Source organism: Miscanthus floridulus, chromosome 7 (genome assembly GCF_019320115.1).
Source record: "Miscanthus floridulus cultivar M001 chromosome 7, ASM1932011v1, whole genome shotgun sequence".
Lineage (NCBI taxonomy): Eukaryota > Viridiplantae > Streptophyta > Magnoliopsida > Poales > Poaceae > Miscanthus > Miscanthus floridulus.
This window is the reverse complement of record NC_089586.1, coordinates 91537551-91604680: the sequence shown is the minus strand read 5'-3', so window position 1 is coordinate 91604680 and position 67130 is coordinate 91537551. Positions and strand designations below refer to the sequence as shown.

General features: G+C 46.0%; 4 protein-coding genes and 1 pseudogene across 7 annotated transcripts; 2 read left to right on the top strand and 3 right to left on the bottom strand.

The window, feature by feature from the left end:
* The first annotated feature begins 7027 nt into the window (after nt 1-7027).
* Nucleotides 7028-16118, top strand: LOC136467300 (polyribonucleotide nucleotidyltransferase 2, mitochondrial-like). The gene is made up of 16 exons (XM_066465946.1): nt 7028-7435; nt 8053-8208; nt 8292-8462; nt 8732-8857; nt 8928-9089; nt 9210-9329; nt 9650-9787; nt 11297-11459; nt 11817-11942; nt 12424-12554; nt 12668-12887; nt 12966-13037; nt 13834-13913; nt 14079-14222; nt 14571-15245; nt 15628-16118. The coding sequence occupies exons 1-15, from the start codon at nt 7079-7081 to the stop codon at nt 15186-15188; spliced, it is 2784 nt and encodes a 927-aa protein (XP_066322043.1). The 5' UTR covers nt 7028-7078; the 3' UTR covers nt 15189-15245; nt 15628-16118.
* A 3688-nt stretch (nt 16119-19806) lies between these two features.
* LOC136467299 (serine/threonine protein phosphatase 2A 55 kDa regulatory subunit B beta isoform-like) lies at nt 19807-23144 on the top strand. The gene is made up of 14 exons (XM_066465945.1): nt 19807-20146; nt 20246-20361; nt 20460-20555; nt 20685-20804; nt 20886-21047; nt 21191-21282; nt 21380-21498; nt 21634-21757; nt 21853-21979; nt 22036-22104; nt 22263-22354; nt 22449-22526; nt 22760-22830; nt 22920-23144. Exons 1-14 carry the CDS (start codon nt 19942-19944, stop codon nt 23057-23059), a joined length of 1611 nt encoding a protein of 536 aa, XP_066322042.1. The 5' UTR covers nt 19807-19941; the 3' UTR covers nt 23060-23144.
* Nucleotides 23145-26948: 3804 nt separating this feature from the next.
* On the bottom strand, nt 26949-29408 carry LOC136463806 (RAN GTPase-activating protein 2-like). Its single transcript, XM_066462794.1, has 2 exons — nt 29211-29408; nt 26949-28894 (listed from the first exon to the last, which is right to left on the bottom strand). Exon 2 carries the CDS (start codon nt 28864-28866, stop codon nt 27214-27216), a length of 1653 nt encoding a protein of 550 aa, XP_066318891.1. The 5' UTR covers nt 28867-28894; nt 29211-29408; the 3' UTR covers nt 26949-27213.
* A 3333-nt stretch (nt 29409-32741) lies between these two features.
* Nucleotides 32742-45752, bottom strand: LOC136463804 (ATP-dependent DNA helicase MER3 homolog). 4 transcript variants are annotated; one of them, XM_066462790.1, is made up of 31 exons: nt 45441-45752; nt 45060-45205; nt 44614-44797; nt 44355-44516; nt 44024-44261; nt 43885-43921; nt 43757-43803; nt 43230-43267; nt 43039-43060; nt 42728-42940; nt 42410-42566; nt 42285-42336; nt 40391-40462; nt 40234-40283; nt 39988-40105; nt 39823-39886; nt 39669-39752; nt 38875-39000; nt 38600-38796; nt 38335-38523; nt 38000-38248; nt 37876-37925; nt 37756-37773; nt 37569-37651; nt 37020-37302; nt 36611-36654; nt 34692-36489; nt 34572-34601; nt 34455-34488; nt 34296-34351; nt 32742-32844 (listed from the first exon to the last, which is right to left on the bottom strand). In XM_066462790.1, the coding sequence occupies exons 2-27, from the start codon at nt 45137-45139 to the stop codon at nt 35459-35461; spliced, it is 3888 nt and encodes a 1295-aa protein (XP_066318887.1). In that variant the 5' UTR covers nt 45140-45205; nt 45441-45752; the 3' UTR covers nt 32742-32844; nt 34296-34351; nt 34455-34488; nt 34572-34601; nt 34692-35458. The 4 variants fall into 4 exon arrangements, with proteins under 4 accessions (XP_066318887.1, XP_066318886.1, XP_066318889.1 ...); XM_066462789.1 differs by lacking the exon at nt 32742-32844 and having other exon boundaries at nt 34127-34351; XM_066462792.1 differs by lacking the exon at nt 32742-32844 and having other exon boundaries at nt 34127-34351; nt 34692-36480.
* A 192-nt stretch (nt 45753-45944) lies between these two features.
* On the bottom strand, nt 45945-48622 carry LOC136465848 (GDSL esterase/lipase LTL1-like; annotated as a pseudogene).
* Between the last annotated feature and the right edge of the window lie 18508 nt (nt 48623-67130).

Genomic DNA, 67130 nt, shown 5'->3' with positions numbered 1-67130 from the left:
CCAAAAGAAGGTGTCGCAGCACCCTGGCAGATTTTGGATGCTGACTTGTTTCGACGATTCCTATTGATTCTGAAGAGATTTTGACGTGAAAGCACTTAGATTGGCTTCCTTATCAAATTATCTTTCCATCCATATATGGATCATCGAAAACGGAGTTCGGATGCGTCCTGGGTGACCAGTTTAAGGCAGACTGATCCTAGATTCTGAGGTAGACTCGAACTTGAGTTGTTTTGGGCCTCCACCTCGAGGACTCGAACCGAATTAGCCTCGGGCCTCCTTCTTGACTTGGACACCCTTGGTGGCCTCCTTCCCCTCTATCCCATGCGCCAAACATGGTCATATGCATGGGTGTCATGTCCTCATCACTATAGGACTATGCTCGGAGTTAGTGTACATGCAAAAAATTGATTAAGCCTACCTAAGTCAGCAGAGTGCCATCTATCCTGGATACATAACCATAGTAATATGGCTACTTATATAGCTTCGCATAAAAACATCCTATTCTTTGAAAAGAATTTGTTGTCAAATTTTATTTTAGAAAAGGTTTTCGAAGCCTTATTTCCTCATTTATGCTCTGATACCACCTGTGGTAGAACCGCCTACTCTAATGCCTCCTAGGAGTGCTTGTCTTCTATTAGACACTAAGCACTCAAGAAAGAACACCAAATTACACAGTTCTGTCGAGCATACCCCAAGGGAGAACTCGAAAATCCATATTTTTCCATCAGGATCACAAATGAGAGAATAAAGCTTACATCATTATTAACTCATTTCTTACATCACTTTACATGCAACATTAGAGTATAATATTTATTATTTATAATAGCGGAACATGAACATGTTATCAGAGGTATGAATAATTTAATTTAACAGTGGAATATAAACTTGTGAATAGAGTTACAGCAGAATTAAACATCTATTTATGACATGATGAAGTATTGATATATATAAACTATGACAACAGATTATAAAACTTTCATTTATAAAAATATTTCGTAAGAGTTATAAATAAAGACTATGATCGTAGCGTAAAGGAATCCTCTCTAAGCCCACTAGAAGAGATCCACACATAATGGTCAGCTCTAGCATCCACCTGTCACCTGTAATAGGGAGAAATAAAACCCTAAGTACTTAATTGTACTCAGCAAGACTTACCAGACAGGAGAAAAGAAAAGACTCCAAGGATATGCAAGGCTATCTGGCTTGTGGGTTTATTGCATCTACAGGAAGCATTACTAAGCGTGCATCCTTATATTCGATTTTATTAGCAGTCATCATTAGTTCATTAACTAACCATTCTATGTAAGCACCAGTGCTACTTTCAAGCAAGTGGTAAGCAATCAGAATTATTTTACCATCTTTATCTTCTAGTTTTTACTATGGTGCTAGAGTGTAGACAAGTCGTACCGGATTGCCCGACGATTCACAAATCAATGTGCCCAGCTAGGCACCTCAAAAACACACGCCCCGCTTGTACCCAAAGCATAAGTAGGACCAACCCACTGCCCTCCTATCACGAGGTCTAGGTGCCCATCCAAACTGGGACTCGAAGCCCCCGTCTCTAAGTCCCGGACTCAGTGCGGTGCAAGGACCTCCACCCAAAAACCACCTTGACAGTCGGTCTAGAAAGAGCCGGAACCTATGACAAGAGAGTAACAAGTCTTCCCTACGCCCATACCCAAGTATATGCTCGGGATAATAAGTCTGTGACCTGTCTAGAACCTAATGCAACGGTCGGTCCTTAACCGACACAAACAGGAAAAATAGTGAAATAGTGTAGCCAAGCTATATCCCATTGGCTGCAGGACACAACCTCTTACACCCACCAATTCCCAAACCATATCCCTGCCCGGTCACCATTTTTCTTTTCCATCATTTATATTTTTCAAGTAATAATAATACAGTAATATATTTTCTATCTCTCACGAGTGATAGGCAATCACTCGACTTCTACCGGAGTCCTATAGCATAGCAATCTACATGATGCTATTATATTAGTAAGACTCATAGGATAAAGATTTATATATGCAAGTGGGTTTTATTCAACTCCTTAAAACTTAATGCACAAATATAATTTAAAGTGTAGAAAAGTAGGAGTTATGCACCGAGGCTTGCCTGGGTAAGATATAACCAAAAGTTAGCATTCCATCTTTGTGTCCTGATCCCTGGCACCATCTTTTCAGCTACTCTAGTTGATACCATCGATCCACCGTCGTTCCTATTATGATATGCAATGCGATGTAGAGATGATGCAACAGTTAATTAACCTGGCACAACAACTCTTAGAATAGAGTACATGCTATGAACTAACAAGATAGCTCTAATGACTAACGTACTAATCTTCGTATCAACATCATCGAGAAAGGTGTTATTTCCTAATAAGTGCTTTAGTTATACAAACCTAAGTTGTTTCGTTATTCCGATCTATCGAGTTAATCTTTATTCGACATAGGGCATCATTACCTGTCTAGCAAACTAATTATTCTGGAGCTAATATTAGTAATTTGCTGTAAATTTTTTAGAGTCAACACTATCACCGATTTATCACGTAAATTCATACAAGTTCACATTTTTAACAATACTAAGCATTTTTAAATAATTAGAGCAACCCTAAAAACAGCACCAACTAGATGAACCAATTACGCTAATAGATAGATCATGATTTTAGGAACTCAACGAAATTTGTTCCATAATTTTTGGACTCCTAAATGATTTTATATTTAAATAACAAAATTAGTTTAGAATTTATATTAGGAAATCTTTCCTAATTCCTTGAAAAAAGAAAAGAACACTGCGGCCCAAATGGCCCACGGCGAGCGTGGCTCCAGCGCGGCCCACGACCGATGAGTCGGCTTGGCCCGTAGGCGCACAGCGCGCGGCCAGAGGCCTAGGCGTGGCGACCACAGGCCAGCCCAGCGCGCGGGTGCGAGTGGCCCAGCAAGCCGGTCCACGCGCGGCCTACCCAAACCGGCCTGGCGGTTATGCAAAACGTCCCTACGCTTCTATCTATTTAGTATTCTACTATTCACATGAGTCATAGTTTTTACACCTAACCCCCAAAAAACTTCTAATTACACGTTCTCACCTTCTCCTTCCTACGGTGAAGTAGAGGACGGTGGCTCTGATCGACCAAATCCCAGCCATCCTACGCACCCACCGGTGGTGGGGAGATGACGTGGGGCAGCGATGGTCTTGGACATGCACGGGTGTGGCTAAAGCTCTCCCCACCATGGCCCGCAAAGACGCGGCCGCGCGTAGCGGCAGGTGCGACGACCGGTAGCTTGCGGTGATGGTGCTGCGGGGCGCGGTGGCTGGCGAGGCTGGGCTCCCAGGCATCGAGCGGATAAGGCGCACCTCAGCTAGACACTACTCATGCCGGGGGCAGGGCGCAGCGGCCTAGCCACGTGCGAGCAGCACAGCAAAGGCCCAAGTAGGGGCCGTGGCATTTTCCGGTGACGTGATGGCGAGGCTACGGCGTCCATGGCATCCGTAACGCGAAGGCAAGGCGACAGCTGCACAATAGCCGGAGCTCACGTGACAGCAGGGCAGTGAGGCGGTGCGGAGCTCGACACGGTTCGGGGCGGTGGCGCGGCCACGACGGGGACGCGGCGTGGGGCAGCGTGGGGGCTCGGGTGCGCTTGCGCGTGTGGAGGCCGGCGATGGGAGTGACTGCAGGTGCTTGCAGGAAGAGCAGCGCCGTGGAGCAGTAGGTCCAATGCGGGTCTGAGAGCGCACGTGCGGTGCCGGGCGATGGCGGTGCAGTCAGGGTGGGTGCTCGCGTGAAGCAGCATGCGATGGGAGCGGTTCGTGGAGCGAAGAAGGCGCTTGAGAGGGAGGGAAAGCAAGGAGTGACTCGGCAATCTTCCTATAGGGCATTCCCAAGCATGACCGTGAGAAAGCAAGCGCACATGGCCTACTGTGCTCATCCAGTACAGCAGCAGTACCCAGTAGAGAAGAGACACATAGAGGCAAGCAAGCAGAGAAAAAGAAAGAGCAAACAGCGACTCGACAACGCGGCGCGACGCAAATAAATTAGATGACTGACTCCGAGCGGGTGAAACGCACCATGTTGTCTAGCAAACAGGACAGCAGTGAGGTGTCCTATCACCCCAGAAGCCGGAACCGATGGCCACTACGCTACGACTACGAAGCAGCATGGATGTACGATGGGGTAGATAGATTTAAGAGGCGAGGAATGCGCCACGATCACCAACGGCGACGTCCCAGTGGTGGCAAGACCTTGCGCGCAGCCCACGTCCCGATGCGGCTAATCAAAATGAGATTAGGTCGCGGTAGCGGTAGCGGAACAGCCCATCGAGAAGCGGCGTCGGCAGCGCGGCCGGGAGGCGAGACTGGCAACGAGGTCAGCGCGCAGCAAGGCAGCAACGAGGCTAGGCGTGCACACATGCGTCTATTAGTGTGTTGTGTACGTACATGTGTTTTACCAAAATATATAAATAATTATGTAATTACAAATATGTCATTATTTCTTTATCACTAACATCCATACACACATGCATATATTTATTGTATGTTTAAACGTATACTTATCTATAGAGATACACTCGAGAAGAAATAAGTTTGTACACTACTTTAATTAATATAGCAACATGCTTACCAAAACTAAATACATGAGTGTATGTATGCCTATATATATCTCTATCGGTTTATTAATTTAGACAATTAGCAACGTCTAGGCATAAGAAAAATTTCAACAAAGCTCGAATTTAAATTTGATTCAAAAGCTATATATATATTGTTCTATTTAATGATGTATTTTATTTCATTCTATTTTTTAGTTCTCTGCTACTCTAATCTTGCTCTACTTTATTACTAACAAGTTAATAATTATAGGTTTAGTGCTAAGGGGCTCATGTAACACTGGAGGTGTTACACATATCCCCTCTTCCGTGCAATTACTTACCTCTCGTTCAAGTCATCTAAGAACTTAGCTTGATCATCATAAGATTCCCACTTGCATTTTCTAGCGCTCTGTTCAAACGAAAAATTAGATCACAAGTCTTTACAGAAGAATAAGATACGATTTCATGTTTTGCACAACAATAACCAATCTCATCATAGTCAACCATATGGCCGTACTAATGGTCGATTTCAAGCTCTGAAGGGACTAGACCGTAGTTGGCTTTAACACCACATTTGCACGTCATAGGAGGTGCTTTGATGATTATCCTTTCTTTTTTCTTTTTCATTGCTTTTGGCGGCTCCGACCAATGATTCTTAGGACCATAGAACCACTCCTTGAAATGACACTTCGCAAATCCATATGTCTAAAAGAGGAGACATTAGTACATGCACACATAGAGCTAATAATTTAAACAAATACACTTTTCACTTACTTCGTGTTTGTTGGGACACATAAACTCCAACATATTCTCAGGGTTTATCATAGCTCAATCTTTGCCATCGCATAGAGAAAGCTTCTCAAGTCGTCTAACTACGGCTAAGTGCTTCTCCCTAGCTGTCATTGGCGGGGGTTAGGGGGAGGTGGAACCCACCACTCGAAGTGCTCACGTGGGTGTCCCCCTCTCCACCAATAGTCGAAAAGAAGGTACCTTGAATTAAACTTGTCTGGACCATCGATCTATTGAAAGAAAAAACACGTCAGCCCTACACAACAAGATTCCAAGAAAATATTAGTAACCTACTAACACAAATGAAGAAAAAAGGTACGAAAATATTACTTACATTAAAACGACTGTATGTGTAGAAGCAACGCGCCGCTGTGTCCGGATGTCTCGATTGAAACACGTCGGCCAAGAAACTATAGTCACAGTTAGGGACAGAAAGGTCAGGAAGGATGGGGGCATTTTTGCTACACACGTCGGGATATAATTCTCTAGGACGACCCTGTTTTCACCATAACTGCTTCTGATACATGTCTTGTATCTAACAAAACGGTTGTAATTGAACACCAATAAAAGGATGCTGATTATATTAAACAAAAATAAATACTAAAGCAAACTAAAGATGAACCATTTACATTACAACTAACCCTAATGCAATCAATAAAAAACTAACCCTAATCCACCAATGAACAACTCACTCAGTAAAGGAAACAAAGTTAGTATACCACAATAAACATACATTTGAGGCCTAGAATCAATTAAGGTCTTGTTTAGTTTCTCCCCCTAAAGTTTACTTCCTATCCCATCGAATGTTTGGAAATATGCATGGAGTATTAAATATAAACTAAAAATTAACTAATTATACAATTTGCGACTAATTTGCGAGACGAATCTTTTAAGCCTAATTAGTCTATGATTTGATAATGTGGTGCTACAGTAACACACGTGCTAATGATGGATTAATTAGGCTTAATAAATTCGTCTTGCGGATTACTGACGGATTCTGTAATTTGTTTTTTATTAGTATGTAAACACCCCATACGACACCCTCATGTGACACCCGATGTGACAGCCTAAAACTTTACACTTTGGATTTAAACAAGGCCTAAGACATAGTTGCCTCAAATGACATCATCCAACCAATCAAAACCTACTATCCAAAACAAAAACAACAAATGCAACCGGATAAAATGAAAGAGGTCAAGAAGGACCACCTTGGGGAAGCATCCAAAACCTTGTTTTGGCCTCCCTATACCTGCATTTAGGGTTTAGGGTTCGTGGGAATAGAGGGACACAAAAGAATGCACCAAGGAAAGGAGAGAATGGAGGATGAAGGAAGAAAGGGGCCGCGACGCGGCCTTCTGTGCCCAGACTTCGGCGTTGAATCGTGCCGCGCCGAGGTATGTGGTTCGGCGTTAACTAAGCCCACGCCGAGCTCTGTGGGCCCTAGTGCCACGATAAATACTACGACCGGAGTCGACGCTGATGTGGCGGTACCTCGGCGTCAACTGACACTGCGCCGAGCCACAGACCACGGCGTTGTGTAGTGTTTAGTCTATTTCCAGAAAATATTTCACCAGGGGGTTATATAAAAAAATGTAAAAAAAAAGACCAAAATACAAAAATTTCACATGCCAAACCAAACCAAACCATTTCTTTCCCTTAAACCCTAGCCAAAACCCCTCCTGCTTCCCCGCTCGCCGCCCGCCACCATGTCGATGGCGGTGGCCTCCTCCCTCCGCTCCCTGGCGCGCCGCCGACCCCGCCTACGCTTGCCCGCTACGCCGCTCGTCGTCCCCGGCGGCCGGGCGGCATTACTCTCCGGCGCGGCCGAGGAGGCGGCGCCGCTGGAAGCGGCGGCGGCGGCGGCGCCTGCCCCGGGTCGGAAGGTGCTGGAGAGCTTCCGGGAGGAGTTCGAGATCGGGGGGCGCTCCATCGCCTTCGAGACGGGAAAGATGGCGCGCTTCGCCAACGGCTCCGTGGTGATCTCCATGGAAGACACCCACGTCCTCTCAACCGTCGCCGCCGCCAAGTCCTCTGAGCCCGTTCGGGACTTCCTCCCACTAACTGTACGGATAACCTCCTGTATTTTTTCTTTTAATGTGATCGTTATGTGAGTTTGTGGAGAGCGTTGAGTTCTACAAGGAATGCCCAATTCATGTACCGCAACTTATGAATCTTGCAATTTGATATGGTTCTATACTGCCGTAATTTACCCCCATTCCATGCTCACATTTTAGCTTTCGAGGTTTTATATTGAATTTGGTTCACATTTCACAAGCCTGTTTTATATTGCAGATTAATAACTGTTCTTAACTGTGCAAATAGGGGCCCAACTGGCTTTTTTTTTTAATATTAATGAAACTAAAAACTGATGCTAGTTGTCAGTTCGATGCATATTGAGTTTGAAATGATTGCAAAACTGCAAAAGCCCCATCTGGTTATGTGGTCAACTAGCTGTGTCGTGTATGGTGTGTTATTTATTATGATTCTAAATTATAAAAATACTGAATGTTAGGATGTCATTGTCCAAAAAAGAAAATGATCTTTTGTGTTACATTCAAAATGGAAAATTGAAGTTTTATTTGTCCTTGCATTTTTAATTGAACATTCGTTCTGTATCTTGTGAGTACTATTTTCGTGTTTCTTTGCCTCAGCAAAGTTTTTTGTTTCTGGGTGGCTGTAGGTTGACTATCAAGAGAAACAATATGCTCAAGGTGTTATCCCCACAACATATATGCGCAGGGAAGGTGCTCCTAAGGAAAGAGAACTCCTGTGTGGGCGTATAATTGATCGACCAATAAGACCATTGTTTCCTCCTGGCTTTTACCATGAAGTTCAGGTATTCTTCTCATGATGCGTCAAATTCTCAAAGTTGGCTAAACCATCAGAACTCATAGCTAACATTATATCCTGCTTTTTTAGATCATGGTAAATGTTCTTTCATCAGATGGAAAGCAAGATCCAGATGTAATGGCTGCAAATGCCTCTTCAGCTGCACTAATGCTATCTGATATTCCTTGGAATGGGCCGATTGGAGTAATACGCGTAGGGAGAATTAATGGGACTTTCGTCTTAAATCCTACAGTGGATGAGGTAAATTGGATCGGTTTACTGACATAGGAATCATTGTGTTCTACCCTGAGTTGTGCATGTATTGTTTCCATGATATTGTACATTTATACTGCTTGTGGACTTGATATTTCTCACCATTTCATAGCATATCTGAACGTCTCAATTATTTTTGACCATGTATACTCTACACTACTAGAAATTTGTCTGGTTGACTCATATTTTGTGTATGTTGTACGGTGAAATTTGTCTGGTTGACTCATATTTTGTGTATGTTGTACGGTGCTTTGCAGCTAGGTTTGAGTGATCTCAATCTTGTTTATGCATGTTCACGGGATAAAACTTTAATGATAGATGTACAAGCTCGTGAAATAGCTGAGAGGGATCTTCAGGCAGGAATGAAGCTTGCACACTCTGAGGTATTTTCTTTTGTCTTCTGCTTCTTGATATATTGGATGCGTATTCTCATGTGTTCGTTATTATGCTCAGGCAATTAAATGTATCGACCCTCAAATAAGGTTGGCTAAGCGAACTGGCAAAGAGAAGAAAGAATACAAGATATCACTGATTTCAGATACATCCTATGAGAAAATTAGAACATTCTCAGAAGCACCCATTGAGGAAGTCTTCACTGATTCATCATATGGCAAGGTCAAGAGAAGCCAAAATATTCAGTGTTGATCATTTCTTTACACACACATTTGTTTTAGGGCCACCAGCAAATGCCTTGAAGTCTTCAGGGCGTGAACTTATTGGATGTTTTCATTTCAGTTTGAACGGGGGGAAGCTTTAGAAAAGATCACACAATCTGTGAAGGCAAAGCTTGAGGAAGAAAATGATGAGGACAGCTTGAAGTTTCTTCATAAGGCAGTTGACACAGTGAGAAAACAGGTAGCCCACATTAATTTCTTCGGCCAAATTTGGCAAGGAAAACAAATAGCTTTGAGCATAAAATAAATGCATGGATATAATGTTAGTCTAAATTATTCCGCCATGATTTCTGAAGATACTGCTATCCATTAGTTATGGGAATTTCTGAATATCTGTGCAATTTGTTTATGGTTCTTAATAGACTGAGATCTGCATCTCCCAACTATACTTGACACAATGACACCACTTGATGCCACTTCATTCATTGGCTCATTGCTATAATCTTATTAAATCACCTGTGCTACTGTGTCTTGACACTGGCTTGGTGTCCGATTGTGCAGGTTATACGTAAAAGAATAATTGAAGAGGGACTTAGAGTAGATGGTAGACAACTTGATGAAGTGAGACCATTGTATTGTGAATCCAACACATATCCAGTATTACATGGGTCTGCCCTGTTTTCTCGTGGAGACACGCAGGTGCGCTCTATCGCTTGCTCTCTCTCTACAGTGCACAGTACGAAATGCTACAAGTATACAACCACACATTCACATAGTATTATTTGTCTGAATTTGGATGGACTTAACGAAATGTTGACTTGGAGAAGGCTTATGACAAGATACCAAGAAATGTTATGTGGTGGTCTTTGGACAAACATAAAGTCCCATCAAAGTATGTGACCCTCATCAAGGACATGTACAACAATGTTGTGACTAGTGTTCGAATAAACGATGGTAACACATATTACTTCCCGATTAAAATTGGACTTCATCAAGGGTCAGCCTTAAGCCCGTATCTCTTTGCCTTGGTAATGGATGAGGTTACCGGGAACATACAAGGGGATATTCCTTGGTGTATGTTGTTCGTTGATGATGTAGTGTTAGTGGACGAAAGCCAGGCGGGAGTAAATAGAAAACTAGAGTTATGGCGGCAGACCCTTGAGTCTGAAGGTTTTAGATTGAGCAGAACTAAAACCGAATACATGAGATGCGACTTTGGCGGAGTTGTACAGGAGGAGGGAGATGTGAGTTTGGAAGGTCAAGTAGTGCCTAAGAAGGATACCGTTCGGTATCTGGGATCGATGCTATAGAGGGATGGAGATATTGATGCGGACGTTAGCCATATAATCAAAGCAGGGTGGATCAAGTGGCGACAAGCTTCTGGCATTCTCTGTGATAAGAGGGTACCACAAAAGCTAAAAGGCAAGTTCTATAGAACGGCGATTAGATCGGCTATGTTGTATGGAGCAGAATGTTGGCCTACAAAGATTCGACATGTTCAACAACTGAGTGTTGCAGAAATGCGTATGTTGCGATGGATTTGCGGTCACAGAAGAATGGACCGAGTTCGGAACGATGATATACGTGATCGCCTAGAGGTAGCACCAATTGAAGAAAAGCTTGTCCAACATCGGTTGAGGTGGTTTGGCCATGTCCAAAGGAGACCTCCAGAGGCACCAGTGCATTGTGGAGTTCTACAACAACAACAACAAAGCCTTTAAGTCCCAAACAAGTTAGGGTAGGCCTGGTTGTGGAGGCCTAAGCCAAGCTAATAATATGAAGGGCGGGCCTGGTGCAAGCGGTAGAGTCTTACCGCCTGTGACCGGAATGTCCCGGGTTCGAGTCGCGGTCTCCTCGCATTGCACAGGCGAGGGTAAGGCTTGCCACTGACACCCTTCCCCAGACCCCACACAGAGCGGGAGCTCTCTGCACTGGGTACGCCCTTTTTAGGTAGAGGAAGACCGAAATTGACATGGGGGGAGGCAATAAAAAGAGATTTGAAAGCTTGGGATATACCTAGAGATCTATGTTTGAATAGGAGTACTTGGAAAGCAGCTATTGAAGTGCCTGAACCGTGACTTGGGGCTCTTGGTGGGTTTCAACTCTAGCCTACCCCAACTTGCTTGGGACTGAAAGGCTATGTTGTTGTTGTTTTTTGTTGTTATTGTATATATATACCCATGCAAATAACCAGTACTATGGTTGTAGGTTCTTTGTACAGTTACCCTTGGTGCTCCTGGCGATGCTCAGCGGCTGGATTCAATTGTTGGCCCTCCAACAAAACGTTTCATGCTTCACTATAGCTTTCCCCCATTTTCAATAAATGAAGTTGCCAAACGTGGAGGCCTGAATCGACGAGAAGTTGGACATGGTAGCACTTTTTTTTCCATATGCTAAATGAATTGTCCTGAAATCTAGTTAAATGGATTTCTTGTATCCTCACCTAGTTTGGTTCATATAGAGGCTTACCAACGTGATGGAATTAGCCTTACAATGGTACCTGTGATAGTCTACTAGTATTATCCTAGCATATAAAAGCTTGGGAACTATCAAATAGTGGATGAAAGCTTGACAATTTGCTGTTGTTTGGGCATGCATGGAGTACTATGATACGCTGGATGCCGTTTTCCCCTTCAGTTCTTCTAGATTTAATCCTGTCCTGATTTAGATTTGGATGAAGCAAAATGAAAACCAATATTGCAGCCATTTATTTTATACCATTGTGTAGGCACTCTTGCGGAGAAAGCATTGCTTGCTGTGCTTCCTCCAGAAAGTGATTTTCCATACACCGTTCGGGTAAATTCAGAAGTCATGGCATCGGATGGTTCAACATCAATGGCATCAGTATGTGGAGGTATACCACAAACCATTTTTCTCTTATAATGGTGCTATTCTTATAAAACTCCATCTTTCAGTTGTGGCTTGGAGATGCGTTTTGTGAGAGCTATGCTATTTATTGATATTTCTCTATGGCCTACAGTTTTTTTTGTTTTGTGGAACTTAACTCTAGGTTGGCAACATGGTGTGATTCTTTCATTTGCAAGACTATGTACTTCACTGTGATAAGAAATAGATTGACTGCCTAGTTTTATCCTTCTAGCATAACGAAACTTGTTTTTTGCACCACCTTTGTCATTTCTGACATACACGCAGCGATAATATGCTTTATATAAGATAATTTATATAGTTTTTATTCATTTCGTATAGGTTCTTGGGTTGATGCGTGAATTTTAATGTAAACTACCTTTTCATTGTTACTGTGGTATCCTTGAACAGCTAGTAAATTATTATTTTGTGTTCTTTAATGTTCTGCTATTCTAAATGGTGACTTGCAGGAAGTATGGCCTTAATGGATGCTGGGATACCTGTAAGAGAACATGTTGCTGGAGTTTCAGTGGGTCTTGTAAGTCAAGTGGACCCAGCTACTGGAGAAATTTCTAATTATCGCATATTAACGGATATTCTGGTGAGTGTTTTGCTGCACTTCATTCAAAGATTTTTCAGTCAATTGTATTTGTTGTTTCCACAAATGGAAAAATATTGATCCTTTAAGTGAACATGATAATCAATATTTTTCAGGGCCTTGAGGATCACTTGGGTGACATGGACTTCAAAATTGCAGGAACAAGGAAAGGTATTACTGCTATTCAGCTGGATATAAAACCTGCTGGAATACCATTGGGCATAATATGTGAAAGTTTAGAGCCTGCACGTAAGGCTCGAAATCAAATCCTTGACCGCATGGACCAGGAAATAAGTACTGCACGTGCTATTAACGATGGAAGTTCCCCTCGATTAGGTTTGTTGATGTACTTGCTTTGTTGTTTTTGTTTCTAGCATGATATGATTAAGGTTTGAACTGACCCTCCATTTGCAGCTACACTGAGCTTCAGCAGCGATTCTCTTAGGAAATTGCTTTTCCACAGGAAAAAAATTGAGCAAGAAACAGGTACCAAGCTGTCTACATACCTGCCTTTTGTTCGTGGTCTTTCTTTGTCCTCTGGTTTAGGAGCAACTAATTTCATTTGATAAGATGTTTATTGATAGTTTGGTCATTACTTGTTGTACTAAAAATCATGCTAATGAGTGATGAACTAGAGGTGTTTTTTTCCGAAAAGAAGTGTTTTCGTGAATCTAAAAGCAAATTTGTGAGTAAAATATAAACATATATTTCAATAGCTCAGACAGATGAAGGGAGAAAGCCAGTGGGTATCTGTGATGACAACATTAGTTCATCTTCTAGCATTAGGTGATTACATGGTTATGTACTTCAATAGGACTTCATATGCACTGGAAAACATGGTTGAGATGGTTTCATTTTGTTTTTAAGGTGTGGCCTTTTGTTTTTTGTGCATTAGCTATCTACTCATGTGGGTTATGGGTTTGCATTTCTGTGAAAATCACTGAGAATATTAACATGGTTCATCACTAGTTTCCTTTTAGTTTTTTCTTTGAGGGGTTGTACAATAGTAGGGAAAAGCCCTACTATGGCAAAATATATGAATATATAAAGAGTAGGCAAAGCTGTACAAAAAAACCATCAAGGGTATACTAGGAAACTCTACAACAGGCTGTTTAGCCAATTGAAGAGGCTGTCTAAGAGCGGTCTTCAATCTGTCAAAATGTAGTTTCCTTTTAGTTGACTTGTATATTTAAATGGTTGAGCATTTTTCATATAATTATGCTGGGTTATATTTTGTTAGCTACTGGGTGTTGTAGTTAATCTCTCTCTTCCATTGTCTTAGGTGCACGAGTATCAGTCAGTGATGGTACGGTCACTATTGTTGCTAAAACTCAAGAAATTATGGATAAAGCTATTGAGAAGGTACAAGTGCCTATGACACCTAATCATGAGAGCCTCAATAGTAATTTCTTAATCATTAATGTACACATGATGTCAGTTTGTGCTGGTTAGAATGTCAAAAGTGCAAGTGCTTCGGAGGAAAAAATAATCTTCATTTAACGAATTCTTAACTTTTCTTTGCTGTAGATTGAGTTCCTCGTGGGACGTGAAATTGAAGTTGGTCGTACATACAAAGGAATTGTTTCCTCAATTAAGGAGTTTGGCGCTTTTGTGGAGTTCAATGGTGGACAGCAAGGCTTACTTCACATTTCAGAGTTGTCACATGAACCGGTATTTCTCTTGAAATTCTGTAATAGAGGGATTGAGGTTGAATAGGGTTCATGCTCTATTTACTAAGATTGTTCCGAATGATATCTGGAAATAGATTGTCAGTACTATCTCCCAGTACATTTAAGTCTACATTTGTTGGTTTCTTGTTGAAGGCAGTTGAATATTTGTTCGCAAATAGTTTAAAGTTTCCTTTGTAGAGCTGCAGGCCGATTTTTTGTTGTGTCTTGCATTATATTGAGTGAGAGTCCGTTTTATCAACCCCATTATAACTTATTAGATTGAATACTAACATACCAGCTTTTCACCAGTTTTTAATTACTATATATTTTTTCTATTTTCTTTGTGCAGGTAGGGAAAGTCTCAGATGTTGTAACTGTTGGCCAATCTCTCTCTCTGAGATGTATTGGACAGGATGTGCGGGGTAACATTAAACTTTCACTTAAAGCAACCTTACCCCAACCACGTAGCAAGAAGGATTTGAAAAGTAAGGATCCTTTGCCAAGTCAAGTTAGCGGTTGGGCTGCTGTAGAGAACGTGAGTAGTGTGGATGCTGATGCTGAGCCATCCAGTACCGAACATGAAAATGGCACAACTGAGGAGGCACCTGCGTTTTCGGCTCCTTCAGTTATAATTCGAAGTGCTGCTGACTGTGATGCTCAAGATGATGCAAATGGTTCTAAGAAGCGGGCAAAGGCTGCAAAGTCATCTCCTAGACCATATAAACCAGCTAGCGAATGTCATGAGGTTAGGAAAGCTACTGCTAAGAAAGCCACAGGTGCTACTACCAAGAAAACTAAGAAAGTAAAGATTGAGGAATCTGGAAGTAATGGACTGCAAACCAGTGGTTCAGATGTTCCAGAACAGACTGCTGACAACACTTTGGACCTGAATCAGAGTCCCACGAACTTCCAATCTGGGGCAATGAAGTTGGGTGATGTAGTTACAGCAAAGGTCTACCAGATTTGAGCCTTTGGACTAGTACTTGAGTTGAGTGATGGTGCGCGTGGAATGCATAAATTTGAGGTAACTTCGTACAAACTCTTGTGGAAAAAAAACCCGTCTTTTTTGTTCATACTGCTATTAGCAACACAAATTCCTCTAGCATTCCTCCAAACCATCCAAATTTCTCCAGAATTCCTCCAAGCAAACAGGCTATGTTAGCCTGTTCGCTTAGAGGAATTCTGGAGGAATTTGGATGGTTTGGAGGAATTTGTGAGAGAAAAACACGGTTCCGGATGAAAAAAGAAGCGGATCAAGCCGGGTTTAAGGGCACGCGAAGTTTTTTCATCCCTGTACTCCACCCTTTCAATGGCCACACTATATTAGTAGATTCTTAACCCTTGCATCCTTTCCCCCAATACTCCCAATGAAATTGGTAACTGAAATTCTGGAGCATCTGTTGCAGGCAAATGGCCAAAAGGAATTTGAAGTTGGACAGGAACTACTAGTGAAATGTTCTAGTTTCAACGCTAAGGGGATTCCTGTATTCTCATTGCTGGACTAGTAATGCCACCGTTTGGGTAGTCGACAAGGGCCTTTCGCTGGAGGATTTACGGTATTAGAGACACCTGTATACGTGTAACAGCCTAGCAGCTAATCAATCAACTAGAGCAACACAGGGCTAGCAAAGTTTTGTTCTTTCCCCGTGGTTGAGCATTGTTCTGAAACATGCAACCATGAATAGAATGGAGGTAAAATTAGGTCCATGACATGTAAGTGTAGAGCGCATGGGACTGTGTACGAACCATCCGACCCGAACCTGCTGCAGCAATTGTATATTATTAGGATTACGTTACTTATCTATCTATTGGAAATAATATAGACGATGAATATCATTCTTTGTAAGACGCACTAAGCAGTGTCCCCTACTCGGTCACAGCCTCACAGGAATCCAGTTCCAGTTTGTGGTTTCTTTACCTGAGAATGTTCAGCTGTACCTTCTTTATGTTTTCTTTTGATGTCATGAACTCATGATCGTATGATTCCATCACAGGTACGAGTTAAACCTTGACAGAACTGCAGGCGGCTGTTCACAAAATTAGATTGTCAATTTTTTTAGTTTTGAAAAGTTAGTAGCACTGCTATATTTAAGGAGAAGTGTAGAATGCGGGCTCAGATTACATTGCAGTATTACGGTCCCGTTCGGCTTACCTTATAATTCGCACTATGCAGCTTATTTTTTTAGCAGGAACAATATTTTTCTCTCACAACAATTCAGTCAAGACAGTATTTTTCAGCCAATTCAGTTAAGTTTCAGCAAGCCGAACGGGCTCTACATAGGGGAACTTTGAAAACCCGGATGAAAGTGGCCTCGGCTGGAATATCCATGGCTTGCCCACACGCCGCTCTTCTGATTGCTAGTTTGCTACCCAACAGTATAGTTTTCCAAACGGGCGGCACCGGCACTAGCACTACATGGCACGGCACTATCAGGCACGGTGTCACTGCCGTGCCGTGTAGTGCCACCGTGCCTAGACTCTGGCCCAGGCACGGCACTAAAGCCCTTAGATAGTGCCGTGCCGTGCCACAGGGCACGGCAGCCCAGCGGACTAGTGCCGTGCCTTGGCACTAAAACCACATCACCACTTCAACTGATCAGAATCAAAAGAACAGTTCAAAAATAACTTGAAATCTGATAAATCTGAAATCACAAAGAAGAAAACATAAGACAGAGATAACAAAATACCAAATTAAAGGAGTTGTGCAATGGCTGCCTCATTAAAAATCTGTCTAGGTAAAACCCACCCTTGTGAGAAACCCTAGACAGGAAAAAAGAGTGCAACCAGCTCCATAAGTTCAATTGTTCATTACATCCACAACCAAAGGTCCAAAGCATTAGTCTTAAGATTACAGAATCATTACATAAATGACTAATCAAGATAAAGTTGTTCAAATGCCTCCTCGAGCTTCTTATCCTCCACCATATGCTGTAGCCTTGTCTCTGCAGCTTCCCAGTCCTTGATGCATGTGAGTGCCTCCACAGTTTCAGGGTTCAGCCTCCGCCGCCGGTCTTCAATGATCCTGCCAGTGGTACTAAAAGTAGCTTCAGAAGAAATGGTAGAAACAGGCACACTGAAAACATCTCTAGTAAGGGTAGAAAGAACTGGATATGTTAGTTTATGCTGATGCCACCAGTTCAAGATGTTGAAGTCATCATCCATCTGGCTAACTGTGTCACAGTCCAGATAAGCTGAAAGTTCAGAACCAGTGTTAGATGAACTTGCTGCATGTAACAAAGTAGTAGCAGGAATAGTCCTGGACATATCAAGATTAGGAGGAAGAGAAGAACAGCCAGCTCCAAGCAAACCACCACCACCATCATCATCATATATCTCAGTCCAAGCTGTTCTTTTCTTACCAGATAGGCTTGGAGGGTCAGGCCTTTTCGCCCTAACAGAGCCATACAAATCATCATACTTATGATACAGTTTGAAAAGAAGAGTTCTAGTTTCCACCATCTTATTAGAATAATCAGTATTAGTAAGCAAATTTAACTTCCTAAGAACTTTGTTAAAACCTTTAATTTTAGCTCTTGGATCCAAGATAAATGCAATGCAGTAAAGTTCAGGTATGGTTCTCCAATATTTATTGTACTTATCAATCATAGGTTGGACAACAGTTCTAATATGCTCATCATTTTGATACCTATGCAGGTGTATAGCAATCTTAACAATATGATGAACCATAAGTGGGGCAGTAGGATAGTACACACCAGACAAAACAACTGTTGAGTCATAAAACAGTTCAAGGAATTCCAGTATTTTAGTTGCCATAGCCCAATGCTCATGAGTCAAAAGAAAGGGGTCACCTCTTTTTCTAGGATAATTAGACCAGATATCAGAGGTAATAGCAACAGATGAAATGACATTACTCTTCAAATCATCAATCAAACGATCACGCTTTTCATTGAAGTACTTAAAAAGATCTCTAGCTATAGTTTGCTTAGAAACAGTTGTGTACCTACGGTTATGAGCAGTTTTTATGTAATCTTCCCAGGCCTCAGTTTCTCCAAGACGGAGGGGAAGATCTAACCTAGCAAGCAAACGAACAAGCTGAACACGAGCAACCTCAGCTGAATACTCCCAATTACGCATAGTACCATCCTTATTGAAAGTAATGTGGGACTGAGCCATGCGACATTTCTCACGCTTCTTAGGGCAAGAGTCTTGACGACGGAGAAGGTGGCCAGTCCCAAATCTAGAGTACGCAGAATGCTCCTTACGGCAGTGAAGACACCGAGCGCCATACCTGACAACCTTACCATTTACCTTCTTGGTGAGCTTCTTGAAATCTTCCCAGCATACTGAGGTAGAAGGGCGGTTAGGCCTGCTGCTGGAGCCGTCATCAGCAGCGGCGTCGTCCTGGATGGCGCCGTCGGTGTTGGGGGCGTCAGTGTCGTCGACGGGAAGTGGGTCAGCAGCAGTACGGCCGTAGAGTTCCTCGGTAGCACGACGGCCGAAGAGCTCCTCGGCATCCCCAGCGACATCGTCCTCGTCGTCTCCGGTCATTCCGCAGAGGCGCAGCTCGTCGTTGATGGTCATGGAGAGACCGATGTCCTCCTGCTCGTCCGACATCTCGTCGTCGCCGGCCTCCGGTCCCTCAACGCCAACGCCTACCAAAACCAAGAACAACAAGAACACCTAGGGTTAATAGAAGATCATGAAGAAATCAAGAAGAAGAACAAAAACGAACAGATCTAGGGTTACGGCCCACCTCTCTTGATGGAGCACCAGAGACAACGGCGATGACGACGTCGCGGAGACCCGACACCCTAGTACCTCAACGCATCAGAGCGGAGCCCCAATGATGCCGGACTCCGGCGAGGTTGATGAGAGCGACGAGACAGAGACGAAGATGAACGGTGGTGGATCTCGACGAGAAAGCTACATCGACGGTCAGGGAGAAGGAAGAGTGGTGTAGAAGGCCGTGCCGTGTGCCCGTGCCAGCAACCACCGCCTTAACCAGCCACCGGACAGCGGGAAGAAGAGAAGAGAGCGGCTAGGGTTTCAGTCGATGGGAGAGCTCGATGCGGCCATGCGACTGGAATGGGGACGGAATGAGCTAGGGTTTGGAAAGGTGGGGAGCCAGGAGCGGCGGCTGGCTTATAAAGCCGTCCCACCCGACCCCTAGATCCAACGGTCAGCAGGCGGGGGGCTCCATCCAACAGCTCGAGGTCGTGTCGCCCTCGTGCCGGCCGTTGAAGCGGGCCGTGCCCGTGCCGTGCCATCGTGCTGGCATCGCGGCCCAGGCACGGGCACGGTAGCTGCCGGGCCGGGCCGTTTTCGTACCGGGCCAATTCGTACCGTGCTCGTGTCGGCCCAGCGGGCTTGGCCCGTTTGGAAAACTTTACCCAACAGGTCCACACCCAGCACATTTGCATATCATGTCAATTATGTGAGACATTCCGGCGATTTGCCTGGATGTGATGCGTAATTTATCTGATTTTTTTTAAAAAATATGTGAGACATTCGTTGGATCATTGGATGGTCCATTGCGACGGCGATATGTGCGGCTATGGGCATAATAGAAGGGAAAAAAGAAAAAGAAAGTGCGAGAACGAACAGAAGATGACGATAACAACAGGTGAGTGGACACGGATGCTTGAGAACCCGGACTAGCACCGTATCACTGCACGGCCGCGCAAAAATGTGCAGCGCCACAAATGCATTCCCCGTGCCCGTGCGTAATCGTAGCAGAGGATGGCTAGCTAGACACAGCGATGCCGATGAGCAACACCGGCCGGAGGCGGAGGAGCACGAGGTCCGTAGCCCCTTCGCGGACCACCTCTCCGTCGCCTTCTGGCCGCCGAGAACCGCAGCCGCCGTCCCGGCTTCCCCAGTGGAAGTTCTCCCAGGTCCTCGGCGAACTGCCGCCCGCCGCCGAAGCCCACCGCGACGGCGCTCCCCGTCCCCAGGATGACGACGGTATCTATCAATTAATGTCTGCAAACTCAAACCTCAGAGCTAGCCGCCGCATTTTTGTTGGTTGCTGGACTGATCGGTGCTTTCGCACGCGTGCTTCAGCGGACGAAATCTCGGCCGTCGAGTTCGACGGCCGCGGCGAGTACCTGGCCGCCGGTGACAACGCCGGGCGCGTCATCCTCTTCCGGATGACCGACGACGACGACGACGGCGACGGCGTAAGCGTCCCTGCTCTCCCGGTGCTAATTCGTACGCGCTTGTTGCGGCCACGGGGTGACTGACTGACGCGGGGTTTCTGTACTACGTACGTCTGCAGGCGCTGCCTCGCGCGGAGCTTGAGCGCGCCGACCGTGCCGGAGCTCCGCCGCCGAGGTACAGCTACGCGACGGAGTTCCAGAGCCACGAGCCGGAGGTGAGCCTGCCACCGATCGTATTGTTGTTTTAGTTTCAGACGAGCAGGGTGATCGAAGCGTATATCCTACCTAGTGCACGCATTCATTCTCTGTTGTTGACCTTGATTCCTGCCGGAGTGCCGGTGCAGTTTGACGTGATGCACAGCTTAGAGATCAGCGAGAAGATCAAGAGGGTGAGGTGGTGCGCGCGGCCCAACAGCTCCCTGCTCATGCTCGCCGCCAATGACCGTACGGTCAAGCTCTGGAAGGTATTACCGAATGACTGTAACATATGACCCGTGTCCATGCGATATGGATTGAGTATAACGGATCCTGTAGCTCCAGGGCAGGTCTCCGAATACAAGAAGGCGCCGAAGAAAGGGAACGATCGGTCGCGTTGGGGGGGCACCACGGCGGCGTTGTCTCTGAAAGAACCCTATTATTCTGAATCTGAATGGGCAGCCACGAAGCCGAGGGGTTCGTCTGGAGACCCTGACGAACGTCCTGAAAAGGTTTACTCGATCTCTGCAGTTAGCATTGTTGGTCGATCCCAATGTTCGATCTGCCGATCGAGCTCAGTTAATTTGATCGATGTGCTAGCACTATGTTTACGACTTTGTTGATTGTTTGCTGTCGTGTGTGATTTTATGGCCAGGGAGGTGATGTCGGAGATGGGTACTCTGCGAAATGCCGGAGAGTCTTCGGTCGCGCTCACGAGTTCAACATCCACTCCATCTCGAATAACTGGTTGGCTAGCTTTGTTTATCGCTGGTTCATTCTGCCTGAAACCCTGCTGATTCTATTCTTGGCAAAGCGATCAAGGTTATTGCTTGTTAATGTACAGCGACGGGGAGACGTTCGTGTCCGCGGATGACGTGAGGATCAACCTGTGGCACCTGGAGGTGACGAGCCAGTGCTTCAACATCGTGGACACGAAGCCCGCGGACATGGAGGATCTCGTAGGTGATTTCGTTATTTTTTTCTTACTACGCCCAAGTACTATACTAGTAGCAAATATGTCTAGTTCGTGAAAGGCAACTTAACCGTAAGCAAGCACTGGCACTTACACATCTGAGTGTTGGTTGGGTGATGAAGCAGAGGTGATCACCACGGCCGAGTTCCACCCGTCGTCCTGCAGCCTGTTGGCCTACGGCAGCTCCAGCGGCCTCGTCCGGCTGGTCGACCTGCGTCGATCGGCGCTGTGCGACTACAGCGTGAGAATGTGGGTGACTTCTGCATTCCTCTTCTTGCAAAGCTTGAAAATATCAGTTCGCTTATGCTTGTTTTTTTTTAATTGAACTGTCGCTTACTGAACAGATTCCAGGACCGCGAGAACCGCCCTCAGCCCAGCACATTTTTCACTGAGATCATATCTTGCACCACCGATCTAAAGTTCACAGGCGACGGAAAATACCTTTTAACTCGCGACTACATGAACCTCAAGGTATTACTCCATTTGTGCCAAGTACCAACTATGCAGCCTCACTCACTGTGTTGCAGCTCTGGGACCTGCGCGTGGAAACCTCACCCGTCGCAACATACAAAGTGCACGAGTTCCTTCGCCCAAAGGTACGTTCACAACTTATCCTAGTAGCATACTATACTCCTATCCTTCATCGGAATTCGTGGGTCAAATATATCCAAATTTCAGAACCACCTTTTGGTAGCATCAAAGAAAAGATGACAATTTTCAGAAAAAAAATGTTGCTTGTCTGCTGGTGCTGCAGCTGTCGGAGCTGTACACCGACGACTACATTTTCGACAGGTTCAGCTGCTGCGCCAGCAAGGACGGGGCCTACTTCGCTACTGGATCTTACAGGTTTCTACTACTGAAACGCATCAACACCAGTCTATGGTGGTGATCGGTCTTGGACACTCACCTTTTTTTTCCTCATGGTTCTTATGATGAGCAGCAATACCTTCAAAGTTTTCTCCCGTGCTGCTGCGCAGACTAGCGGCACTACGTTGGAAGCTAGCACCAACCCTTACAGGTACATTGCATCGAAGATTACTGCTGTTTTTTTCTCCTCATTTCGAGACAACAATCTAGCGTGCTGTTTATATGAACAAGATCAAACTCCAAAAGTTTTTTATGCCATACCGAGTTATTATATGGGCATATGGCTATGGTTTGCTGCCAAATAACATCAAACTCCAAAGGTCCAAAGTCCATGACTTATGAATACAGTTTTGGCGACTACTGAACCTTGCACTTTGACCACAGGATACAATTACAAGCTCCTACAAAGATTCCAGCGCTGCTCGGCAATTTCTCTCTTGGAGTTAATAGAAAAGGTTAGGGAAGATCTATTTGCCAAGTTTTTCATGTGTGCTTTGAGGCTTTGAGCTCCTCATAGCGTGCTCTGGAAAATCTCGTCGCGCAGGTCAGGATGGTCCGAGGTCAGACGGCAAGGAGGAAGTTGCATGCAACATGGCATCAAAGGTGAAGCATCTAGCATGGCACCCGGCAGAAAACTTCATAGTTTGTGCAGCCAATAACAGCTTGTACATGTACCATACATAAGCACACTCCAGTCATGTGTACAGAGTACAAACCACAGAATAGCATTTGTACCTAAAATGATGCCAGAAAAGAAGATGCTTTTCCATGTTACAGTGCATGTCATGAGCAGGATATTGAACTGACTGTACATTGTTCAGGATCTTCAGATCATAGAAAGGAAAAGATACTCTTGCACCGAACAAAAGGGTCACCTCCTTGACTGTCCTTTCTGCTCCTCAATATATCCTTGCAATATTCCTGAATATCGAAGGGTTGACCTGCAACTCCGACTTGCTCTGTGCATTGAACAGCCTGGAAGCACGGAAGGGGAATGCTGATGCAGGATTTCCTCTTCTTAGATGGGCTGTCACGTTGAGCTGCAAATTGGGGGAGTTTTCAACTGGAGTTCCTGTTTTGAAAGGATTTTCACCTGGATTTCCTTTCTTAAAAGGATACTCAGCTGGAAGACTAATAAGGATCTTGCTTTTCTCCAGTGGGCTATCCTTTCCGCCCACAAACGGTGGAGAGCTTTCATCTGGAGTTGTCAGCATCTTGCTCTTCTCAGATGAGCTGACACGCCTAGCTGCAAATTGCAGAGAGTTTCCAGCTGGAGTTCTGATCAGGATCTTGTTCTTCTCCAGTGGGCTATCTTTTTCACGCTCGAACCGCAGAGAGCTTTTGGCTGGTGTCGTGCTCAGCATCTTGCATTCCTCAGATGGGCTATCCATTTTTCCAAAAAGCATGCGGCTCTTTTCTGGCTTTTACCCAGGATTCCATGAACCTAGGCTCAACAGGATCAGAATCTATTGTGGTGGCCTCACCCACATGCAGAGAACCATGCTCTACTCCAAACTGGTCCCTTGATATCTTCATCTTCTTCAGTATACGAGGTTCATAAGAGCTATCCATGGATTTTGATAGCATCAGAGTGGGAAAGTCTTTGGATTTCTTGCCTACGTGATCGAAAATTGTGTTGTCTTGTCGCAAAAAAAGAAAAAAAAAGAAAAGAAAATTGTGTTGTCTGTGGCACCTTTGCATTCTGCCTCTGCTGGTCCAGGAGCTGATGCAGCTTGCACATGTAAGCAAGATAATGCAAATTTCAGCTAGCTAATAATAAATTTCCAGATTTCAATTGAAGAAGCACAGATGAAGCATAAAGTGCATATAACAGTATACTGTTTGCAGCATTGTCTTACCTCCATACTCTTCTTCAGGCAGTAGTTCAAAGCTTGGGACCTCCCTATAATCATGAAAATAGCACGTTACAAAAATACTGACCAAGGTTCAGAAAACATGACTTGAGTACAAAGTTTTTTTCTGGAACAAAAACGGCAGGAGCTCTGCCATTCAATTATAAGAGAAAAGAGTGTTCAAAACACATATTACAAGTTGATCCCAAAGACCAAAGGATCTAGTAACAAATCCCCCAAGAAAATAATCTAGGGACCAAAACCATCCAGTACAAAGTTGTGTTGTATGCTGATCTGACACATGCTAAAGGTTGGATAATCCCTAGTCTGATCGGTATTTCAGGTTATGCTGGTGGATGGCAATCAATTCATATATTATTGTCCAACCAAAAAAAAAGATTAAGCACTCACAGTGAAGCCAAGTTGTTAAATTTTTCTGGTTCTCAGTGCATTATCAGCTTTCTCAAGAGCACTGATAGCAGCAGCAGCATCTTCTATGACATAAACCTCTTTGGAAAGAGGGCTCTGTTCAGTGTGAGAATGAGATTGGCTTGTTCGAGTTGTCCTGGAGCTAACCAAACAAATCTCGAAGGGAGATTGTACGCAGTTTCAAGCTTATCTATTGCATGCTCTTTGGTCACATACTTAACCACAACCTCCACTGAGTACACATAACCACATACTTAACCACAAGCTTATCTATTGAGTACACTGGTTTAAATGGTTACAGACTTGCCGATGCTAAAAGAAAAACAATCTTAACCACAACCTCTACTGAGACTCAACATCGAAGGTAAGTATTCTCGGATGGTGATATTATATTACCATATTCTTCAAATATCAGATCAACCTTCAGAGTGACCCGTGCATTCTGGGGGCATGGCACAAAAACTTTTACAGAATATGGGCTGCATTTTAAAAAATTGGCCAGTGAGCAATTCTGGAATAACATATGTTGGTGAAGAAGAATGGATTAACATATCCTAAAATAACAAAAGTTGAAAAGTGTTACCTGTGGAATTCTCGAGTCCTGGAAGAAAGAACCAAAAGAACAACGAACAACCATCCACATCAGCAGATGAAAAATAGATTGTCAAAGGCATTAGATTGGTTTGAGAGGAGAGGCACTGACCTTATATTCTCATGAAAGAGGATCACATTGTCTTCCTCTGAGGCCACAAACTGAAAAATAATGTTATAACATTTAGTTGGTTTTAAAAGCACTCAATGACCTGAAGCAAAGTTAAATAAGGTACCATGTCAGCGCAACTGCGTTTACTGGATCGAACTGCCTGTGATAGACGAGTTAATGTTACAGTAATGGTTGCTTTCCCAAGTCTGTTTCCAGTTTCTTCTATGTCTATGTCAATTTTGCGTGGTAATGATGACATTGAATCTTTGATATGATTCCCAAATGGATAATTGCGTCCTGTGGCTGATTCTATCTTTCTCGCATCAGCAGTTGCCAAGGTCTCAAAGCTATAAATTCCAGCAGTCTTCAGAGCCTAAGGTGGCAAGTGATCAACTCAAGAATTAATTATGCTGGCTGCAGATACAGCAGTGGCTACATAACAATCACAAAATTAATAACCTTTGCTGTTACAATTCCAATCCCAGGCAGTTGTTTCAGCAGAAATGGACGGCTCTCCCAAAACTTTTGATGTAGACTATTTGCAAGGATCATAGAATTTATGGCGGATCTGTAGTTCTTTTTGTATATAAAATATTCTCGCATGCATTTGGCAATCCTACATCCATTTGAGCATATTGAATTTGTTTCCAGCATGGGACATTGGGACCATTTAAGTCAACATAGTAGGAGAGAAAATCAAGGGGTGTTTGAAACTAGACAAGCCAACAACCTGGTTGAGGGATAAATCTTCCCAACTGCAACAGGCGGAAGCTTTGACGATAAGCTTCATTGTATCAAACTTCAGCTAGAATTTTACCATCAGCCTCCCAGGTTCTGAGAATGAACAATTAGATCTTAAAGGAGTCCTTTTTGATGAACAGGTGCAAAACAGAAACATGAGGATGAAGCAACTGATTTGCGTACTACCATCTCCTAGTAGGAAAATGGAATATATGAGAGCACATGGATTGAAAATAGTAGAATAATATTCTCAGTTATCAAGTAATGCCAGGCTCCAAGTACCATACCTGCATGCCCAACCCTTGAGTCGGGATGAAAAAGAGATAATGTGTATTTGTGTCATTACCGAAATGATCTGAAGGAATCAACACAGTAATATTTCCTATGATGAATGTTCACTGTAATATCTTAGCAGTGGACCCTATGCAACGCCATTTCTCTAGTATTGCTTCTTTGCTATATTATCAAGCTAAACACATGATACAAACCTGACATACTTTTAGACTTACTTGCTTGGACTGTTAGGCTGATGTTTGTTTTGATGAAACTGTAGGGGAATCCTGTACTGCAGCAGTGTGTCTGTTAGGATGAATGCTAATATGCTATAGCTGTTGTTTGAATAAGCAATGCTTACTGTAAGTCTGCCAAGGTATTAGAACCTCAAGAAACATGGCAGTCATTGCAGAAAATATAGTGAGCTTGGCACAGATTCACAAATACAATGCATGATGTCTATGCGAAATGGATCCATGCACTGTTTAAAGCTACATGATATGTACAGTGACGCAATGCAAATCATATTTTTTTTGGGGGGGGGGGGGGGGGGGGGGGGGCAACATTTCCAGATAAGAACTTAGACATACAAATCCAACAAAACCCAGCTCACAGAATACTATTTATTGTTCCACAATTCTAAAATGTTGAAAGGGGGTAGGGAGAGCGTATCCAGACCAATACAATTAGTTAGTCTTCATGGATCTCAGGATCTGGCGGGTTGATATTTATAACATACAATTTGAGGCTACAGTCTAGTTGGGTTGGGTGCATCCAGCACATAAGTTCTACAGTACATTGCAACAAAAAACAGTGAGCGCTATTTAACCTAAGAATGGTCAATCATCCTGCTCAACCTTCACACTCTGCAGCTTCGAATCCAGCTCGTCCTCATTGCCCTCAGCATCCTCGTCCTCTTCCTCATCATCAGGCTCCCCGTCAGGTTCATTCTCATCTAGTGAGCCCAGAACATCCAGGGTTTTCTTACCAGCCTTCAGAATTTCCTTCACCTCATCAATCCCTTCATCGGAGATGAAATTTCCATTGATGTTCAGTTGCACAAAAGCTGGTTTATTTGCAACTGCCCGCGCAAAGCACCGAGCTCCAACCCTCTGCAGCATGTTCGTGCTCACATCAAGTTCCTTGAGATCTGTGTGGCCATCTTCCAATGATTTTGCAATAATCACAGCACCGTGATCCTTCAGTTCATTTTCAGCCAAGGTCAGCTTCTTCAGTGACTGCATTGCTGTTAGGCATTCTGCCAAATTTGGGGCTGCTCTGGCATTTATTTCATTTCCTGCCATTTCAAGGACCTCCAACCGTGGCGCTGACTGTTTGAGGGCATTGGCAATTGCTTTTGTACCCTCGTTCTCAAGATTGAGATCACTGAGATAAAGCTCAACAAGATCAGGAAGCTTTGGAAGGGTTTCGCTGAGAGCTAACCCCGCATCAACACCAAACAAGTTGTCCCTGAGATCAAGTTTCTTCAGACGAGTGCATGTCCCTAATGCCTCAGACAATGCGACTCCACCATCAGATCCGATCCTTGTTGCTGAGCACCTGAAACTCTCTACATTTGGGGAACGCTTAACCATCTCAGCGATATAGATAGCACCTTCATCTCCAGTCATATTGTTGTGGAAGTGAAGAACCTTGAGCTTCTCAGTTGCAGGAATAAGCTCAGATAGAGCTTTTGCAGCTTCCTCTGATATGCCATCATTCATCACATAGAGTTCTTCCAGGGATTCCTGTGATTTCAGGAGCTCACTGAATGCCCTGACACCCTTCTCACCCAAAGCATTGTCAGATATATTCAGATATCTCAGGACAGAACCCTCTAATGCTTTGGAGAATATGCGCATCACATCAAGTGCTTCATCCTCAGGCCTTCCTGCCACAAAATCTGAGATATCAACCTCTGTGAGCTGATTCTTAACTGCCTCAAGAATTGGCCCTGCAACATTAGCAGCACCAATACCAAAGCTCCTGTTGCTAAAGCAAATTCTTTTATACGAATTTCCTGGTTTGGTGAGTGGACTCAGCAGTTCCTTTGCTTCATCTGCCTCAATAAAAGCACGCTTGCCGCCAGATATATCCAGTACAGTATCAGCAGGCACAAGAGGTGTATCAGCAGGCACAATAGGTGTATCAGCTACAGGTGCCTCCAGTTCTGCAGTAGTCCTTGGGCCTTTTTTCAGAACTTCCAACATCAGCTTACTCGTTTCCTTTGCATACAGCTGGACAGCAGAACTCCCATCACCATCTGGCTCCCTTTTGAAATGCTCATCAGCCGAGGCAAAGCAAAGTTCTTCAATCCTTTTTGCATTCTCATGAGCCTCTTGCTTGCCCAAAAGACCATACTTGCGAGAGAAAATGGACTCTGTGGACAGATTCTCTGTCATCCTCTCAACAAGCATGAGCCGTGTGCTTTCACTTGGTGGCCACAACTTCATAGAGAATGTCCTGGGTTGGAAATCTTGTGTTGAATCCATGTGACAAGCTTGGACTTAACACAGCAACCTGTAATAGTAGAACATGATTTACTAGACTTGCTTTAATAACATAAGATATCGCAGTAGCAAAAAATACAAGAATAAACCAACAATATGAACCAACTAAATTGTATTTCCCGGTCTCCTGGAGGAACAAAACTAATGCAGTAAAGGACATAATTGTGCAGCCGATAATTTTTGCAAAAAAAAAAAACGAAGTTAGCAGACAGAATACAGTATACATTTCTAGTTTGATCAGATCCGGAGACAAATAGCTCAAGTTAGGGTTAGGGTTTGGGCTCTCAGCTTCGCACAGCAGGAACGGAAGAGAAGGGTGGGCGTACCTGGCGGAGCTTGTCGGCGGCGAAGAGCCCGAAGAAGACCTGGCGAACGGACCGATGGGCACCTGGGCAGCGGCAGCGGTCGCCCAGTCGTCGCCGCGAGGGAGAGAGAGAGAGAGCGTGCCCTTGGGGAACGGTAGAAGAAAGGGCAGTGCTGTTTCGAATTATTAGATCCCGCGCGACTGCGCGAGACCGTGTGACTGTGGCCGCCGCCGCTGGGGAGCGAAATGTATTGCTAGGGTTAGGTTTTTGGAGTACATACGTGGGCTAGTTGGGCCACTCGGGGTGTACGGGATGGGCAGGGTCACAGCTCACCGGACATAAGTAGAATATTAGAACTGGAATGGAAAAAGTCTTCTTAACCCCCACTTTTTATACATGGTCTACTTCACTCCCAACTATGAAACCGTCTGTTTTACCCCCTGAATTTTCCAAAACCGTCTATTTTACCCCCCCGGGCGGATTTTGTGACAGCGGCTTTGCTACAGTAACAGCGGGTTTGGTACAGTAACATCGGTTTTGCTACAGTAATGGTTGTTCGAGTTTCCTTCTTTATTTTCGGTGAATCTTTGAAAAATCACAGTAAATCATAGAAAAAATCATAAAATAAAAAATCTAATTTTGTTGGACTCCACATGAGTAGATCTACATAGTGAATATATAATATGGTATGCTTTAGTACAAAATTTTTACTGTAGCCTTAGATTAATTGGAAAATCTAATTTTGTCTGTAATTAATTGGAATAATTCATAGCTGCAGCTTCTATGGTCCAATTGTGGTGAAATTTTTATGGTACGCTAATTATTGTATGCTTGAACTATAGTAAAAATTTCGTACTCATTGGACTATGTATAACTTAGTTATAGATAAATTCTAATTAATTATAGACAAAATTGGATTTTCCAATTAATCTAAAGCTACCAAAAAAATTTGTACTAAAGCATACCGTATTATATATTCACTGTGTAGATCTACTCATGTGGAGTCCAATAAAATTAGATTTTTCATTTTATGATTTTTCTATGATTTACTATGATTTTTCAAAAATTCACCGAAAATAAATAAAAAAAAGGAAATTCAAACCACCGTTACTGTAGCAAACCATTGTTACTGTAGCAACCGCTGTTACTGTAGCAAACCGCGCTGAAAACCGCCCGGGGTAAAATAGATGGTTTTAGAAAGTTCAGGGAGTAAAACAGACGGTTTCATAGTTGAGGGGGTGAAGTAGACCAAGTATGAAAGGTGGGGGGTTAAGTAGACTTTTTCTGAATTAGAATATAGATATAGAAAAGATAAAAAGTTCAAACTTCAAAACCACGGATCATTGTTTCTAAACTAGCAAAACCATTTTAATTATCTCCTTAACCTAGATTTAAGTGGTTCTGGAGACGATTTCATCACCTTTTTAGTTAATATGAAAATCCACTAAATGTATTATAAGCTTTTTAAATCAATGCTCTAAACTTCTAAAAGGCCCGAGAAAAATCCTAGAAATAAGTTGGGGCACGACAAACCCAAATAAAATAGTTCAAGCTCATAAAAGTATCTCTGGAAGTTTCAAAATATATATTTATATCTAGGAAATGAGAAAATACCCAAAATATATTGAACAATCCTCAAAACATTACAATTATAATCGATGTCTATAAGTGTTTTAAAAAACTCTGCATGGCAAAAATACAAGATGCAACTAGCATGAATGTACATTGATGTTGAATGCACTTGTGCTAGTTGTGTCTTATGTTCTTGTTCTGTAACGTTTAAAAAACGCGTTTAGACGACCGTTAGCACCAACCCTGACAGGTTCATTGCATCAAAGAATACTGTTTTTTCTCTTCATTTTGGGAGAACAATCTAACGTGCTGTTTATCTGAATTAAGATAAAGCTCCAAAGTTTTCACGCCGTGCCAAGTTTTTAGGAAAAAAAATCTACATAACCCCAAACTATTTAAGGTGGACTACTTCACCCCCAAACTATAAAACCGGATTTTCTACCCCTGAACTTTCCAAAATCGGTCAAATAATCCCTAAGCGGTTTTAGACGGTGGTTTTGCTACAGTGGGGTTTTGTCTTTTTTTTATTTTTTTCGCTGAATCTTTGAAAAATCATAGTAAATCAAAGAAAAATCATAAAATAGAAAATATAATTTTGTTGGACTCCACATGAGTAGATCTACACGGTGAGCATATAATATGGTATGCTTTAGTACAAAGTTTTTATTGTAGCTTTAGATTTATGCATTTCTTTAATTAATTGAAATAATTCATAGCTGCAGCTTCTATGGTCCAATTGTGGTGAAATTTTTATGGTGGGCTAATTATTGTATGCTTGAACTGTAGTAAAAATTTTATACTCATTGGATCATGTATAACTTAATTATAGATTTATTTAGGTTTATGCTTGTTATATTTATGCTTTATCTATAACTAAGTTATACATGATTCAATGAGTATAAAATTTTTACTATAATTTAAGCATATAATAATTAGTCCACCATAAAAATTTAACCACAATTAGACCATAGAAGCTGTAGCTATGAATTATTCTATTTAATTACAGAAAATCATAGATTTAAAGCTACAACAAAAACTTTGTACTAAAGCGTATCATATTATATGTTCTCTATGTAGATCTACTCATGTGGAGTCCAACAAAATTAAATTTTCTATTTTACGATTTTCTATGATTTACTATGATTTTTCAAAGATTTAGCGAAAATAAACAAAAAAGAAAAAGACAAAACCGTCATCACTGTAGCAACTACCGTCCAAAACCGTTTTTTTTTGGGGGGGGGGGGGGGTTATTTGACTGGTTTTGAAAAGTTTTGGAGGTAGAAAATCCAGCTTTATAGTTTTGGGGTGAAGTAGTCCACCTGAATAGTTTGGGGGTTATGTAGACTTTTTCCCAAGTTTTATATGGCTGTGGTTTGCTGCCAAATAACATCAAAGTCCAAAGTTCATGACTAATACATGAATAGAGTTTTGGCGCCTACTGTACCTTGCACTTTGGCCGCACCGCAGGATACAATTACAAGCTCCTACAAAGATTCCAGCGCTGCTTAAGGGCGTGTTTGGTACCCTTCCCAGCCCAGCCAGGCCAGCTCTAGGCAGCCAGGCTGCATTTGTCCAGGCCAGATGCATGCAACAAGGGTTGTTTGGTTGCATGCATCTGTGGAACCAAGCTAGGTTGAGACAGTGTTTGGTTGCATGCATATGTTTGCAGATTTAAAAAGCTCATGCATGGATCATTGTTTGGTTGGCTGCATACAACAAGTTCTAGTCACCTCTTGCATGTAGTGGTAACATTACCACCCACTAGTTGACATTGGATATTACATCAATTTCCAAATAAAAAAACCTACTAACAAGACAATAACTACTGCTATTCCAAGTATAAATGAACTGTGGCACAAGCAAAAGTTGTCATTTCCATCATTTTCTAGTAGAGGTGCACTGACAGGTTGGAGGGGAGGTGGATTTTCAGGTTGATCACCATAGAAAGCTAGCAAAGCTTCATTTCTTGTTTCGTATTTTTTGTAGCAGTTTCCCTTGAAACCAACTACTTGAGCATGTGCTTCGGCCCAGCTGGAGTAGACCCCAGGCTCCTTCCCAACATGAACAACATACCAAGCCATAGCTGAACATGTTCTTAGATCAATTAAAAAAACATCACAGGCAATGGACATGTGCTCAGATTAATCAAAATAACATCACAGGCAATGGGCATATGCTCAGATCAATCAAAAAACATCACAGGCAATGAACATGTGCTCAGATCAATCCAAAAACATCACAGGCAATGGACAAGTGCTCAGTTCAGTCATAAAGCATCACAGGCAATAGACATGTGTTCAGATATAAGAAAACAAACATCACAGGCAATAAGGCAAGTGCTCAGAATAAAATTGTGCAAATCACAGGCATAGGCTGATGCCCATATCAAGTTCAGAACCACAAGGTTCACATCATTGACAATGGACTCATGGTCAGATTGCCACCACTAGGTTGATCTAGGTTGTAGGTGCAGGGTTATCTAAGACACTAACTATATGTTAGTGTTAGTAAGTAAGCTATGCATGATCAGATCAACTGCACAAAAGAGAAGGTCAACCCACTACACATCCACCAGTTGTAGTTAGGTATGCACAAAAGATGCCACCACTGCACAGGGACAGGCCACCACCATTGCATAAGGGCAAACCAGGCTCCCGGGATACATATCCAAAGCCTCAGCATAAGTGTAGTATCACAGAAAATTTATCATCATTGCACATGCCCAAAGCCTCAGTATAAATATAGTATCACAGAAAATTTATCATCATTGCACATGCCTAAAGTCTCAGATCAAGTGTAGTATCACAGAAAAAAACATCATTGCTATTGCCTAAAGTCTCAGATCAAGTGAAGAATCACAGAAAAAAACATCATTGCTATTGCCCAAAGTCTCAGATCAAGTAAAGAATCACAGAAAAAAACATCATTGCTATTGCCCAAAGTCTCAGATCAAGTGAAGAATCACAGGAAAAAGGGTGCCCTTCTCATTCTAAGCATGTTCACACACTCTATATCATTGTAGTTGTAAATTAAGTTCAAGTTCCTTTGGCGCTCCTCATCCCTAATGCTCATTAGACCATAACTGATCTGAGGCCGCTGACTCTGAAGCATTCTAAGTGTAGCAAGCAGCATGAGCAAAAAGAATGTATCTCTTCTCTTCCAAGTCCATCTAGAAAAAATGAATGGAATTTAAGGACAAATGCTCAGAATGACAATGTCATCATCATGGACTTGGACAAAAGCTCAAAAAAAGGATTCATCATATACTAGAACATGCTAAAAATAAGACTTTCATCATCACAGACTAGGGCAATAGCTCAGAAAAAAGCATCATCATAGACTAAGACAATAGCTCAGGACAAAAGGAATCATCACAGACTTGGACAATAGCTCAGACAAAATGGCAACTTCATATACTTGCTCATAATCTCACAAAGTAGGACATGCATCCAAATCCAAGAACGCAGGACTCACTATCGCACGGTACAGATTAGGGGGGAGGCGAGAGGGGGAGTAGAAATACAAAATACCCACGTCAACAAGCAGCAGCACCAGCAAAAGCCCAACCCAGCAGGTGAGAGAGCTCAGATCTGCAAGCACACAAGCGAAGAAAAGATGATTAGCATACAGAAAATAGGATTTTTACTTGGAAAAAACAAGAAAAAAATGAGACCTAAGAACAAGGATCCATACCGCAATAACAGCCAAGAAATCAGATCTGGTGTGCCTGCAGCGAGATCAACAATCAATGGTGACCTAGGGTTTCAAATCGCACAGAAAAAATGGAGAAAGAGAAGGGAAAAAACTCACTTGCTTCGAGATGACGCAAATCCACGGCACCTGCAACAAATCGAGATAGAGGGTAGGCATTAGGAGGCCACGAATCCATCAAGAACACCGGGGGGAGGAGGAAGAGGAGGTGGAGCTTACCGGCGACGCAGACGGGGAGCGACAAGAAGAAGAAGAGAGGGAGGCGGCGGGACGGAAGATATAGAGGCGGTGAATGGCGGGAACGGGGGAGGTAACCCTAGGATCTTCGCGCCATCTCCCCGCGCACGGAATCGCCAGGCGCGCGAGCTCGCGGGAGGACGGAGCGAGCCAGGCTGAAGAAAAACGGCCGATTTGGGCGTTCCTCGTGAGCCAGGCCAGGAGGAGATTTTTGCACGAGCGGAGCCTGGCTCAGGAGGATGACCAGGGAACCAAACATGAGCAGACTGTATCCCGGGAGCCTGGTTTGCCCTTATGCGGGCAACCAAACACGCCCTAAAAATTCTCTCTTGGAGTTAATAGAAAAGGTTAGGGAGGATCTATTTGCCAAGTTTTTCATGTGTGCTTTGAGCTATGTCTCAACGACTCAACCACACTGAAGCTCCTCATAGCGTGCTCTGGAAAATCTCTTGTCGTGCAAGCAGGATGGTCCGAGGTCAGACGGCAAGCAGGAAGTTTCATGCAACATGGCATCAAAGGTGAAGCATCTAGCATGGCACCCGGCAGAAAACTTATAGTTTGTGCAGCCAATAGTAACTTGTACATGTACCATACATAAGCACACTCCAGTCATGTGTACAGAGTGCAAACCACAGAATAGCAATCGTAACTAAACTGATGCCAGAAAAGAATATGCTTTTCCATGTTACAGTGCACGTTATGGGCAGGATATTGAACTGACTGTACATTGTTCAGGATCTTCAGCAGATCTAGTATAGGAAGGAAAAGATACTCTTGTAACCAGCAAAAGGATCGCCTCCTTGACTGTTCCTTCTGCTTCTCGATATCTCCTTGACATATTCCTGAATATCGAAGGGTTGAGCTGCAACTCTGACTTGCTCTGTGCATTGAACAGCCTGGAAGCACGGAAGGGGACTGCTGATGCAGGATTTCCTCTTCTTAGATGGGCTGTCACGTTGAGCTGCAAATTGGGGGGAGTTTTCAACCGGAGTTCCTGTTTTGAAAGGATTTTCACCTGGATTTCCTTTCTTTAAAGGATACTCAACTGGAGTACTAATACAGATCTTGCTTTTCTCCAGCGAGCTATCCTTTCCGCCCACAAACCCTGGAGAGCTTTCATCTGGAGTTGTCAGCATCTTGCTCTTCTCAGATGAGCTGACACGCCTAGCTGCAAATTGGAGAGAGTTTTCAGCTGAAGTGCTCAGTACCTCGCTCTTCTCCAATGGGCTCTCCTTTCCACCCGCAAACACAAGAGAGCTTTTATCTGGAGTTGTCAACATCTTGCTCTTCTCAGATGAGCTGACACGCCTAGCTGCAAATTGGAGAGAGTTTTCAGCTGAAGTGCTCAGTACCTTGCTCTTCTCCAATGGGCTCTCCTTTCCACCCGCATTCTGAAGAGAGCTTTTGTCTGGTGTCGTGCTCAGCATCTTGCTCTTCTCAGATGGGCTATCCATTATTCCAAACAGCATGCGGCTCTTTTCTGAACTTCTACCCAGGATCCCGCGACACTTCTCAGCAGTATTGGTTGGAGAGACCCTAGGCTCAACAGGCTCAAAATCCATTGTGGTGGCCTCATCCGCATGCAGACAGCCATGCTCTACTTCAAACTGGTCCCTTGATATCTTCATCTTCTTCAGTATAAGAGGTTCATAAGAGCTATCCATGGATTTCGATACCATCAGAGTGGGGAACTCTTTGGATTTCTTGCGTATGTGATCGAAAATTGTGTTGTCTGTGGCACTTTTGCATTCTGCCTGTTCTGGTCCAGGAGCTGATGCAGCTTGTAAACAAGATAATGCACATTTCAGCTAGCTAATAATAAATTTCCAGATTTCAATTGAAGGAGCACAGATGAAGCATAAAGCACATATAACTGTATACTGTTTGCAGGATTGTCTTACCTCCATACTCTTCTTCAGGCAGTAGATCAAAGCTTGGGACCTCCCTATAATCATGAAAATAGCACGTTACAAAAATACTGACCAAGGTTCAGAAAACATGACTTGAGTCAATAGATTAAGTACAAAGTTTTTTTTGGAACAAAAATAGCAGGAGCTCTGCCATTCAATTATGAGAGAAAAGAGTGTTCAAAACAGGTTGATCCCAAAGACCAAAGGATCCAGTAACAAATCCCCCAAGAAAACCATCTAGGGACCAAAACCATTCAGTATAAAGTTGTGGTGTATGCTGATCTGCCACATGCTGAAGGTTGGATAATCCCTAGTCTGATCAGTATTTAAGGTTATGCTGGTGGATGGCAATCAATTCATATATTATTAGCCAGCCAAAAAAAAAAGATTAAGAACTCACAGTGAAGCCAAGTTGTTAAATTTTCTGGTTCCCAGTACATTATCAGCTTTCTCGAGAGCACTGACAGCAACGTCATCATCTTCTATGACATAAACCTCTTTGGAAAGAGGGCTCTGTTCAGTGTGAGATTGAGATCGTCTTGTTCGAGTTGTCCTGGAGCTAACCAAACAAATCTCTGAAGGGAGATTGTATGCAGGTTCAAGCTTATCTATCACACGCTCTTTGGTCACGTACAAACCATCTTCCCTGCTTACTACATGCTTCTTGTGCACATCAAGACCAACTTCACCATAGCATTGAAAACATAAACTATGTGAGCATATAAGTGATATGTGCATAATATTTTTGAAGGAAAGTATTCTCTCTTTTTTTGTAAAACATACAGGACTGTGTATCATTATATTATAGAAGAAGAAATGAGGGGGGAAACCCCGAGTACACTGGTTTAAAAGGTTACAGACTCACCAATGCTAAAAGAAAAACAACCTTAACCACAACCTCTATTGAGACCCAACATCGAAAGAAAGTATTTTCGGATAGTGATATTACCATATTCTTCAAATATTAGATCAACCTTCAGAGTGACCCGTGCATTCTGGGGGCATGGCACAAAAACTTTTACAGAATATGGGCTGCATTTTAAAAAATTGGCCAGTGAGCAATTCTGGAATAAGATATGCTGGTGAAGAAGAATGGATTAACATATCCTAAAATAACAAAAGTTGAAAAGTGTTACCTGTGGAATTCTCGAGTCCTGGAAGAAAGAACCAAAAGAACAACAAACAACCATCCACATCAGCAGATGAAAAATAGATTGTCAAAGGCATTAGATCGGTTTGAGAGGAGAGGCACTGACCTTATGTTCTCATGAAAGAGGATCACATTGTCTTCCTCTGAGGCCACAACCTGAAAAATAATGTTATAACATTTAGTTGGTTATAAAAGCACTCAATGACCCGAAGCAAAGTTAAATAAGGTACCATGTCAGCGCAACTGCGTTTACTGGATCGAACTGCCTGTGATAGACGAGTTAATGTTACAGTAATGGTCGCTTTCCCAAGTCTGTTTCCAGTTTCTTCTATGTCTATGTCAATTTTGGGTGGTAATGATGACATTGAATCTTTGATATGATTCCCAAATGGATAATTGCGTCCTGTGGCCGATTCTATCTTTCTCGCATCAGCAGTTGCCAAGGTCTCAAAGCTATAAATTCCAGCAGTCTTCAGAGCCTAAGGTGGCAAGTGATCAACTCAAGAATTAATTATGCTGGCTGCAGATACAGCAGTGGCTACATAACAATCACAAAATTAATAACCTTTGCTGTTACAATTCCAATCCCAGGCAGTTGTTTCAGCAGAAATGGACTGCTCTCCCAAAGCTTTTGATGTAGACTATTTGCAAGGATCATAGAATTTATGGCGGATCTGTAGTTCTTTTTGTATATAAAATATTCTCGCATGCATTTGGCAATCCTACATCCATTTGAGCATATTGAATTTGTTTCCTGCATGGGAGTCCACTTAAGTCAACATAGTAGGGGAGAAAATCAAGGGGTGTTTGCAACTAGACAAGCAAGCAACCTGGTTGAGGGATAAATCATGGATTAGGGGGTCTCCAGTTAAGCAGTCATTTGCTAGCAAGAATATTTTCTCTTCTCTTGTCTGAACACGCTTCTTCCTTTTTCCATTCTCCATGACAATATGAAATAGGAGTCTACCATCTTTGTCGGCATTTATGTCATTTAGAATCTTCTTGTCCTTTCGGCGTAGTTGGATCCCTTGATACACCAAAAAATAAAAATAAAATAAAATGCTTGACACTCAATAATCAATTCAAAATATGTACATCTACCTACAAGTTATTTCTGCAGAGTGACAGATGACATGCAATAAATTTTCCAAACTGCAACAGGCAGAAGCTTTCACGATAAGCTTCATTGTATCAAACTTCAGGTAGAATTTTGCCATCAGCCTCCCTGGTTCTGAGAATGAACAATTAGATCTTAAAGGAGTCCTTTTGACAAACAATTGCAAAACAATTAGATCTTAAAGGAGTCCTTTTGACAAACCATCAGACCTGGATCTTACTGTAAGTCTGCCAAGGTATTAGGGCCTCAAGAAACATGGCAGTCATTGCAGAAAATATAGTGAGCTTGGCACAGATTCACAGATACAATGCATGATGCCTATGCGAAATTGATCCATGCACTGTTTAAAGCTAGATGACACATACAGTAACACAATGCAAATCCTGAAATAGGGGGCAACATTTGCAGATCAGAACCCTAGGGACCATACAAATCCAATAAACCCAGCTCACGGAATACTATTTATTGTTCGACAATCCTAAAATGTTGAACAGGGGGTAGGGAGAGCGTATCCAGACCAATATAATGAGTTAATCTTCATGGATCTCAGGATCTGGCTGGTTGATATTTGTAACATATGATTTTAGGCTACACTATGTCTAGATACATAATAAAAGCAATGTATCAAGAAAAGCCAAAACGTCTTATAATTTGAAATGGAGGGGAGTACATTGCAACCAAAAAAACAGTGTTTTATCCCTGCAGATTGAGAGCTGGACCATATGACATCTTGTAATTGTGATTTCTGCATTTTCATTTTGGTAGAGAGAAGAAAACTTTACCTAGTGGTTGTAGAACGAAAGCTCCTTCATCTGTCCAAATCAGTCCATAGTCCACCAACTCATGAATCTTCTGGACACATATATCTGTATATTCGGTTGCTTAGGATCAAAGCATAAGGCATCATAACAGAACCATCATGCCAAAAGAAGGTACCTTGAATTTGCTTTTCAAGGAGATCTTGAGGAGTCCCCCCCTTAACTCCATAGTTCTCAGGATTCTAGCAATTTATTTCATTAAAGTTATTCCATGCATTTTTTCTCAAACAGAAGTTATTCCATGCATTAAATTTAAATGCTAAACAAGAGCATGCATACATACCTTCCTTATTCTGGTGTACAAATACGAGCACTTGATCCACTCAACTGCCAGAATAATGTCAGATACTGTCAGCTGAACGATTTCTGCATTTAGATGCTCCACTGCACATGGCAGCAACCTGGTGGTAGTTATGTAGTATATATACTTGGTCAGAAGTACAAAATTATATGTAGTGCATATCACGGTCTTCTTTTAGGTGAAATATCACATGAGACACTAGTTTCTGATTAGACATCAAGCACTTACTGAGACTCCACCATTTCACAACCATTTAGAAGGTTCTCATATATATGAACCTAAAAGGAAAACTTAAACATGTTAGTTCAATAAGCCAGGAAATAGATCCTGTAAAATTATTGCACAACTGACAAAATTAATAAGAGTGGAAACACATGATGATTACTGTCTCTTTTCTTGTCATGATTATAATTGTTCCAGTATCATCGAATGGTGGACGTCCAGCCCTTCCACACATCTGTGGATCACCCCAAACAGAAGCTTTCTCAAAAACAAGAGGATAGTCATATAATACATTTTATTTTTAAAATTGAAATCACTAAATGCGTTAAGTTGAACTGTTAAATTTGGTATACATTTAAATATAAATTTCTATATATTTTAGGGAAATGCCTAGGAGAGGACCCTACTATTGGTGATATGTGTACTCTATAACAACAGAGTACAAAGAAAATAACTACAGTACAAGCATAGGTCCTCCTTCGTATAGACTCCTTTTCTTAGTTCTTAGCTGACCAGTGGTTCCCTCAGCCTCTTGGGTGGTTTTTGTTTTTGTTGTTCTTTCTCCTCTGTACAGTTTTTGGCTTTTGCTTTTTAATAAAATCTCACAGTGGGGGCCTGGTGCCTGGTGCAAGCGGTAGAGTCTTACCGCCTGTGACCGGAAGGTCCCGGGTTCGAGTCGCGGTCTCCTCGCATTGCACATGCGAGAGTAAGGCTTGCCACTAACACCCTTTCCCAGACCCCGCACAGAGCGGGAGCTCTCTGCACTGGGTACGCCCCTTTTTCACAGTGGGGGCCTCCCCTGCTGTATTTTTCGCTCAAAAACAGTACAAGTATAGGCAGAGCCACTAGCAGACTAAACTACTGAGTCCAATCAATCAAATAGGGAGGAGGAAGATATTAGTTTAGAAGGTCAAATAGTGCATAGGAAGGATACCTTTCGATATTTAGAATCAATGCTACAGAGAGACGGGGATATTGATGAAGATGTTAGCCATAGAATCAAAGCAGGGTGGATGACGTGGCGCCAAACATCTGGTGTCCTATGTGACAAAAGGGTACCACAGAAGCTAAAAGGCAAGTTTTATAGGACGACGATTAGACCTGCTATGTTGTATAGTGCAGAATGTTGGTCTACGAAAAGACGACATGTTCAACAGATAAGTGTCGCGGAAATACGTATGTTGCGTTGGATTTACGGTCATACAAGAAGGGATCGAGTTCGGAACGATGATATACGTGATAGATTAGGAGTAGCACCAATTGAAGAAAAACTTGTCCAACACCGGTTGAGATGGTTTGGACATGTCCAACGAAGACCTCCAGAGGCACCGGTGCGTAGTGGAATCCTAAGCTAAGATAGTAACGTGAAGAGAGGCAGAGGACGACCGAAGTTGACTTGGGTAGAGGCAATAAAAGAAGACTTGAAAGGATGGAATATACTCAAAGACTTAGCCTTAGATAGGAGTGCTTGGAAAACAGCTATTCACGTGCCTGAACCTTGATTGCTTCTCCTGAGTTTCAACTCTAGCCTACCCTAACTTGTTTGGGACTTAAAGGCTTTGTTGTTGTTGTTGTTGTTGCTAAAAGCCTTGTTGAACCCTGTGCAAATGTAGGGTTACTTCATAAGTGAAACCCTTTATTCCCAGGAAGAAGAGATATAAATATTGAAGTATTTCAGTATAAGTAAAATTCAACCTATATATATAAGATAAGGTAAGATATCCAGCAATCCTGCTTTCTTAAACAAAAATGCCAATGATATATTCCAGAACCATCTTTTGCTAAAGGTTTAGCACACGTCTGTATATAAGTTATAATTTTAAACAAATTCAGTAGTTTGTATGCCTCAAATTATCAAATCTGACCTATTAATTCAGAAAGAAGTAAAAGAAATTAAGCAATGAACAAACAACAATGAAGCTACATGTTAACCATACAAAATCACAGTAAGATGTGAAACAAGATGGAGTATCTCTTCCTGAATATCAAAGATAATAGTTTTATAGGATTTTTTTTAGGTGAAGAGTTTTCTAGGACATATAGACTTAGTAGTACACCTGAAGCACCATGGACCTCTCATATTCAACATATAGGCCCTTCTCCTTGTTGCTGCATAATAGAATCTATGTCAAAAACTAGAAGTTCAATTTAATTGACGCCATATCTAAAAATTCATTCTTACAAAAACTGTGTTGACTTTATCACAACTGTATGTGCAGGTAAGTTGATGCCATGTGCCAACGTATTCGTTGTGCAAAGGACTTGAAGATCACCCTTGAGGAAAAGCCCCTCAACAAGACCTCGGTCTTTTAAGCAAAGACCACCATTATGAAAACCAACTGAAAATGGAACAGGATGGCATCAGTTAAGCAATCAATTAAAGTTTTTAGGCTAAGTGTATCAACTAACATGGGCACCTAAAAAGACATTACTAAAAAAATGGAGGTTGCAAAGTTAAGGAAGGTATTATGGGTGCCCAGGGAACAAGATTCCATATAACCTCCATGTACAATGCAAGCCTGCAGTTGCTTGTCACTACAGGTTAGGGAAGCCTCCTTTAGATGTTCATACTGCTGCATCGATTTCATAAATGGATTCGAATAGCCAAGTGATGCTCCAGTTTGTGAAAGGCACTGCGCTGCTTCTTGTGCACCTTTTCTTGTAGAACAGAAAATAAGTGCAGACTTCCCTCTTGAATGTTGCATCAGTATATCTGTAATAAATATTTCATTTATATATCTAGTACTGATTTTTAGAACTGTAATTTACATGATGTGCAATGCTATTGAGTGATGTGGGGATTTTACTTACCATAAATAAAACTTTGCAACCTCTACAAGTTGAAACAAACAAAAAGAATTAAGTAGTTAGCATTATATAAAGTACAACTATTTGAAACAATATGATACAACTCAGGGAGATGCAATTCTGACTTAAAACCTCCCTGCTAATTTTTATTCTAACTGTGAAGAAGGAAGATTTTGGATAGTAAAAATGCATACCCTCTCAAAAAGGAAGTCGTTTTTAGCTGGAGCATAACCTAAATAGCACAAAAAGAAAAAGGAAAGAATTAGCGGCACACAAATGGCTGACAAAGTGGAAGCTGAAAGATCATTGGGAAGATGCTAGCAATTTGTACCATGTGTATATATGTTCATAAATTTTACCTAGTAGCACGAAAAACACAGGTTTATCTAGAGAAAGGAAAATTGGGGTTATTTTGTACAAGAGGTGTTTTACATAAGTAAATCAAATGTAACTTAAATGGCATAGAAAAACAGTCAAATCATTATTGATAAAAACTGAAACACTTTAATGACTTGGTGTTGATCCTTCAAGCAACATATGATAGGAGAGCATTTACTGCCAGATTAGCACAAAAAGTTTGCTGCAGCATAACTAAGTTAGAACAGCTTCTTGATAAGCTAATCTTAAGGGTTGGCAATGTATTGCATCAGTGTTTGTTACAGAAATGAGCCCTTGACATGTGGTCAGTTTGATTCTAATATATAAGAAGTCTCAATCATACCAAAGACCTTGGTTGTCAACTTCACTGGCCTCATTTCTTCTCCAAATCTGCAAAAGGGGGATACCACAGATAAGGTAAATTTATTGGGATTACTCCACAAAATCCTCAAAATAAATTGTGTTAGTCACCTTTTGATTCCTTCTGGGGGTGCTAGGAGCCACTGTGCTGAAATTTTGTAATATTAATGAGAAACATAACTTTCTTTGCTGGAGCGTGATATGGCAATGTAAATGGTATGTTGAGAATTTACTGTGTAGAGTTACAAACCTATGTCCTCAATATTAGGGATAGTAGCAGAAACAGCTATGAATCGAACATTAGCCAGAGGAAAAGATTTCATGTTGTCATGTCGCGAAAGCATTTTTATCCTACTGACAACTGCTTCTAATGCAGCTCCACGTGGATCATTAAGAAGGTGAACTTCATCAATAAGGACGAGAGCAATGTCACAGAAGAAACCCAATCTACCACTTTTTATACCATGTCGACTCATAGAATCAAACTTCTGCATGTATTACAATTCCAGTGAGAAAGCAAGATATTGGTTAGCAGGCTATCATCTTAACTTCTGCAGATGAAAGTAAGTAGTGACATGGACCTCAGGAGTGGTGAGGATTAAATCAGCATCATGTATGGCTTTATTGTCGTAAAATTCACTGTCACCAGTCATCTCCAAGCAATTTATCCCCAATGGGCCCAACTTCATGTTCCAGTCCCGCAGCTTTTCCTGCACCAATGCCTTGGAGGGTGCAATGTAGATCTGCCATATAAATCCAGTGAACCACACGGTAACAATAAAATACCCGAATCCTAAACTCCCAGTTTTTTGAGGAATGGCATCCAGAATCGGCACATACTGTTTTCAGAGTTCCTTTATTCAAATTGAACCTCCAATCTGGTGAAAGGAACCTTGAGAGGAGCCTCAGAATGCAGAGTTCAAAGAGTACGGTCTTCCCACTCCCCGTGGGTGCCGAGATAACCATGTTCACATCCGAGAAGAAGCACACATGAAAGCACTCGCTCTGCAAGGAATTGAAGTATCTGCAGAGAAACCAAAACGTTACTTTACTAAATCCCACCTCTACACCACAGTATCTCAATATTACTTTATATTCCCCGTAATTCCAAATTTCATTAACCTAGCATTATAATCTCATGCAATACGCGAGGCTACTACTCAATTCGAACCATCTACATGAGGGTGCTGCAGTCACGCAACTGAACAAAGACAATAGTGCAGAAACACGGCGTATGAACAGCAAAATTCGAACGTGTAGCTTGATAATCAGCGCACGGGTCGCACCTGAACCTGAACACGGAGCGGAATGGCGGGGGCAGGTCGGAGACACAGCGTAGCGCGTACGGATCGGCGAGAGAACCCATCCTCGGTCGGGCGACCTGACCGCAAGCGGGTGTCACTTGAGATCGATGGCGCACAGAGTCCGCCTCCTGCAGAATCCGAACGATCGCGGTGAGCAATTGACTAGCGGAGAAGCCCGAGCGATCGAGGGTAAAAAAAATCCAAGCGATCTGTAGCGAGGAATCCATCGCGAGGAGTATCGTCGAACACCTTGCGCGCGGCGTCGCTTCGAGCTGAGTCGGCTGGATGATGTCTCTGCCGAACTGAATTGCGGAGCGAGGTTGGAGTGTAGTGTAGGAGACGAGTGGGAGAGCGGGAACTTACTCGCTAGTGGAATCGGACCGGAGGAGACTGCAGCGAGAGGCGGGAGAGGCTGTTGACGAGACGGCGGAGAGAAGAGAGGGAGAGAGAGGATCAGAGGAGAGGAGCGTCTGCTAGCTTCGAGAGGGGCTTGAGCGGGAGGAGCGCAGCGCGCGGGTGTCTTGTGGTGTTGTGGTGGTCTGGTGGAGTTGTGGGGTGGAAGAGAAGGAGCTGAGTCGTCGTGCGGAGGAAGAAGAGATTCAAATTGTGCCGTGGATTTTGCAGGCGGGGGACTCGTTGTTTGCCACGGCTTCCTGGTCTCCACTACTCCTGTGTGCCGTGTTCGTGCCAAAAGGTCAGGTCTGGCCGTCCGGCCGTCCAGGAAGGCAGGGTCGTAGGGAGAACAGAGGAGAGCACGCCGACACCGTGACAACTGAGGCCACGGCTGCAAATGGTCATTTAGTAAGAACGAATCAAGAACAACAAAACAAATGCACAGAGCATATATGACATAGATCGATCAATCTTAAACCAATTATTAATTCTGTTTATAACATAACACATCAGGGAAACACTCTCACTTTGATTAAGGCACGAATCTTGGCAAACTGAGCTGCCATCATCCAGCACATAGGGCTAGCGTGCTAGGTACGGTGACACATCACACATGTACGTACAACTCGTGGCCGGCTGGTCAAGCTATACACTCCACTCTACGGGCCCTCCTGGTCCATGGCGAGGATGGTGCTGAGGTTCATGGGGTGCATGTAGTCCGTGTCGCCGTGCATGAACTGGGAGACGATGATGCGGTTGGCCCTCTCCGTGGGGTGGAACGCGTCCCAGAACGCGAACACGTCCCGGTTGGCGCACACGTTCGACGCCGCCGTGCACAGCCCGATCCCGTTGTACGGGCCCTGCCCGCAGCACGCCACCTGCACGTTCGTGAACCCTGCAAAAGAAAGCAGCACGAGAGATCCAATTGTCACCGATCGACCCGCTTGATTGGTTTCCCATGGAAAGACCGTCGGCACCGTGTCTGATCTCGCTCACCGAAGTCCTGCGGGTTTGCGAGGTAGTCGAAGTTCATGCGGTAGGTGTTGGCGGTGACGAAGACGTCGGCGCCGATGGCGCGGTTGAGGCCGCGCACCATGTCCACCATCTGCGGGTTGAATAGGCTCACGGCGCGCGTCAGCTCCGCCGCGCACTCGCCGTTCTGGCTGTGCAGCGCCAGCTCCGCCGGGACGCACCCCAGCGGCCCCGTCCCCGTCACGATCACGCGCCGCGCGCCCAGCTCGTACAGCCTCTGCACAATGCGTATGCATGCGTTGGTCACACATGTTGCGGCGACCCAGGAGCGAATCCTACATACGACGACCACCATGTGCTAGTTGTTGGCGGACATTCAAGTGAGTCACCGACTGAGTTTGAGTGCGTGTGCAGCAGTGGTGTGCACGGCATGGTCTCTTGTGGATTGGTAGCTGTAGCTGCTGGTGGTTGCTAGAGTGTAGAGAGTCGTTCGGTACACTTTAATTACCGAGAGGATCTTCCTGTACTCGGAGATGATGAAGCGGACGTAGTCCGGGAGCGCGTACTGGCGCGAGCGCACGGACATGGGCACCAGGTAGTAGTTGTTCACGAAGTCGTTGCCGCCCAACGTGATGAGCACCAGGGCCTGGTTCACGAGCTGCGTCGCCTGCGGCTCGCCGATGAGGGCTCTCAGCTTCCGCTGGTACTGCCGGAAGTACTGCATGTGAAAGTTCAGAGGAGCGGAGGAGAACACCGACGCCCTATCTGGGTCGTGCGATGGTTGCATGTTGATTGGATGCAGAATAGCCCCGCATGTGGTAGTTACATATAGGCGTTACAACTTGAGGGCTAAGCCAAGAAATCTTTTCTAAATATAAACCTTCTATACATAGATGATCTATTCCTATACATAGACAATCTAGATCTTTTGGCTTTGGCACAATATGGTAAGGTAAATACACATGCATCTGACCTTTCTATCTAACACTGCAGCTGGTCGCCGATCCTGATGATGTTCACCTGCGCGCGTACGATGCATGGCAGGACGTCAGAATTCGGAGCTACAGTTGCGTACGTGAGTGTGTGACAGAGAGGTCATCAGCCCGTTCGTTTTTGGCTTATTCGCTCGTATCTGGCTTATAATCCACGACTTGAACAGTGTTTTTTTCTCACACCAAACCAGCCAGCAGTACTTTCAGCCATGGCTTACAAGACAATTCAGCCAAAACAAACAGGCTGCATGCAGTGAAATGAGTAGCTAGCTAGCATCTATCCTCCCGTACAAACTGTATTCCTGTGTCGTTGAGGATCCCGATGCCGGCCGACGCGAAGTTGGCGCCGACGAGCAGCTTCTCCCCCCGGAGCTCGGGGCTCAGGTACGGTAGCAAAGGTTCGGCCTCGAGGTGCTCGCCTGAAAAGCAAGTGTGTCAGTGCAGTCGTAACACAACAGCACGCACGGATGCGCGTATGCTGATACATCATTTTGTTATGAACTCAGATGAATCTCAACATTCAGAGTAGCGACAACAGAGTTTTTAGGCGAGTAGTAGGGGATTGGAATGGAGGAAGGAGAGCAAAGCAAGGGGAATGGTTCAGAAGAGAGCTTGCAGGAGGCAAGTTGTTGATACACCTTTTCTGATACCCATCTCTCCTCTAACCTGTTACACATATATCCGATCTGTATCCAGATCACCGCTTCACGCCGTTGCCCACTCATCCCCGCTGATGCGCGTGCTCGGCGCCTTTGCTCTGCTGGAGCGCCTCAGGTGTGGCCCAGGCCCCTGTGCTACTGCCTCCTCTTCCGAAGCCGGCCCAGGCCCATGTGCTGCTGCTGACTTGCACAGGTCCGCATCATGGGCCGTGACATCCTCTCCCCCTTGCGCGCCAAGCTAGCTCCAGACGGCGGCGTGAGGAAACTGCTGCCGGAGATGGTCCAAGTTCTCCCAAGTAGCTAGCGAAACCGACAAATGAGACCACTTGATCAGTCCTTGAGAGATGGAACGCGTACCTTTGAGCACCGACCGGACTTGCAAGATCCGTTTAGGAATACTCCAGATCACATCAGCTGAAGGAGGGTGAGCTGTGACAGTGTGTTGTGCACCAACGGACTTCTTCAACTGTGACACATGAAAGACCGGATGCACTGACGAGGAGGCTAGCAACTCCAACTGATATGCCATGGTTCCCACCCGTGCAACCACCCGGTATGGCCCGAAGTATTTGAAGGCTAACTTCTGATTGGCGCGCTGACCCAATGAAGACTGAATATACGGTTGAAGCTTCACAAACACCCAATCATTTACCTCAAAGTGGCGCTCAGAACGATGTTGATCGGCATACTTTTTCATGCGTTGCTTGGCACGGTTAAGATGCTGCCGAATGACATCAAGCATAAGATCTCTGTCAGCCACCCAGGTGGCCAAATCTGCCACTGGAACCTCCGAGCTTGCAGCAAGACCAAAGTGCCGAGGGACATAACCATATAACACTTCGAATGGTGAGCGGCCGAGAGTAGAATGCCAATTTGTATTATACCAAAACTCCGCTTGGTCCAGCCATTGCCGCCAAGTGCGAGGACAGGCATGAGTGAAACAGCGGAGAAATGTTTCCATGAGCTCACCATAGTAATCCTGTACAGATTTATCTCCTTGTTCTAAACGCATCAATTTCTTACGTAAGTCTCTATGATAAGAAGGAGGAACAAAATGATCACGCATAGCTACCTTAAGTTCTTCCCATGTACCAGGTAAAGCATCCTGTGCAGCTAGCCCATTCCACCAAATAATGGCAAAATCCTTAAACTCACTAGTAGCTTGTCTAACTCTATGCTGCTCAAGTACAAGGTGGGCACTAAACTTTTGTTCTACCGTCATCTCCCAATCAAGATAGCCCTCAGCATCATAATGACCCGAAAAAGATGGTATTGTGAACTTAATCTTAGCATAAGGATCATCGGGCACACGGTGATTATTACCTTGACGATGGTGGTGGTGGACACCACCCATACCTGTCGTGTTGCGGCGAAGACGTTGCCGTAATCTCTCTTGTCGGATAGCTGCTCGACCTATGTTTCCAGTGGCATCATGCACCATGTCTTGACCATCGGTGTTGCTGCCAGAAACGTCGTTGTTGCCCGCCACAAAGGTTTCCAACTCAGTAACCTTGTCGGTTAGCGTGGAAATTCGCTTGTCTAATCTCTCCATGCTATTGCCAATGTTGAGTTCAATGAGTGCATCAGTGACGGCCTTCCTGACGGCCTCATTCATCCTTTTCTAGGCATTCTCTACAACAGCTTGTAGTTGCTCTTGGCTGACACACTCGTTGAAACCCTTAGGATTGTTATCTTCAGTCTGATCACCTCCTGCCATTGTAAACACAAAAACAGGAACAAACGGTGAAAGTTATCCCTACCAAATGACTACGTGGTTGTAGTGGAGTCACTTTTCACAGCAAGTGGAAGCGTCTTACCAAGCTCTTACCAAGTTCTTACCAACGCAAGCAGTGGGCGGTACAACCGGCGGCTGGTTCGTGATACCTGTGAGGTAGTGGTACCGAGATTGCAAGGCCCTTTGTCTGTACTGATCTGAAGAATTTGTGGAGCTTGGAAGGCAAACAAAGAGTAATATGTATATCTGGCACATAAGTCAGTAACAGAAAGTAATGCTGAATTATAGTCCAAAGTACTTGTTCTCGTTGCTGGTCTAAAGTGTTGCAAGTACCAGGTTGTGACAAAAGTATGGTGGATAGCAAGGTGATAGGTATGAGAAAAACAAGTATGGTGGATGGAAACAGCAACACAAATAAGAAACCAGACAGCACACGCAAACACAGCTCACTTTGGGCTTCTCTATGTGCTCCTCTAGATATTGTTCCTCTTTTGCCCCTCTCTTTTTTTTCTATTTTTTGGGCTGTCGTTGTTTTTTTGGGAAATTTCAACTTTTTTATTTTATTTTTTTAATATTTTTTCTTTACTTAGGAGCACAAAAGCAGTAACCACAGAAAATATGAGCTCAAACAAGTGTAAGACGTGGCCTGTGGAATTTTCAGAAAACTGGATGAAAATCGACAAAAACCTTGTGACCACGAAACGAGGATCTTGTGACCACTTTTTGGCCAATCTAAAAATTCCGAACCCCAGCAACGCTGGGGATGGATGGATTCGAAATTTTTTTCCGATCGATTTGCATATATGGAACGTCGAAAACGGAGTTCGTATGCAAAAACTAGACCAGTTTTAAGAATTGGCTCCGAATTAGAGGACAAAACGGGAACAATGTGTGCAAAATTGGTCACAACAGCCAAGATTTGATGGAAACGATAGGAGAAAACACACGAACTGGACTCTAACACGACATAACCAGCAACAAGACCTCGACCAGGACACAAACTCAACATGACAGACTCTGAAACTGAAATATGCAAAGGCTATGGCGCGGAAGGTTCTAGGATAGGAAAAATGAGTATGGCACTGGACTATGGGACGAATACGAAACACTCAAACTAGGGAATAAAAAGTGAACCTGACGGTATACCTTAGCTCTGATACCACTTAATGGGGACGGGGATCCCGATCTTCCGTCAGATGATGATAACTATCATTGTGGCGGAGAATGACACACCGATCCGGCTTCAGATCGAAAGATCGAACCCTGCAATCTTAGCACCATAGCTCCTCTGGTTATCAACCGAGTCTTGGACCAGGTTGACCTCGCCAAGAAGGCTAATCCCTGCCTGCGCAATGAAGAACACAAGCAAGAACAAGAAAGATCGCAACCAAATTGCAGATGTATGATTAATCTCACGAGTTGGGGTCTCACAAACCGAAGAACGGCGAAACTGTTTCTTGACAGAATAATCTAAGCAAAACCCAAACCCTAATGGAGGGGCAGCGGCTATTTATGAAGACTCTAGGGTCGTGCAAGACCCCTGGACGCGCCCCTAATGGGCCCAAACTCGATACATGGTCCAACGGACCAAAAGACGGTGTCGCAGCACCCTGGCAGATTCTAGACGCTGACTTGTTTTGACGATTCCTGTTGATTCCAAACAGATTTTGACGTGAAATCACTTGGATTGGCTTTCTTATCAAATTAGCTTTCCATCCATATGTGGATCATCGAAAACGGAGTCCGGATGCGTCCTGGGCGACCAGTTTAAGGCAGACTGGTCCTGGAGGCCGAGGCAGACTCGAATTCGTGTTGGACTGGGCCTCTGGCTTGTGTTGGACGTCCTTGCTAGTCATCATCACCTCGTCCACGTCCTCTTAATCCCTCTTGACCCTCTCCAATGTTCCTAAGCAAGATAACATCATTAGGTAGTAGTCTATTCTCAAAAGTATGAAAAGGATCGCTTAAGAACGAGCTCACCTGTAAATTGAGTTGACGCATTCGAGCCTGGGTCATTGGACCTTGCATGACGGTTGGAGGATCAGCTGGTACATCCAAAGGAGTGATGTCCTCATCACTGTGCCAGCTTCGTTTTGGACCCCCGACGCGGGGCACACGTTTGGCGGAGCTTGCTCGACTGCCCTTCACCTCCACGGTCCAGGACTACTCGGATCGCTACAACGCCGTCCTCTGCCATGAGCGTGACCTCAACCCTTGTCAAAAGGCGCAGCTCTACGTCGGCGGTCTTCCTGAACATATCAAGGTGGACGTCGAGATGCACCATCCGCAAGACCTGCAATCCGCCATGTACTACGCGCGGGCTTACGAACGTCACGCGGTTGCCTTCATGCCTGCACAACAGCCGCAGCAGCAGCGTGGCATTCGTCCACCAGCGTGTCCTGGCCTTTCGCCAGCTCGGCCAGCTGCAGCTCCATCCTCGGGTACTATAACACAGTTGTTCCCGACGACAACCCCTGGCCAGCCACGGTTTCGTCGTTTGTCACCAGCAGAGCAACTTGAACGACGTCGCCAAGGCCTTTGCTTCAACTGTGATGAACCTTACGTCCGCGGTTATGTCTGTCAGTGCCTGTTCTACTTGGAGAACGACGACTACGTCGACGCCGAGATCCCTACCGAGGTTGCAGTCACGGCCACGTTCTAGGAGACGCCCGCGGTCGCTCCTCCCGTCCTGGAGCCCATGGGGGAGGCGTCAGCCACCGTCGGGGCGCCACCCACAGTGTCTCTATACGCGCTCGTAGGGGTGCGCCCAAAGAACACCATGCTTCTTCCCATGACAGTGCGGGGCCACTGCCTAGTGGCTCTCCTCGACTCCGGCTCGACGGCCAACTTCATCAACACCGATCTCTTCAGTCGCCTGCAGCTTCCCTCTGTTCCGCATCCCACGCTACGGTTGCTCGTGGCCAACGGCGACCGCGTGCCGTGCCACGGGCTCACCCGCGACGTCGCCGTGACCATCGGCGACGAGGAGTTCTCCATCAATTGTTTTGGCATCAGTCTTGGCGAGTTCGACCTCATCCTTGGGTTCGACTTCGTGCGAACCCTCGGCCTAGTGCTGTGGGACTGCGAGAGCCTCTCCATGGCCTTCATGCATGCTGGCCGCCGCGTCCTGTGGATGGGGCTCGGCTCCTCCTCCGATGACACCACCAGGTAGCCCACCGTTCGGACGGTCAGCGACTCCTCTAGACAAACCCTCCTGGACCGGCTACTACTTCAGTTTGGGCTAGTCTTCGCCGAGCCACGCGGCCTACCGCCGGCATGCCCCTATGACCACCGGATTCACCTCCTACCAGGCATCGCTCCAGTTGCCATCCATCCCTATCGCTACCCGCAGCTCTAGAAGGACGAGTTGGAGCGGCAATGCACCACCATGCTGGAGCAGGGGATCATACGCCCCAGCACATCTCCGTTGTTCGCCCCGGTTCTCCTTGTTCACAAGGCGGACAACTCCTGGAGGTTTTGCATCGACTACCGTGCCCTCAACGAGCAAACCTCCAAGGATAGGTTTCCCATCCCGGTGGTGGACGAGCTCCTCGATGAGCTCCACAGCACCCGTTTCTTCACAAAGCTGGACCTTTGTTCCGGCTATCACCAGGTGCGGATGCATCCGGACGACATCAGCAAGACGACATTCTGGACACACCAGGGGCACTATGAGTTCTTGGTGATGCCTTTTGGCCTCTCCAACGCTCCGGCCACTTTCCAGGCACTGATAAACGACGTCCTCCGCCCATATCTCCGCAGGTTCGTCCTGGTGTTTTTCGATGATATACTGATATATAGCTCCTCGTGGGCGGAACACCTGCAGCACATCGGTGTCGTCCTCAACGCTCTCTGTGGCCACCGTCTCCACCTCAAACGTTCCAAATGCTCGTTTGGGGCATCCTCTGTGGCCTATCTCGGCCATGTGATATCCGCCGAGGGTGTCGCCATGGATGCCGACAAGATCGCAGCGGTCGCCTCGTGGCCCGTTCTGTGCTCTGCCCATGCCTTGTGCGGCTTCTTAGGCCTTGCCGGCTACTACCGAAAGTTCATCCGGGACTTCGGCGTCATCGCGGCGCCACTTACGCGTCTCTTGTGGTGAGACGCATTCACTTGGGATGTCGAAGCCGAGGCAGCCTTCCTGGCGCTCATGGGTGCCCTCACCACGGGGCCGGTCCTTCAAATGCCCGACTTTGACAACCTCTTCACGGTGGACAGTGACGCCTCGGGTGCCGGGTTCGGTGCCGTCCTTCACCAGGGCACCGGCCCTCTCGCCTTCTTCAGCAGACCGTTCGCCGCACGCCACCTTAAGCTAGCCGCTTATGAGCGGGAGCTCATTGGGTTGGTGCAGGCGGTACGACACTGGCGGGCGTACTTGTGGGGGTGCCTCTTCCTCGTCCGGACAGACCACTACAGCCTCAAGTACCTGCTGGACCAACGCTTGTTGATGGTGCCTCAGCACCAGTGGGTCAGCAAGCTGTTCGGTTTTGACTTCTCTGTAGAGTACCGTCCGGGCCGCCTCAACATGGTGGCAGACGCTCTATCCCGCCGCGACGCCGAGGCTGCCCCCGAGCTCAACGATACAGCAGCGGCGGCGAACATCTCTGGGCTGTCTTTCACTTACATCGACGACGTGCGCCGCGCAACAGCTACGGCACCGGACGCCGCGCTGTTGGAGGAACGCCTACGCGCGGGTGAGCTGGCTGCTCCCTAGCGCGAGGACGCCGGACTCCTGCTGCACGGTCACCGCATCTTCATTCCCGACGTTGGCGACCTACGTCACCAGGCCATACAGCTCGCTCATGGGGCTAGCCATGAAGGCGTTCAGAAGATGCTCCATCGTCTTCGTTCAGATTTCTATTTTCTGGGCGATCGCACGTTGGTGCAGGATTGGGTGCGCTCCTGTGCTGTTTGTCAGCGCAACAAGACCGACGCTCTTCGGCCATCGGGGCTCCTGCAGCCTCTGGAGGTGCCGTCCTAGGTGTGGGCGGACATCTCCATGGACTTCATTGAAGGGCTGCCTAAGGTCGGCGGCAAGTCGGTCATTCTCACCATCGTCGACCGCTTCTCCAAGTACACACATTTCATTGCGCTCGGTCATCCCTACACCGCCACGTCCGTCGCCCGCGCCTTCTTCGATGGCATCGTTCGCCTTCACGGGTTCCCGACGTCCATAGTCAGCGACCGGGACCCCGTGTTCACCGGTCACGTCTGGCGCGACCTCTTCAGGATGGCCGGCGTGAGTCTGCGCATGAGCACGGCGTTTCACCCTCAGACGGACGGCCAGTCGGAGGTGGTGAACAAGGTAATCGCAATGTATTTGCGCTGTGTTACAGGTGACCGGCCTCGCGCTTGGGTGGATTGGCTCTCATGGGCGGAATATTGCTATAATACTTCCTTCCACACCGCCCTCCGCGCGACGCCCTTCGAGGTGGTGTACGGCCGTCCCCCGCCTGCCATCCTGCCATATCGGCCGGGGACAACACGTACTGAGGCCGCGGATGCTCTTCTACGTAGCCGTGAAGAGATGCTAGCTGAGGTCCGTCAACGCCTTATTCAAGCTCAGCAGCTTACGAAGAAGTACTACGACGCCAACCACAGAGAGGTGGAGTTCGACGTTGGCGCGTGGGTTTGGCTGCGCCTCCTCCACCGTACGGCGTAGTCTCTGGACCCCGTGCCAAGCACAAGCTGGGGCCTCGCTGGGCGGGTCCTTTCCGCGTGCTGAAGCGCATCGGCCGCGTCGCCTATCGCCTACAGCTGCCTGACGGAGCGCGCCTGCATGATGTCTTCCACGTCAGCCTGTTGAAGCAGCATCGCGGAGATCCCCCAGCGGAGTCTGGTGTCCTTCCCCCGACGCAGGACGGCCGCATCAGCCCCGGATCGGGCGTTGAAAGTGCAGCAACGCCGAGGTGTGTGGAGCGTATTAATCAAGTGGCTCGGGTTGGCTGAGGAGGACGCTACCTGGGAACGCGTCGACGAGTTCAAGGCTGCCTACCCCGACTTTTAGCTCAAGGACGAGCTGTTTTCGTAGGCGGGGAGAGATGTTATGACGGGCGTGCACTACGGCCGGAGAAGGCCTGCTCGTAGCTAGGGCCGCGTCCGGGATGGGCCTCAAGCCCACATCACCGCGTCATATTAACTATTATTAGAATTACTATAAGTTATTTCCTATTATTAGATGAGAGGAGTTATAAATACCCTGTAAGACTCTTTTGAGGATTAAGCAGAAACAAATCTAATTGTTTCCGGCTTTCTCTTGGAGCTGGGAGTTCTGCCCTAGCCGTCCTTCTCGCGCCCTCGCTGTAGCCACGGCGCCACCGCGCCGTCTTCCTCGTGCACTTCGACCTCACTCTCCGATCCTCCACACATACAATCTACGATCCCTCGCGAGCAGAATCAGAGTTCCTAGCAGACGCACACACAACTGTTGTGACTTGTGAAACCGAGGACTGATTAGATCCAGATCTCACCCGGATCGAATTCTGTGCTACAGTCTTTACAGGCACTACGACAGTGCAGGAAACTCTGAATGAACTCTGGTAGTTTTACCTGTGTGCCTGTTCACCCACAGTCACATTCCTTGTTCATTTCTTCCTTGCATCAGATCGGCGGATCGCCATTGGTCAGTCAATGTAGTAAATGACTGTGATCCCTTGTTTGTTTCAGATCTGGTCTCGTGTATAGTACAGCTGTTCCCAGCCTACAGTGTGTTGTACTACTCCAGATGCTTCCATGGTGATTTTAATGGAGTGGACAGTGGGCACGAGAGAAACCACTAGCATTGGGTTTGTGGCAGACCGGAACTTCCTAACAGAAATTAAGATCTTCTCGCCTGTCAGTGATAGTCTCGCGATACCTCAACTATCACCGACGTCCATATTACAAATGATTATAGAGTCATACAACATTAGATTACACAAATAATATATTACAATAATTTAGATATAGCTAGCAGCAAGCTGAACACCATTATTCTTTCGTGGAAGCCAAGCTTGGCGATCTCTCATCCAGAGACATCATTGAGTGTAGAACGAAACCAACTACTAATCTCAGCATCACTGCAAGTCAAGAAATCTACACATCGTCAGATATGCGTAGGCCATGGTCAGCACCGATGAGGTTTAGTGAAAAATAGAAAATAAAGGGATCTGGCGATCCAAATAGTTTGATTGTGGTTTGCATCCTTAGCCCATGCAGAAAGCATCAAAAGTAGTGTATAAACTTCTCTAATCCCACACCACAATCTCATTCTCACCATCCACTCATCATCACCACAAGTCATCACTCATCATCTCTCATAACACCCTCAACCTCTCAGTTTAGTCGACGAGGCGGCCTCTGCACGCCCCTCGTCTAATCGGACTCAAGCCGTACCTTAGCTTTAGGGGGAGAAAAGCAAAGCACAAGAGAAGCTAGTGAGCTGAACTCTGCACACAGGTAAGTGGTCATATCCAAGACCGCGGCTATACGTATAGATTTTCTCCTACATGAACACCGTCGACGTATCACCGTCAAACGATGAACACCACCGTCGCAAACTAGGCGGACTAACACCAGTCCTACCCACCAGCCAGAGCGAAGATATATAGACGCCACTATATAAGCTGGGAACGTATTGTTGAGGTAGCACGGAGTAACCTCCACACTCCTGACACTAATTGCACAGGGCCACAGACCACGTGCCTACTATCTCCCACAGAGACTGATGGTCGCTTGCACTAGTTTGGGCAACAGGCCGCACCCATGTAAGCATGTGGTGTGCACGGAAATAACCCATGATTTATGGCTACAACCTACTCAATCCTTAATTTGGCCAGAGCGAGCACATTCCACCAATCCGTGTGCCCTCAGAGCACTAGATTCACCCCCACAGAGGTGATATATCCATCCCCAAACTCCTCATCCCAATGTCCCTCGAGGACCATCGTCCCTTCAGGATCCATGTTCCCGCCACAGGAACCACACTAGGTGCACTCCGTACACCCCAGCAATCCTCTCACTCTGGCTAGTATCTCCAAGAATCAGGTCAAGGGCAAGGAAGACCTCCAGAACTCCTCACGTCACCACCACCCACTCGGGATTCATCCGCTCCCGTCGCGTATCAAACCACACCACATGGGGGTGCCTCACAGCGAAACCCCATCCACCATCCACATCATCCAAACATCCATCACACATCACATAACAGGGAATATATGTAATTATGATGGAGTAAAATACAAGCAAGCAGACAGGCATATATAAGTGCGAGCGCGGAGCTGGGTAATCAGGGTTAAGTGGTTTCAATCAAGACAAGTAAGGCTCAGGCAATAGCATGCATCACATATTCTAGCAAGGAATAAATGTAAAGCGCTAGTAGATCTACTTTGTAATGCCTAATAGGATTCTCTAAGTAAAAGGTGCTGCCATGACACCTGCGATGTCGAGATAGTAGTGGTACAAGTCTCCGTTAGTCGATGTAGTCGATCGGCGCGGACCTCCACCTCCAGGGTCAGCTCCACTCCATAGGTCCTCCTCTAGAGCCGACGCACGTCCAACCGATAATCCTATAAGCTACAGATCATCACAAAGAGCTAAAAGAACGAAGAAGAACCAAATTCACTCATACATGGCTATGGACTTATGGCTTGACCGAAGTTTTGGTCACTCCAGGGGTTCGATGGGAGGCTAGGGAACATGGTAGGTGCAAGGTGGCTTCGAGTCTAGGCTAGGTGGCATGGTGAGACTAGGTTCAACATGGGCACATGGTTGATGGGCCCCTTATGTTGGCGTCAGGTTCTCGTGGCTACAGGGGTTGGACTATCGAAGTTATGTCAAGCTAGGGTTTGGTTAAAAGCAAGGCAATCAAGTGGAGGTCTGTCTATGCCAAGGGTTGGGATTAGGTTGGTCCTCGCATTACCACACTCGAAAGCCGAGGTGGCTGCTCGAGCTATAGGTCAGAGCTCTACTCGATCATGCTGTGGCCGAGTCATGGTGGCGCATGTGTAGGTTGGTGATAGGGCTTCATGTGCCCGATTGCCAGGTCGGCTAGATTAGTCGAGATCATAAGTGAGTACTCGACTGCCGCATAGCAAGGGCATAGGGCTCGGTTGATAGGCAACTAAGGGGGGTGCTAGGGTTAGGCGCGCGTGCTGGCAACTGTGCTTTGCAATGGCAAAGCCTTTTGGCTCATCTTCGACACGCGGGGCTGTCGGGACATGTAGGATCGGTGTTGGCACAACAGTGCTACGGGTATGGCGGCCGTGCGTGCGCTACGATGGTGCTAAGGTGCGCTAGAGGCTTTTCACGAATAGGGCTAGGTCCTAGGGATGTGTCTGGGTAGGACAAGGTTCACGGGGCTAGCTGAGGCTTGCTTCGGCCATCTATAGCCAACAACAGCCTACTATGGCTAGCTACCAGCGGGCTACGGCCAGCCAGGGGCGGCTGCAGCCAGCCAGCAGTGGCTAGGCCGGCCATGGATTAGCTACAAGCGGCCAGAGGTGGCTGCACGGTCCGACGAGATGGCTAGGGCGTGGTGGTGGTCGGCCATGGCACGGATCTAGTGAAGACAGGGCTCAAGGCGTTGGCTTTGGGATGCAGGAGACGGATCTGGTGGTGAAGACGTGGTCTTGGGCGCAACAGGAGTCACTCGGAGCTCCGGGCAGCAAAGAAGGTGGCCGAGGCGAGATAGGGCACTTGGGGTCGAGGCGAGGACGTCGATGTTTGTTGGGGGCGCGTCGAGGTCAGCTTTGTGCTCGTGCAACGGCGTGGGCTGCTCGCAACACGCGCATTCGTGGCTAGGCGGAGGTGCGCAACGACGGTGAGGCGATGGCTAGGAGCCGTGAACAACAAGGCAGGCAAAAGGTGAGGCCTTTGGCTCATGAAAGGTTAGGGCGGTCTGTGTGCATGCGCGCCCGTGCCGTGGCATTGTCCAAGGGCGTGGCGTGGAGCGCACGCGTGGTGGTGGTGTCTCGGACGAGCGGCACGAAATTCAAACCATGGCGGACACCAGTGTGGTGGCTGCGCTCGACCGTGCTCGTGTGCGTGCGATGCTCAAGTGCGTGGTCGCGACCGTGAGCAGTCCGCGACGACGGTGGTGTGCCGAGGCTCATGTGGCGGCATGCGAAGGCACGGCCGCGTGTCACCGCGTCCAGGTGTGCGTGCGTAGGCACCGTGGCGAGCGCGCGTGCTATGGGCTCGCAACGGGGCTGACAAGGGCCGCGAGGTCAAAAGGCGTGTGCGCCGCACTGCCGGCCTTGCCGGGGAACGACGGCCATGGTTACGAGGCTGAGTGGGTTGGTTGCGGTGTCCGCGTGCAGGCGCTACCGACGTACGAGTGACAGCTCGCCGAAACGACGGGCGGTCAAGAAAGGCTCCGCCTTGGCCTCCGTGAAGCATGCTGAGGGCAAAGGCTTGGTGGTGCCCGCGAGTGGTGCGGCGGGGCCACGTCGTGTGTGTGAAAGTGCAGGGTTGTGCGGCAAGGCAAACCGAGGTCACTGCTGTGCTGTTCGTGCAAGACCACGGTGGCTCAGAGGCCGCGTGGCCTCTAGTGGACCCGTGGGCGTGACACGGCCGTGACCATGGGCGGCCAGTGGTGGCGGTGAGACCGCGCTGTGTGGGTGCGGCAAGGTAGAGGCCAGACCACTGCCGTGCATGTGCGCCGCGGTGCGTGGCGCTTGCGCGAGCATCGAGCCGCGGTGTCATTGTTGCGGCTGTGGTGGCATCGTGCGACGGAGCCGGGTTGGCAAGTTAGAGGCACTGCTGGAAACATGATCTTTGCCGAGTGCAAACTGCTTTGTCGAGTGTCAAAAATCGGACACTTGACAAAGAATTGCACTAGACAAAGAGCTCTTTACCGAGTGCCGGGCACTAAGGCTCTCGGCAAAGGACTTCTTTGCCGAGTGCCAGGCTTTCGGCAAAAGCGCGGCACTTGGCATAGGCTGCCCCGCGTAACGGTGTTCGACCACGTCCTTCTTTGCCGAGTGCCTGCTGTTAGCCACTCGGCAAAGAAGTTTTTTTTTAAAAAAAATTCTTTGCCGAGTGTCCCAGATCTGACACTCGGCAAAGATTTTTTTTTTGTTTTTTTAAAAATACTTTGCCGAGTGCCTCTGACACGGCGCTCGACAAAGAATTTTTTTTTCGAAATGTCTTTGCCGAGTGCCCCTGTGAAGGCACTCGGCAAAGAGGAAATTAAAAAAAAATCAAAACCCTCTTTGCCGAGTGTCTTATTCTTGGCACTCGGCAAAGACCCCCTTTGCCGAGTGCCATGCTCCGACACTCGGTAAAGTTTTTTTTTTGTTTTTGACCCCCAAATTTTTTGTGCAGCCCTTTTAAAGTACCAGAAACTTCTAGTTAGAATTTGAGGATTTTTATGGTTTTTTGATATATTTAGTTACTTTATTTCGTTTACTTGAATTTTTTCGAAAAATATAAATTTGAACTGCACGTGGTACGAATAATGGAATTTAATGATTCAAAAAATGATAGTCATGTTACTGAGTGTAGTGTGAGGCCATATCTAGGAACGGACCCAAAATTTCAGACATCTTGTTCACGAAACATGACCGCAAACTTACGTGCGAAGTGTTTTTAAATTCTATAAAAAGCAAAAGAAGTCTGAAAATCATGAAACTTGTTGAGATGTCGTGATATCGTATGCAGAGGCTATGATAAAAATTTGAGAAGGTTTGGTGCACGTTGTCACATACGATGCTTACAAACGAGGACGTCCTAACTCACAAGCATGACACAATGTTTCTAGCTCACTTTTATTACAAGCGGAATGTGAAGAAGGTGCCAAGTGAGATAGAGACTCATGGCCGAGATGACCGAGTCGGCGATGCCAAAGCACGGGGGTAGATGTGATGGCAGCGAAAGTATGAGGACGAGCAGATAGCCGAAAGGAGTATAGCTCCCAGAACTATTGCACCTAACGATCACGTTTCCCGTTGCCAGATCCTTCACAAAATGGACAAAAGGGTCAAATTCCATAGAACAATTAAACGATGAAAATAAGATTTTTAATAATATGCGGAGAGATAAGAATATTATGTAGATGTAATGAGCGAGCAGGCAACGAAAAGGAAGTAGAACCTGTAGCAGTAACAGGTAAAGAGGAACCATTGCGGACAATAATAATAGGTGGGGTAAAAGTAGGAGGATGAACATGGGATAGACAATCGGAGTTTGGAACCATGTGAGAAGAAGCACCTGAGTCCATATACCAGTTGTCGGTCGGTGGAGGTGTGAGCGTCATGGTGCTGAAGTTGTGCGCCAAGGTCTGCGGGTCCCATGTCCAAGCGGATGGAGCCGGAGACGGAGCTGGTGACGGAGCACCGTAGAAGGAGGTAGGGGTGGCCAAACCGGCGAATTGCTGCTGTTGCGGCGGGTGACCAGCGAAGTACTGCTGCTGCTGCTGGTGGCCGAGGAAGAACTGCTACTGCCGTGCAGGCGCATTGGCGACGAAAGCCTGGGGACGAGGAGGAAGAGGCGCGAGCGGGGGGTGCGGACGGGCGCCTGGCTGTCCGGGCAAGACGGCAAAGGTCCCCGTGAGAGGGTTCCAATTCGTCGGCCAGGGACCATGCGGGCGACCAACCGTGTTGGAGCGCCAGCGCCGGCGCAGACGCGAGCCGGTGAAGCCGCGATCACGAGCGCAGGAGCCGCGATGACAATCGTGGCCGCGACGCAGAGGAGCGACGTCGGGATGGAGAGGAGCGTGGACGAAGTCGACGCGGGACCGGCCGTGCGGGAGCTGCTTCGTTGACCCGCGAGGAGATGGAGGGATCGACGGACAGCAGACCGAGCGTCGATGTCGAGGTTGCGCGCAGAAGCCGCGGCGTCACGGACCGACCGATGCCGCGACAAAGGAGCCGCGAAGCCGCGACGGAGGGCTGACGGAGGGCCGCGACTGGGGTGGAGGGGTTCGCGACGCCGGGCGGCGTGCGTGATGGAGAGCGTCGGGGGAGTCAGTCCGACGGTCTAACGGGAGCGGAAGCGGAGGGATCGTGACCCTTTTGATACCATATTGGAGAATAATTGGAGGAATAACTCAACTCAATTTTCCATTAATCTCAAGAGGTGTTTATAGAAATACATGGGGATATGAAGAGATAGAAAATAAAAAGAAATAAATAGTCTAACAATGACTAGAAACTGAGAACACTAACACTGACATCTTCGACTGGCAGATGGTGCACTGGAGGAAACGGCCGCTCCGCAGCCGGCAGCCCGGCACGGCATCGCAGGATGATGATTTGCTGCAAGTTGGTGCGAGCGGGAGTTTACTCGTACCAAGTGCGAGTGTACTGTGCATTGGTGCGTTAGCGCCTAGCTGAGGCTCTGCGTAGCCGGTGCCAGTCCGAGCATAACCAGGGCGAGGCGGGGCAGACAGCCGGTGCCAGATAGAGATGAGCATAACCAGTCAGAGCATCACTCGCATGAAGAGGAGGAAATTGAATCTGGGGAGGAACTTCTTGCAATCTCTTTACAAGCCATGAAGTGAACAGAACAGAAGGGAACTAATCTGTCAGACTGAGGGGATTTTGGGCTAATCAAGAGGTTTATATGCTGATGGATTTCTGGCAGTACACACCTCAGTGAGCATCTAGCTGCTGCTGTCCAGGGAAGGAAGGCATTGCAATTGCAACACCCTGTCCAAGTCAGAGTAGCCAATGGGGATATCCTTCAGTGCACCCATGAACTACCTGATCAACTATGGGTCATACAAGGAATTACTTTCAGGAATTCTTTCAAGATCATTCTTCTCAGTTGCTATGACATTATATTGGGTATGGATTGGTTAGCAGGGCACAGTCCTATGGAGATTTATTGGGCTGAGAAATGGTTCCAGTTTGATTACAAGGGAAAAACAGTAGAGATCCAAGGCTTGCAATCTGAAGCTATTCTGCCCACCAACGAATGCTACTCCCTCCGTCTCATCAAGATATAAGACGCGATTTGAGGACCAAGCAAGGCTCGGTTGGCTAGCTGTGCCGACGTGCGAGCAGCCCACCCGACTTCGATCCCTGATCCTGATCGACTTGCGTGCCTCACCGTTGCCTAGGATTTTCCTAGGATTTCTCCGGCGCCTCGGACGGATGAACTACAACTGTCACATCTTTCAGCCGTATTTCTGAAGACTTTAGTATATGTTGTAGATCTAGTTGTGTGCGTACGTGTGGCTCTAGTTGAAGTTTGAGACGATAAAAAAAAAGACATAAGACGTGATTTTACTTGATGTGGTCTTCAAGATCATACTTTAACCGTTAATTTATACTATTGCATGTAATTTATGGCAACAACAAAAGTATCATTAGAAAATATTTGTAAAGACAAATCTAGTGTTACCACTATTGTATTATAAACTTTTTATATTATTAGACTAATTATTCACTACGGGATACACGAGCTTTGCCGAGTGTTAAGGGCACTCGGCAAAGCCCCAAAAACACTCAGCAAAGTGTTTGCTGAGTGTTACACTCGGCAAAGGTTTTAACGGCAAAGAGTTGTTTGCCGAGTGTTAAACGTCGGGCACTCGGCAAAGACTATGCCGAGTCAAAAAAAACACTCGGCAAACATTTTCGGGAAAAAATAAAAAAAACAAGTCGCCGGCGGCACCACCACGCCACCGCCGCCACCACGCCCCGCTGCCGGCCACCACCACGCCGCCCCCCGGCGCGCTCCTTCCTGCCGGATCCGCCATCGGAGGGCACACCTCCCCACCGGATCCGCCGCCTCCACGCTGCTGCTCCCCGTCGGATCCACCCGCCGCCGCCGTGGATCTGATCACCGGTGAGGGAAAGAGTGAGGGAGATGGGGAGAGCTAACCTACCTCGGACCCACGTCGGCCGCCGCAACCCCATCGTCGCCGGATCCAAGCCCCAGCAGCCGGATCCGACGCATGTCGCCGCCGCGAGGCCCACCCGTCGCGGATCCGCCGCCGTGGAGCTCCCCTTGGCCCTCCTCGCCGGATCCAATGCCAGCCGTCGTCGCGAGGACCACCCGCCACGGATCCGTCGGCTTGGAGCTCGCCTTGGCCCTCCACGCCGGCGGGGGAAGAAGGGAGGGGAGGGGCGCCTGCCGGGGAAGAAGAAGGGGGAGGGGGAGGGGCGGGCCGCCGGTGGGGGAAGAAGGGAGGGGAGGGCCGAGGTGCCGACAGGGGAAGAAGGGAGGGGAGGGGCGCCTGCGGGGGAATCAAGAAGGGGGAGGGGAGGGGCGGGGGAATTAATTAGGATTTTTGTCCTTTGCTGAGTGTCCTCGATCTAGGCACTCGGCAAAGTTTTTTTCTTCTCCTTCTTTCCTAGAAAAAGATTTTATTTCTTTGTCGAGTGCAAAAAAATAAAACACCACTACTAGAAACAGGGCCTTGCCGAGTGCAAACTTCTTCGCCGAGTGTCAAAAATCGGGCACTCGGCAAAGACCTTATTTGCCGAGGGCCACACTCGGCAAAGAATTGCACTCGGTAAAAAAGGGCACTCGGCAAAGGATTTCTTTGCCGAGTGCCAGCCTCTCGGCAAAAGCGCGGCACTCGGCATAGGCTGCCCCGCGTAACGGTGTTCGGCCACGTCCTTCTTTGCCGAGTGCCTGCTGTTAGGCACTCGGTAAAGATTTTTTTTTTTGGAAAATACTTTGCCAAGTGCCCCTGACACAGCGCTCGGCAAAGATTCAATATTTTTTTTGAAATGTCTTTGCCGAGTGCCTAACAGCTTCGGCACTCGACAAAGGAAGAAATTAAAAAAATTACATTTTTTTTGAAATACCTTTGCCGAGTGCCCCTGTGAAGGCACTCGGCAAAGAGGAAATTTCTAAAAAAAATTCAAAAAACCTCTTTGCCGAGCGCCTTATTCTTGGCACTCGGCAAAGACCCCCTTTGCCAAGTGCCATGCCCCGACGCTCGACAAAGTTTTTTTTTTTTGCCTCCAAATTTTTTTGTGCATCTCTTTTTAAGTACCATGAACTCGTCGTTAGAATTTGGGGATTTTTGTTGCCTTTTTGGTATATTTAGTTACTTTATTTCCTTTACTTGGCCACGCTCTCCGGGCCGCGCATGCAGCAGCGATCCCCGGAGTGGCAGGTGCTTGCTCCGGCTCCCGTCGATGGTGCTCGTCTCGGAGATGGGGCGAGCCGCGCACGACAGGAGTAGCAGCAGGACGGCGAGGCACGAGATCGCCAATGTCTGGGCAAGCTTGTTCCCCGTGCGGATCGCCATGGTTTCTGCGGTTTTCGAGGGCGCAGCCGCAGACAGTGTTCGTGTCGTGCGCTTGGCGGCTTGGACCTTGCGTTCGTTTGCTTGCGAACGGTGCCTTTGGTTTGGTACAGAGAAACGAAGGGCGCCGCCTCCTTTTATTAGCCTGGCTGGAGTAGCTTCTTTACGAATCGGGCAATGGACTCGGACTCGGACTCGGACTCGGACTCGATCGGTGGTCTCGGACGTTCGGATTATCGGACTCGGTTTGATGGCCGCAGCCGCATGTTCCGTAATTCCGTTTTCCTTTGGGCTGTGTATATGTTCCAGACGGAAGAACGGAAGGTGACCTCCAATTATCGGACTCGGTTTAATAGACCGGGCCAGTATTGAGCAAGAAATTATTGTGTTCTTGCGGTAATTATTTTGTCGTTGTACCAACTCAAAACGTTGGAAGTTTTGAATACATCAGTGCCTCCAGTGTCCAGTCAGTGCGACTGGAAATAGATGGGAGTGCGTGTAGTAGGAAACCAAACATTCATGAAGAAAGTTTCATCTCGATCCGTACGCATGCGTTGTGATCAGCATAAATTTCTCGCGAATTGCGCTGTGAACTACTCAGGGGCGCGCGCAGGATGAGCAGCGGATCGATTCAATTTTGGCATAACAAGGGTGATTCGGCCGACACCTAACATCAAGAACTTACCAGAAAGATACACCGTGCCCAATCTATTTACAGTACTTATACCCCGTTTTTCATTCATTATACGCTGCCATAGGGCCAGCCAGCCATGAGCAAAGCAACTAACACGCCATGTGAAATCCACAAATCGGTGGGGTAGAATGTTAAAGATGAATTAACCACCACCACGCCACTCCACTCCACCCTCATGACGTTTTGAAAATCCACAAGGTGCCACAGTTACCAGTACTACTTGTTCCACCTCACATTTCAACAGCTGCGACTCCATCTTACTTAAGGGCCCGTTTGGATTGCAGTAATTTCAAAGGAATGCAGTTCCTCCATTTTGATGGCGTCATGTGCCGTTTGGAACAAAGGAATCGACCTTGCCGTTCCTCTGGAAAGGAATGCTTCCATTCACAAAACGCATGAAAGAAAGAATCCACTCTGGTCCAAAG

What these genes read in the sequence shown, in the direction of transcription:
- LOC136467300 (XM_066465946.1), top strand. Translation starts at nt 7,079, where the DNA reads ATGTCGATGGCGGTGGCCTCCTCCCTCCGCTCCCTGGCGCGCCGCCGA. An exon ending in TCGACGAGAAGTTGGACATG is followed by an intron (nt 11,460 to 11,816) that starts GTAGCACTTTTT and finishes ACCATTGTGTAG; the next exon opens with GCACTCTTGCGGAGAAAGCA. An exon ending in AAAAATTGAGCAAGAAACAG is followed by an intron (nt 13,038 to 13,833) that starts GTACCAAGCTGT and finishes CCATTGTCTTAG; the next exon opens with GTGCACGAGTATCAGTCAGT.
- LOC136467299 (XM_066465945.1), top strand. Translation starts at nt 19,942, where the DNA reads ATGCCGATGAGCAACACCGGCCGGAGGCGGAGGAGCACGAGGTCCGTA. An exon ending in CTGACGAACGTCCTGAAAAG is followed by an intron (nt 21,048 to 21,190) that starts GTTTACTCGATC and finishes TTTTATGGCCAG; the next exon opens with GGAGGTGATGTCGGAGATGG. An exon ending in TTCGCTACTGGATCTTACAG is followed by an intron (nt 22,355 to 22,448) that starts GTTTCTACTACT and finishes TATGATGAGCAG; the next exon opens with CAATACCTTCAAAGTTTTCT.
- LOC136463806 (XM_066462794.1), bottom strand. Translation starts at nt 28,866, where the DNA reads ATGGATTCAACACAAGATTTCCAACCCAGGACATTCTCTATGAAGTTG.
- LOC136463804 (XM_066462790.1), bottom strand. Translation starts at nt 45,139, where the DNA reads ATGGGTTCTCTCGCCGATCCGTACGCGCTACGCTGTGTCTCCGACCTG. An exon ending in TGTGAAATGGTGGAGTCTCA is followed by an intron (nt 40,106 to 40,233) that starts GTAAGTGCTTGA and finishes AACTACCACCAG; the next exon opens with GTTGCTGCCATGTGCAGTGG. An exon ending in TTTCGTTCTACAACCACTAG is followed by an intron (nt 39,001 to 39,668) that starts GTAAAGTTTTCT and finishes GTTCATTCTCAG; the next exon opens with AACCAGGGAGGCTGATGGCA.